General features: G+C 41.1%; 2 protein-coding genes across 5 annotated transcripts; one reads left to right on the top strand and one right to left on the bottom strand.

The window, feature by feature from the left end:
* Positions 1–29,602: 29,602 nt before the first annotated feature.
* On the top strand, positions 29,603–39,295 carry LYPD6 (LY6/PLAUR domain containing 6). Its single transcript, XM_030488617.1, has 5 exons — positions 29,603–29,714; positions 29,801–29,961; positions 31,462–31,560; positions 36,845–36,975; positions 38,065–39,295. Exons 2-5 carry the CDS (start codon positions 29,844–29,846, stop codon positions 38,257–38,259), a joined length of 543 nt encoding a protein of 180 aa, XP_030344477.1. The 5' UTR covers positions 29,603–29,714; positions 29,801–29,843; the 3' UTR covers positions 38,260–39,295.
* A 10,536-nt stretch (positions 39,296–49,831) lies between these two features.
* Positions 49,832–67,407, bottom strand: MMADHC (metabolism of cobalamin associated D). 4 transcript variants are annotated; one of them, XM_030488613.1, is made up of 8 exons: positions 66,719–67,099; positions 66,441–66,491; positions 63,587–63,731; positions 63,131–63,348; positions 60,483–60,588; positions 59,104–59,234; positions 55,821–55,907; positions 49,832–54,492 (listed from the first exon to the last, which is right to left on the bottom strand). In XM_030488613.1, exons 2-8 carry the CDS (start codon positions 66,447–66,449, stop codon positions 54,295–54,297), a joined length of 894 nt encoding a protein of 297 aa, XP_030344473.1. In that variant the 5' UTR covers positions 66,450–66,491; positions 66,719–67,099; the 3' UTR covers positions 49,832–54,294. The 4 variants fall into 4 exon arrangements, with proteins under 4 accessions (XP_030344473.1, XP_030344471.1, XP_030344472.1 ...); XM_030488611.1 differs by lacking the exon at positions 63,587–63,731 and having other exon boundaries at positions 66,441–66,490; positions 66,719–67,407; XM_030488612.1 differs by lacking the exons at positions 55,821–55,907; positions 63,587–63,731 and having other exon boundaries at positions 52,966–54,492; positions 66,441–66,490; positions 66,719–67,407.
* Between the last annotated feature and the right edge of the window lie 4,494 nt (positions 67,408–71,901).

Raw genomic sequence — 71,901 nt, 5'->3', positions numbered from 1 at the left:
GAGAAGAAATAAATGTCTTTCACAGTAAATTACCTAGCTTTTTATGGTTAACAAAGATTATATCTTTAATCCTCAAGTGTGTATGGGACTTTTTAAATGCTTTACAATTTATTTAATAACTTACATAATTTTACAAGTTATTTTAATGATAGTTTTATATACGAGGTTTCCAGGCTGTTTGAAATAACTCTATACATGCACATACAGTCAGATAGGTATACCTTCTACAGATACTAATGGAGCAAATTGGCATAAATCAATTCATATAAAACCCTTTTCAATTAGACTTTTTGACCTCATAATCTCCCTACAGAAACACAAGGCTTTTGTAACCTGCATGAGAATTACAGCCCTTATAATCCTGATACTGTTGCTGGATTTCTTGCCTGTCCATTTAAATTTTTCATTTTCATGATGCCGCCTCATAACCTTGCTGCTTGTTCTGTCTTCTCTTCAGTAAGCTCCTTGTCTGTATTGTTACGATGGATGGGATGATTCACAACCACTGAAAGCTCCAACCAGATGACTCTGTTCCTAATAATTGTGTTTGTAGGAATAAATATTGTAATAATGACTTATGTATTATTAAATGGTGTGTATCAGGCTAGTTTTTTTTTTTCTGAGGGATGATCTTTGAGCTGAGTTATGAACGCTGTCCCAGGGTGTCCACCCTCTGTTAGCAATGCTCACAGTTCTGCTCTTTTAACCTCGTTTTCTCATTAGCTCCCCTGAAAAGGAGATTTCTTTTTTTACCCACTTATTTTTGGAGGTAAAGCTGGCTATCATCTCGATCCATAGAGGACCATTGAATGCTTGATCTGCTGCACCCAGTTTTACAGCTGCCACCTGGTGCAATCTGTGAACCGAGGAAGTAAATGCCATCAGATGCCTTTCCTTGGTCCGCGCAATGCCCTGTATCTAAGGCTGCCTCTTTGCATGAGCTTTCTGGCTCCTGTCATCTCCATCCAAGCACTGCCAGCTCAGCACCAGTCTCTGCTTCCACGCCCAGCCCTGACTAAGGTCTTATGCCCAAAGCTGGCATATGCCTTTCAAATCACCTGGCCAAGCAGATCATTGGCCAGAAATACACAGCAGCTCTGGTTCTGCAGCATGGCAAGGAAGGAGATCTTGTCCTGCTCACTCAAAGGTTTGTTCCTCAGTCCCTTAAAGGCTTTCCTGTACCTCTTTATTGCCCATTCTGGTAGACCATTTCCCTCTTTCCCAGTCACTTCTTCAAGTCCTCCTTCAGCTTTTATCTGACTAGTGGGATACAGTGGTCTGCCCTTCACCCTGAGTCAGTGCTCCATTACACAGTATTTTTCATGCAAAACCCTAAAGAATCTTAAAAATGAATATTTAATCTATAGAAAGAGGAAAACATAGACCTTGCTAAGATGCTGTGTAGGTAAATTATATGCAGATAATTCATAGAATCACAGAATGGTTTGGGTTGGAAGGGACCTTAAAGACAATCTAGTTCCAATCCCCCTACCACAGGCAGGGACACCTTCCACTAGACCAAGTTGCTCAAAGCCCTGTCCAACCTGGCCTTGAACACTGCCAGGAATGGGGTGGTAGCCACAGCTTCTCTGGGCAGCCTGCGCCAGGGCCTCATCACCCTCACAGTGAAGAACTTCTTCCTAAAATCTAATTTCAGTCTACCCTCCCTCAGTTTAAAGCCATTCCCCCTTGTCCTGTCCCTACATGTCCTTGTAAAAAGCCCCTTTCCAGCTTTCTTGTTGGCCCCTTCAGGTACTGGAAGCTGCTCTAAGGTCGCCCTGGAGCCTTTTCTTCTCCAGGCTGAACAAGCCCAGCTCTCTCAGCCTGCCTCTATAGGAGAGATACTCCAGCCTTTGGAGTATCTCCATGGCCTCCTATGAACTTGCTCCAACAGGTCCATGTCTTTCTTATGTTGGGGGCCCACACAACTGGATGCAGTACTGCAGGTGGGGCCTCACCAGAGCAGAGTGGGAGAATCAGTTCAGTTCAAGAACTGGGTTTGACTTTGCAGCCTTTCCAGTGAGTGTGCAATGGTTATATCAACAGAGCAACTCTTAAAAAACAAATTAGACATAGGAGCACACATGTGGCAGTGCTCAAAATCTAGAGGACAAAAACATCTTTGGCTGTGCCGGAGATCTGTTTGAGTGAGCTTATATTTTGTAGATGATATTCCCATAAACTTTGCAAGAGGAAAAGAGGAAACAGGAGCAGCATGGAGCAGGAAAGACTGGTGGTGCCATGCCGGGCTCCTGCTGGAGCCCCTGCCCTGATTTGTGTGTGGGGAAGTGCAGGATGGGAGCGGGAGACAGGTTGTGTAGCTTCTCCCATCAGCAAGAGCATTCCTGGCTTTATTAGCAGCTTTCAACTGGCAGCCAATGCTGATTTAATACCAATGCTTTTTTGATGAATTGTTGTTTAGTCTGTTTTGAATGTTTTCTGCATGACTAATTAATGTATCAAAATGAATTAAATTGTGTTGCTAAACTTTACAGTAGTATGCAAACTAAACGGCTGGAAGTCTCAGCTCCTCTTCAATATTTTATCTAATCTTTGTGTTCTCAGGGACAGGGTATTGCTTGTTATCTAAAATCCCCTTAACTGAGCTAAAATGTGATGTCATGCTTCTCTAAGTATGTGTAGGTATTTATGTTCAGTCTGTTGAGAAACAGACTTGAGTATAGTGAGATATACGTAACTGCGTTCTTTTAATGATAACAGAACCCACTTGAAATTGGCAGGAGATCAAAACCTGCAGCCTCATATGTGGGGTTTTGCTTGAGTAAAGCGTTCTGTAACATTATGCTGGGGAAAACCGGCATGATTCATCACTAGAAAGACACTCCCAGCTGGAGCAGATAGTTAGAAATTACTCGCTATTGACCCTTGTGAAGAGCAGTGTCAGCCCCTCCGAGCGGAAAAGCTGCTGGGAAGAAGGTAACCCCACAGCCAGCGGTGTTTGTATTTCATATTTGAACAGTGCTGGTGAGGCACTTGGTTTGCTCTTCACTGTGGAGGGCAGAGCTGTGCCACGCTGCGATTCCTCTCCCCTTTTGGCTGCTAATTCCCTGTGCTTCTGAATTTATGCTTTATCGTCCATAGATGATTGTTTTTTTAATCTCTGAAACAAAGACAATTTGTGTAAGAGTAGAATAACAGCATAAGTGTTTGATATGTGTCTGTATATGCTTGAAGTAATCCAGCATCTAATTTTTAATGAAGCATGAAAGAAAACTAGAGCTCAGCACAATCCATGCCCAGCGAAGATCCTAATCTTCCCTTTCCAACAGCAGAGAGCTGCAGCGGGCACATCTGTTCCATGAACGAGCAGCGTGGCTGCCGCTGGCCCCAGGAGGGAGGTGCACCGAGCCGGCAGCCTGAGGTCCCTCCGCTGGGCGATGGGAACTGGGCAGTGATAGAAGGCAGCGGCTGGCTGGGGAGTGCACCCGGGGGGACGGGCCCGGGGTCCCCCAGCTGCCGGCTCTGCTGAGGGTGTGATGGAAACCCCCTGAACAGCAAGCCAGGAAAGACTTGCTACCAAGGTACGCCTTTCTCTCTCTATATATATATTCTACAAAATCTCTTCTTTCTAACTTTTCTATCACCAAAAAAAAAAAAAAAAAAAAGTGAGTTTCTTGTCTAAAAGTCACATGCCCTTAGGAAAACACACTGTGTGTTTGGAAAGGGAAACCTGAACATTTTCTGTTCATTCAGCTATCTGTTGCATTATTTCAGTACTGAGTATGGCTTAGTCACTCCATTAAAGGAGCAGAACTGGACTCTGTCTTTGCTGGGGGAGCCCTGGGGGGGTCTAGACAGCCCCTCCTGCCCACCTGTTTTGGGGTGAGAGCACCACCACATCCTCCTCCCTTCTCCTCCCCCCCACTCCCCCCAACACCGCCCTACAGCAGACTCATTTATCAGGGAGGGCTCCCTTAGGTGTAGAGCCGCAGGAGCGGTTTGTCCGGGTGCTTTTTGCAAGGTGGGGTGACAGAGCGGGCAAGACACGGGTATCTATCTGTCTGTCTGCTCCTGCCCTGCTCCCCAGTGGGGATGTTTGGATTTGGCAGGAGAGCGTGGGCGTGATTATTTTATTCTGGTTTTTTTTGAGAGCCTGCTTATGAATACATAGTTCTTTACACCTTGTTTTCCAAGTAGAAACAAATGGAATCATTATCTGCATTGTGAGTCTGCGAAAGAGAACCTCATCACTGGTGCAAAAGAGTTTCTCACTCTTCCTTGTTAGTAAAAAAAATCAGTATGTAAAAAATTAATTTCTTAGGCAAAGAGTTGTGTTTCCAATTGTAGCTAGTACATGAGCTCTTTTCTGCTAAAATACCCTTTCTTTGGAGGGAATATTAACAGTTTCTTAGTTAAAATTACATTCCATAGCTCATCTGATGGAAAACACTACATCACTTGCCACTACAATAGCAAGCTGTATAATTCTTTCATATCTCCACCTGATTTCTTTTATATTTTACTTGGTAATGGATATTGACAGGTATGAGAACCCGCCCAAATTGTGGGACTACCTGCAGCAGTATCTGTTGTGTGTAATACTATATGTTGTTAGGCGTGTATTTGTTGACTTTTCTAGCATTGGAAGCCCAGGCTGCGCAGAAGGGCTGTGGATTGTCTTTTTTGCCTATATGAGATTCACTGTAAGTGCACGCCAGAGCACAGGGCTGATCATTATCGTGGATTGTGAACTTCCTATGGGTAGAACTGACACAGGATATATATTCCCTCTCTCAAAAAAAACCCAAACCCCAATATGTTGCTTCAGAGAGCTTGTTCTGTGGAAATTAATAGTAAATTACAAAGATCTCAGTGTGAACTGGGTGGAGATCCCCAGCGTGACCATTAACATACCTTTCAAATGATATTTGTTAATTTTAGTTATTTTTTTTTTTATTGCCGTGGAAACCCTATTTTGTACAGAGATAGGACTATCTCGATGCACCAGAGCTCAGGGCTGCTGCTGGACGGTGGTGTCAGGAGCTCAAACTGGCTCCTGCATCCTGCTCCAGCTTCGTGCCTGCAGACCCCCAAACCATTTCAGACCTGCATGTTTGCTTTTCTGGCATGGAAGTGTAATGGTGCCATCTGCTGTGTAACAAGTGCTTAAGGAAAGGTAACTGAAACAAAACCATAAATATTTCTGCTTTAGTAAGCTATGAGCTCCATGCATTGGTAGAGAGGAGGTGTCAGGATGAGGTTTCTTCACTAGATCCACATTTGCTTTACTGTGGAACAAGGTAAAAATAAATCATTGGTGAGGTGCTTAGGGGCAAGTGATCACTGCAATAGTAATAGTGATTTAGCTCATTAGAACTACTCAGATAAAATGTAGCTTTCGACATTTTATCACTGAACTGGTTAGTTATGCAAACACTGAGGACAGGCTTTTAATCAGGCTGGTCCTTGAGTCTAACCCTGGGAGGTGCCTGCATGGAGGGAATCCGACCCTTTGAGTTTCCACCGGATTTTTTAGGCCAGTGCTCACATAAAAACGTTTGAAAATTCATCTTGGTTGTTTTACAGTAGAAGACTTGTTCCCTGTAAATCCAAAACTTTATTTATGCATCATTGATCTGCTTGTTTAATTATCTGGCATTCATGTGTCTAATCTTGAGTCTGATTTCCTCTTCTGCTCTGATGTAAAAGGTAACGTATAAGTTACAATGTAGTTTGGAAACAGAATAAATTAATTTTTTGTTTATTTATTTTTGCTCATGAGTACGGTTGGGGTTTTCCAAAGGAAACCCAAATCTGAATCCTTTGATTTGTCTAGGCTTCCCACTACTGTTAGAAATTGGATTGATCAGCTAGTATAGGGGAGTGCTAAAATAATTGCCGTGCATCCTTCAAAATGTTATTTAGCCATGTATGAACTGACTGCAGTAAGCTATAACCACACCCCACCCTTCCTTTTTCTGGCCCCACATTGCATATAGCGTCTGTCAAGCTAATGCGATTGATAGGCAGAACAACTCATAGGGGTGAAGCGATACAACAGCCAAGCGTGGGTGATAGTGAACTCTCCAGTAGAGACTGAAGTATGTATTGGTGCAGCTGATGGTTTGGTTCAATAAAGCTCAGTAAGATGTATTTAGTTAAAATGAACTCATTTGCTTTGAAAACAAACTATCATTTCAATCCTAGGATGGCTGACATGGTCCCTGGGTAAAACATGACATATTTTGACTGCTGATAGGTATCTTCCTTTTGTAAAAGGACATTTGCTAAGTAAGAATAGCACAGGGTAGGCATTAAGGTAGAATTGCCAGTACTTCTTTGACGCAGTGAATATGTTTTTCACATTAGACAATACCTTCTTGTGATAATTGGTGAAGAAGGACATGAGTACAAATGTATCCCATGTTTATTTAATCCTTTTTTTTTTTTAATTATTTTGGATTCCATAAATTTTTTGGGAGGACAGGTTAGTTCGGAGGAGAAAACTGCTTGTTGGAAAGCCTTCTTTCTCTTATAAAGTGAATAATTGTGGCAACAAGGAAAACCATGAACATATTACAATAGCTGTACTAGACCTTGGAGGCCCGTTTTCCTCCTGTGAATTTACTGTCGCCTTTGTGTGGTGTGACCTACTCAGAGAGGAGCATAGTTCTTATCCCTCAGTCACCGTATGTTCGCAGCAATAATCATCGTTTGCCGTGAGTGTCCGTATATGTTCTGTTGTGCGTACATGGGACTTTGTTGTCTCTGATGTAGTTTTTATAAAGCTGTGGTGGAAATTGTGAGGGTTGCACAGTAGGGATGTATGTACATAGGCTGGACTGCATCACAGACCATATATCATTGTTAACTGCTTGAATAATTTTGGCATGTGTTAAAAAGGGGAAAAGTTCTCTATAAATGGCACTGCCATTTGTGTGTTACACAGCTCTGCGCCTACGTGATCCCCAGTTCAGACCCTTCTTCAGTGCTGCAGGGTGTGATTCAGTCTGAAGCCACAATATTGCTATTTATTTGGCTCACAGCAGTGCCAAGACAGGCGTTAAGACTGGGTCTCTCTCAGAAGGGATGCTGCAGATGCACACAGCAGGAACAGCCCTCCATGCCAGGATTTTACTTTGCTTTAATACTCAGAAAATTCTTCGTGGAAACCTTGAAGTTGACTATTGGAGTGTATTTCAGATGAGGACATAAAATATCCTGTGTGCTCCTCCATCGGCGTGTATTTCTAAGTAAGCTGTTGTGGGGGCTTGAGTGGCTTTATAGAAACAGCTAAATATGCTATATAAACTGCTAAATCTGGTAGGCACGGGTGGGAGGAATGGAGTCAATTATAATTAAAAGTTTTGTTGTGTCCTTTTTCCTTTTATGTGTTCATATAGTATATAAAATTCCTCGTGCATTCTATTTAAATTCTGGGGCTTTCATCTGACCTTTCATTCTCTTCCTATACAATTGCCTTTCCTGTAATAGAATAACATAAATTACTGTCATCGAATTCTGCCTGCAATTACTTCGTATCAGTCAACCTACTGCTTTTGTGTGTATCTGCTTTCATCTCATTAGCTGTTGTACAGACGAATTATGACTTGTAGGTAGTTGACTGACTAGCTGTTGGATGATTCCTTTGAGTTCTGAAGGTATTTGGCCAGCAAAATGTTGGTGTAGATATTTCAGCATTAGGCAGGTTACAAAATGTTTGGGTTTGCACTGACAAGGGAGTTTCCATGCTAAGGCATACGCTGTGCAAATATGTAAACGGATTAACAGACCAGATTATTTGGATTCAGAAATTGGTTTATAGTGCAGTGAATAAAATGATTCTGGAAACTGGAAGTCAGGCAAACAGGGTATTTTCATGGTGATTTGTATTCAGAAATGCTGAAGGCTCATAACCTTGCCTAATTTTGAGCTTATTAGGTATGGCTATTAAGTGCCCCAAGGCAATTAAAAAAATCCCTAAAAAAAAAAAAAAAAAAAGGTGTTTTTCATGAGAAGTTTTATGAACTGCTGGTGTGTTAGTGGGGTTTTAAAATCATTGGTTATTTATATATTTATTTTACCCCCCCACCTCAAATAGTTGGAAATTGCTAACCCCAGTCCCCATTCCCTTGCATTCATTCCTTTATTCATGCAGAGATTTTCAGATGCAATCACTTTGCAGTGAGAGTCCATGCTATTTTCTAGCACTCGTGCTGAAGCGCAGTTGAGGTGATTGCAACTTGTTGTGGTTTTATGCCATGATATTCACATTACTGTTACGGAAATCCTTTTTTTTTTTTTTTTTTTTTTTTTTTTTTAATTATAATAAAGTTTAAATAAATAATGTGTGTTGACAGTTGTGCTTTGGAAGATAAGGTAAAGCTATATCATAATGGTTTCAGTCACCTGAAAGTAAAAATAAGGTTGGCAGGAAGGAGAAGGGCAATCGAGACAAAATATTCTTCACTTAAACCACTGCATTTCTGTTTTCCAGCTCCAAGATTTCATGTGCACGTTTTCATTTGTTCGTTATTTCATATTGATGTGAGTGTTTTTTTAAGTGAATGAACTAGATTGAGTTAGGTTACTATTTTGGATGTTATTTTTGAATAATTGAATAAAACCCAGTTTGGGCAACTGTGTGAATAACCAGTTTCCCAAAATAGTGCTGATGTGAATGGAAACAATAGCTCTTGTCTCCAGAATAATGGAAGTCCTTGATAAAATTTTAGTATCTTAAGATATCGCTCTGAGCATCTGTTGCTAAAGTCTTATGGTTTCATGGGCTTCCACTGACCAAAATCCTAAGGAGCAGCAGTTTGATTCCAGCATCCTGAACAAATGTGAACCTTTTTACCTGGCACTTTCTGGTGAGTGCATGTACTTTATTTGAATGCAATAAGCAGAAACAATATCTGATCAGGTGGCCGCTGATCTGTTGTGATATGTTTAACTGTTTCTCACGCATATTGGCAGGGATGAAACATGGTGCTTGTGTTTGTCTTGGAAAGGTTTCCCTAAATTACAGCAATGCTCACTTACTTTGAGTTGATTGGCAGGATAATCAGTTTGATAGTTCTGATGTGCATGGGCAGTTGATTTAGACTTGATTCATATATGTTGTATAAATAGCCATCTAATATTTGCTTGAGTGTTGCCATGTAAGTTTTATGGCACTTTTGTAGGTCTAAATACATGAAATAAAATAGACTGAATTTTCATAAACTAGGAAAACCTTCAGATAAAGATGGCTTTGACATGAGCATTGGCTGGTTTTCATGACCAATTTTGCTAATATTATTATTGTTGTATTGTGTATGCTTAAATATTTAATGGGGTTTAAGTTGGTTTTACATATTTTGTTTTTACTACATCTATTGAGCTCTTTGTTTCTTTGATGCTAATGATCAAAAGCATTCCCACACTTTTCTGGACTTAAATATTTAGCAAAGGGAGCTTGTTTTCCTGGGATTCTTGTGTTAATATAACAAGAGCCTAAAGCTAAACCAGTACAGGGCTGGATTTTGCAGAAATCCCGATTAGTTTTAGAGCACAGTTTCCAGACAAACATTTGAGGCTAAACTGCTGAGGAAGCAGACGCCAGTCTGTAGATACTGAGAGTTAATATCTATTGAGATCTGTTCATTCTCTTAACGAGCTTCTAGCCCCAGCAAGGCTTCTCATCAGCGAGAACAGAGGAGCTGGCGAGGTTGGTGGCCAGCGTCTTTGGTCACAGTGTCGAGTGGAGCTGGAGGAGTGGGTGAGTGTAGGGTAGGGATACATCTTTTGAAGCCAACTGTAAATACTGAACTTGAATCCTGAATCATTGGGATAACAGCTGTGACCTTGGGTAGGTTTACATGGCTTCCAAACAAGTTAATTTGGCGGGTAATAATCGTGGTGCTTCAGAGCATCCAAGGGAGTCAACAACAAAGAGTGGCTTGGGGGAAGTGAAAACTTTATTGATTCCCCCCAACACAAGAAAAGACTGAGTGTACTTGTCCTCCTTGCTTTACCTCACGTCTCTGCTGAATGATGAGTGTGTGTGCATGCATATATACATATGTGTGTATATGTATTTTATATATGTATATATAAATACATAATTTGTTGGTATCCATATATAAGTATGTATTTGTTGGTAGTCAAGATTTTAAAGTTGTTTTATCAGCATCAGGAAAGCAGTTAAGTATGAAAGTTTCATTGCTATTGTTTTCAACAAGTTTAGCTTGCGTATATTAAACTGTACACTACTATGACATATTATAAGGTACAGAGGGGTTTTTGTGGTTTGAAAATGTTTTAATAATTCATAACGTAGTTTTCTTACTTTTTCCCAGATAAAAGAAGTTTTAAACAGCATCTACCTCAGTATGCCTTGGTTCTAGATCTGATATTCAAGTGGTAAAAAGGAAAAAAACTTTCTAATTGTTTTTTCTTCTCATGAGTGTTTTTCTGTGGTACTGCTTTATTGAGCAAATTTGAGTTGAGGCAGCCAAGACCACTGCTAAACATAAAAGTATCTGTTTAACAAAGGTAGAATTTTATATACACTAAAATATTTTATCTAGAAATAACATCTGGTGTTATTTCATTCGGTGTTCAGACAACAAGCCTCTGGCTTTCTGGAACTGATGAAATAGAAATCTTTGAGTATGACCAAGTTTGACAGCAAACTAGCCAGTGTCGTGCCTTGCTCTGAGTAGACCATGAGCCTCATGTCTGATGAAGCCCTCTTTCTTACAGCTTTCTGTCTTATGCCAGTTTGTGGTTTGCAATTCACTTTTTTCCCATGATTGGGGCACCTAAATTTTTTCTCTTTCTTTCTTTGTTGGGTTTGGGTATTGTTTGTTTTTGGGGGAGTGGTAGTTGTTTCTTTGGTTTGGGTTTGTTTTTCTTTTGTCTAATGAGGTACTAATACAAGCTGCAGTATTTCCTTAACTGAGACACTTGAAAGGATGTTTCCAGTATGTGTGTTCACTAATTTCCCAGCCTCTATCTCCATGTGAGCCTGGCTAAATGCCACTAGTGGCACAGAGTATTGCTTTGGATGGGGAAGGGAGCAGAAAGGTGCACAATCACTCATGCTCCTGTATGATAGCAAAGTTCTCCTTTCCCTAGGAAATCATGCTAAAGATAGGATCAGAAGAAGGAGGATGAAAAAGGGAGAAAGCAGCAATAACAAAGGCTGAATCAGGTTGCTTTTTTGCTCATCTCCAGTGAAAGGGTACAGAAATGCCGGGGTCACTATCGGGTGACCCACTTCATTGACTGGTGGTGGGATTCATAGTGGGAAATCCTCACATGTGGATCTGGATGTTGTTTACCTCACCATGAGAGTCTGATGTCATTACAACTTTTTAGCACTTCTAATAATAGAAATAAATTTATTTCCGAGCTGGCTCTTAAATACCTTTTAGTTGATGTGATTCAAACTAATCCACTAAGAGCTTGATCATCTGCCAGCCGCTAGAGTTGGGCCAAAGCTCTGTAAATTAATGAGCTCAGGGTGATTAATACAGGTTTTGGTGCTTTGTGCACACACCAAATTGGTGCCACGCAAGGTGTATGTCTGTCACTTTTTTTCCCTTTAAATTCTTATGCTGTGAGGATGTTTGCCTGACTTGACAGTCAAAATAAACATGAAGGGCTCTGTCTGATGCCAGTGAATGAAAATTATATTGTGGTTCCAAAAAAGTAGGATCAATGTTATAACCACTGCTATGTTATAGAGACACTTACTGCTGAGAATTCTAACCCAATTTCAGTTGAAGACCATTGTGTACTTCGCAGGTTTGTATCTGGTATCCATTCACAGGACATGTTATGGGAAGAGGTTGAGTCTTGCAGCAACAGCTTTGTGTTGCTTTTGTAATTGGAAAAAAGACTGTACAAATGTGTTTGTACATCTGTTTGTATAAAGCTGTGGAGGCTACACAGAGCTTCTGTGGACATCAAGTGCATCTTATAGATTAACTGTTGACAGTGAGTCAAGGAGAGGAAATGAGCCATTGCCAGTTTTGGTGATGTCTTCAGCACACAGGTTATCTGTAGAATTTTTTAAAAACAACTTCTGGTAAAATGTAGCTTGCTTTGTAGGCAGAAAAGACTCTTGCATTTCATGAGCTCTCAGACAGCTTCAGATGATGGAAAAATGATGTGTGCTGGATATCCAAATTCACTCTGGCATTTGACAGAGGGTCCAATGACAGTTTGATGAATTTGGCAGTGGAAGCTAACATTTCTGAGGCCAATCCCATACCTGCCTCCTGGCTTATGTCCAGCATCTTCAGCAATAGAGAGCACTTCCAAGCCATTTGGTTGAATTTTGTCCAGTTTGGTCTAGAACACTTGGTAACCGTGCTGATGCCAGTCTTTGTCTTCACTCTGTTTTTATTCTCTGATCAGCATCCATACTATATAATTGCTTTTCCAAACCTTTACAATCTTCTTCTTTCCACAGATGTCTGAAAATGGTTTACATTTGTTGGATATCATAAGCTTTCTTGAGAGAGGATTATTTTCAAAGTGATTTGCCTTGAAATGATTGCATGTGCTTTCAGCAGCTGTCAAGAGCATGTGGCAGGGCTGGACCACCAGTTAGCAGTCTTAGCTAGATCTGTCTAAGCACCATTTACTTGTTGGATTTTTCACATTATTCTCAAGCATTTCAAGTAAGACTTTAGTATCTGCTTATTATTTTCAATTCCAAACTACCTGCAAATCTGTGTCAGTTAATTTGGTATTTCTCAGAGCACTGTGTCTCACAACAGTTCTGTTAAAGTTGGTTCATTACTTAGGAGTGTGGCTGTAGCTGTGGTCTCCAGTGGGGCACCAAGTCTCCTTGTACCTCTGGGAAGTTTAAGTATCTTTATTTTTTCAGTCTTTATGCCCCGTCTCCTGGGGTTTAGGTCCATCTTGGTGGACTCATTGAACATGGGACACATTTGTGGTCCATGCATGACTGTGCATGCAGCGGGTGCCTTGTGCTGCTGGGCGGCTGGAAGAGCAGTTAGGTTCTGTTGAAGTACTAGAAAAGTCACATCCCATGGGCAGGCCTTGCAAGACATGAGAATTGACTGTATAATACAGCACTTTGTGTCATCTGAAATTTTTGGTCCTCTGACACTTATAATTAAGCACTGAGATTGCTTAAAGATCTTTGACCATCGTTCACTATTGTTGCTGAGCCCAGCTCAGGCTGTGTGAGCTAAACCTACGGATCCCCATCCTTCATGGGTGGCATCCTCCACGGCTGGGACATGGGTGCATTTTGAGGACAGTTGGGTGCATTTGTGCAGGTAAAATGCTGTTAAAGCTAAGCAGCCATTGGCCTTAGTGTGAGTTGTAACATCTACTTTGCAAATTCTCTCCGATTCTGACCCATAATCATACTCCTGATTTACTTGTGGTTAAAACTGCCAGGTGTCTACAGCTATCAGGACTGGTTAGCAGTAGTGTTAAATTAAGATCCAAATGATTTCTCATAATTCAAAACAAATAGTAACTCCTCTGTCTCCAGTTGGGGTTTGAGGTTACATCTTCTACCCTGTGCCCTATATTCTATGTTTGGGAAATGAGCAGCAGGGCAGGAATGTCCTATGGTGGGCAGATCCAAGCTGGTGGTTTGCTGCCTGCCACTGTTTTGAAGTCTCTCTCTGACTTATGTATAGCCACATTATGTAAAATCCCACACTGTATTTTTTTTCTGTGTGTGTAGAAGCTGATAGTGTGATAAGATGATAACTGTGCCTTGAGTTGGACATGTGTATTTCTATTAGCCCTGAGGGTAGTGTTGGAAAAGTGCTCTTTTGTTTCCAGTTTAGCACAGGAAGCTCATTTTGGCTTCATTTAATATCACTGCTCAAACTGGCAGGGAATCAGAAATGTAGTTACATGACATCATATCTCTGGCACAGCAGCATGGCTTGGAGCTTTGCAGAAACCAACCCCCCTGATAATAAATCAAAAATTGAAATATCTCTGCAGTCTGTCATAACAAGAGAAGGTTGCATGGCACATTTTTTACTACTTCTCTTCCACTTCGAGAAGAAAGACACATTTTTCTGAACTGTTACAGTGATCTGGATAGCAGCGTATATTAGCAAGCACAGGGGGTGAAGTTATAGGGTTTGTGCTCTGGGGATGGGTGCCTGCCCTGTCCCCCTCTGCTGCTGTCGGGACTCAAAATCCACCTGTTCTCCCACTGCGGTGCCTCTGCTTTGGCCTGGGTCTGCTGATATATGGCAGAATTGTGTTTATGAGGATTGAGCATTATTCCAGTTACACTGAAAAATACTAAAACTATGCTGGTAGAGTTTTTCTTGTGTAAAGTTGATTTTATTTTTGTTATTTATTTTTTATTTGTATAGCTGAAAGAATATAATGTAAAGACTTAAACCACTGATTGGTGAATAATTTTCATGTCTATGGTGTGCAAAATTGTAGGATTTATAGTGAGTGAGTCTGGAAGAAACAAATCACTTGTGGAGGGATGAGACCTTTTCTGCTTTCCTGTTAGTTTTATCACGTAGGGCAGAAGGCATGGGTGTGCACAGAGAGTAAATATAAGACAAACTCTATAAACTTCTATCCTCTATTTCTTTTCTTTATTTCTCTAACATTTTTATCTTGACCAATGCTTTTTTATTTTCCCCTCCTTTTTTTTTGTCTCTTCAGGAGTGTACATAGTGCGATAGGTGTCAGGAGGACTCAGGTCTGGTGCCCATTTTCCTTGTAAACAAAGCTGTAGCAGAAAGAGCAGACACCTGATCAGACATGGAAACCTGTTTTCTAATTAATTCCTGATGCTTCTCACTCTGCTGTATAACTTTGTAAGGAGTTCAGAGAGATACTGTTCCCTTGGTTTGGGAGGCTTGGTTACTGCATGCCTTATCCTGCCACATCTTGGCAGGCCTAGATTTCTTTGGTTACCTATCCCTTCTCTGCAGAAAGGTATATTTAAAAAAAGTGCTTGTTGTATTGTGAGGGGGGTTTTATGCTGCAGATGAGGGACCTGGCTGATTGTGGGTGAGAGCGGGATGGTTTCGTGGTGCCAGACCCCATGGCATGAGGTGCTGGCACTGTGCTGCTTTGGCTCCAGTGCTTGGGTGAGTTCTGGTATGAGCAAACTATTTTTATTATGCATTTGTAATTGTGATGCTCAGATTATCAGTGGCTGCAATTATGGGCTTACGTGTAAAGGTGCCGTTGGTGTAGGAGGGGTAGGTCTGGGTGAGTGCTGCAGCTCTCTGCAGGAGCATGGCTGTGCTGGCACTGGTCTTTGCTCAGCCTTTGCAGGTGGATGCTCATCTTGCCCTGCAGTGCCACAACAGCCCTATGGAGCTGGTATCTGAAGTCAATGGAAGGTTCTCAGCTGACCCAAATACCATTGCATTGAGCCTCAGAATCCAAGAGGAAAACAGAGCAGGTGAAGTGTCTTCTCCTGGGAATTTCTGATTTCCATGCATTTTTGGAGTTAGTAAGGCTTTACACTTAAATATAGAAGCAAACCCCCCCCCAGCATTGAGGGTGTAATCGCAGAAATAACAGCAAATTTTTCAGCTTGTCCACTTCTATTAATGACCCCTGTGTGCAAACGCAGGGCTGGAGCAGGAGCTGAGTGCACACACGCACAAGTGCCTGTGCCATGATCATCCTTACACAATGTGGTCTTGGCTGCTGTCTGCTCACGTGGCTCTCCCAGACAATGGCCAGGCATGATGCTGAGCTAAGGACGGCCATGCACTGCTAAGTCTGGATGCTGCATGTGTGGCCATCCCTTCTTGGCCTTCTCTTGGCCCACTTCATCTTCAGGGGATAGGTGTAGGGAGTGCAGAATCCATGGCCAAAGCTGTCTGACATTGCAGTACATATGTATGTCTATACCTTGAACAATACCTTGAACAATCTGCTTCATATAATCTTAAAGGGAGTTTACTTAATGCACAGGTGCTGACCTATACTTATTGGAAGTATAGAAACACATAAGACTGCTCTATTTACATCTTGAGATAAGCAGTATTTTTTTTTTATATATATATATATGATAATTTAGGGAGAATAATTACTAGAAATGGGATCTACCAGTCAAGGATTCATGGACAATAAACTGCCTCACGTAGGAAAAAAAGAAGGAAACAAATAGGAAAGGGGAACGGGGGTGGGTTGGCTCTTCAAAAATTATATGAAAATACTGAAGATACTAAAGGGGAACGTTCTCTGGTCATGGTTCTCTTGTCTGTTTGCAGGTAGCAGATGTGGGATGAATGGGCAGACAATGGTGAACCTCGCTGGCTTGGCACTGTTTCTTCTAGCTTCTGTGGCCCATGCCCAGGATTATAATAGATAATTATTGCAAACAGCAATGCTGCGTCTTTGTTTCTGAGTATCACCAGAGTTGATTTCACTTATGAGTTGGGTGGAAATGGTCAGTGTCTGGAGCTTTCAGAAAGGTCCCCAGTGCTGTAATTTCCCTGCAGTGCTGCAGAAACTAGGGGACATAGCAGATTTCTCTGAACATAATAGATTTCCACTGCACTTCCCAGTGTGGAATTCTACTAGATAATATTGCTGTATAGTTCTGGTTTGCTCCATAATATAGTCTCACTTTCTATAGTTCTTTTTTAAGTCTTACTTGCATTGGTAGTTTGAAATATTTACAGTTAGTGCATGTCTTAGAAAGAGGACAGAAATGTCGTCATTTTTTTTTTTTTTAACTTAGAACCCAAGGTGCATTTAAGCACATAGATGGTTTTACAACCAGTGACTTGTGACATAATTAGACATTATGGAAATTGGATCAGTCTTTCAGTTGCAAAATGTGTATCTGTTGGTGACTGTTGTGTGTATGATCATAGATGTTGTCAGAAAGGTCATCATTCCCAATAAGAACCTTGGCCTGATCAATTTTTCATGACATCTCAATTACATATAAAAGAGAAATTAACTAAAATAATGCCATAAAAAGCAATTTGGAATTCCTCTCATCAGACATGTTCTCAGATATCCTTCAGACCAGTAAGATTTTTTTAATTTTCAGCCCATTAACTGGTTAGCCTTTCTGTCAGCTTTAGAGAGTAAACTTCTATCATACCTTAGTCCAGGCTGATTTAATTGTTTTTTCAGGTTTTTAATAATCTGTAAAATCTTTCAAATAAGCAGTTCATCCTAGTGCTTGACTTACTGTCTGGACTTTTTTATGTTTGTTTGTTTGTTTGTTTTCTTTTTTCTTTCTTTTCAAATAACGATGTGTTGTGCTGCCAGCTATGTATCTTGCGCAACAGTACTGTCTGTGCTGACCCATGGCTAATGCTTTGTTATTGCAAAGGAGCCTGCAGCCTTTTGAAGGTGGTTTCTAAATGCTTAGGGAGGTCTTTGCTAGGAAAGAAATATAATGAAATATAATTATATTGGCCTAGTACTTAAGTTGGAAAGCAAAACTGTACAAACTTTCAGTTCAAATTTTTTAAACAAAATGGTGTTATTTTTGTCTTGAATATTCCTCTGTTGTGGGAAAAAACATAGCAGTGTCATAGCTAGGATTGTGAAGTGTCTTTGCTAGAAGCCTGTTTTCTTCCAGGCCTGGAGGAAGAGGTGTCCCCTCAGGGTCATTGTTTACAGTGGTATGTGCTTACTGTCAGCATTGGAAGTAATTGTCAGAAAAGGTCAATTTTAGAGAAATTAGTAGATGAAGAGCAGTGTATTTTGAAGTCAGATCAATATTTCACTGATCAGACATAGATTCCTCAACAAGTTTTGGGGGTAGGACTGAAAGTGAAGATCGGGTATAATGAAAACCTGAAATCATGGTCTTACAGCAGTGAAAATGTCAGTGGTGACATAATGAAAGCTATATATCGTGGCTTGTGGAATGCCAGATGATTCATGTGTGAAAATTAAGCAACTGGTTAAATAGGGGGGCACACATTTTGAAAACTATGTCTCCTTTTAGTATGTTCTGTAGGTGAGCATTAAAGTCTGATGAGTTGGAGCATGATTTTGAGGTATTCTTCAGCTATGCTGGAGATAACATCTCTTACCTGGCAGACACTTGAATTACTGATGATACTCCATAAACACTCTGTACCTTGGGAAAGTGGACTTTCTAATGCCAAGATGATGAGGCATTTGGATCTAGCAACAGGCACAGCAGATGAAGAGATAAGCAAAGGAGCAGAGGAGTTTGCAGTGAATCTTGATCTCCAGGAGGCGAGGGTTTTGGTGGAGCAGATTGAAGATGGTGCAGGAGGAGGTCTGCCTTAGCTCCCAGTTACTGATATCAAATATGCTATTTAATATCATGTATAATATTTGCCATCTGGTGAACTAATGATATTAAAGCATCTCATCTGAATGAAACGGACAGAGATGACAGTGCATGGAAAGGTGGTGGATGGAAGGTGTTAGGGCAAATGCATGAGATATCAGGGTGTGGAGCTGGTTACAGCTGAAGGCAAAGGGGGGATGAGGATGTCAAAACCCTGCAGAGGCTGCCTGATCACTCTTGATGGGTGCCTGCCCCAGCTAGGCTTATCTGAGGGACAAGACTGAAAGGGTGGTAGCTCCTACATTGCAGAGATGTTCCAGGGTGGAGGGAGAAATTATTTTTTGAAGTTTAAAGCTTGACTAATACAGAGTAGGGGTTATGTTCTAATTTGTGTGCTGGAGATTGGTAGAATTGCCTAGCAATACATGACCCAATGTGACCAGCTGCAAAATGATCTATGGAGGGGCATGCTCCAGTTTACTCCTGTGAGGGAAGTCAAGTGAACCCATACCTGTTTGTCCAGGTGTGTCTGTGTGTGGGCAGGAGAGCAGACCCATTAGCTTCTGCTGTTTCCTCATTTTCTTGTAGGTCGAAGTGTGAAGAGATGTGGTAATATTGTTCAGTGACTGTGGTTTTCTCTCCATCCTGGACAACCCAATCTCTTCACACTTCAGCTCCTGTTCCTTTTCTCTGCTGATCTCAGGCAATGTCCGGCCCTTTGTCCTGGCTCCTAGGCTCTTGCTTTAGTGCTTTACCCTCCTGATTTTTGTTTGCTCTGTTTTTATTACCAGAACCAGGGTTTACCTGTTATGATGGGCACTGGGTAGTGTTCTCCTGACTCTCGGGATCCAGCCCACTGAGTCTTCCTATAAGGTTCCCAGTGACTTCCTGCCCCCCTTTCCTCTTAGCCCTTTTTTAGGTGGCTTTGTTCATATACGCATTATATCTGCCATGAAACCAAACAGGTGTGTGAATATAATTTTGTCATTTTGGGAAAATGCCAGCTAGCCAGGCACTGTAATTTCAGGGAGATTCACTTTTCCTATCTTCGTGCACTGTTGTTGTTTGAAACTAACCATGAATCAACACAGTAAATAACTGATGAGCTCCAGGTAATTATTTCTGGTGGGTTAAAGTAACAATTGGAAGAAAAAAAAAACAACCATGAAACAAAAAAAAACCAAACCCCAAACCAACAAAACCCAAAAAAAATCCTTTTCTGACATTGCTTACAAATTAATAGATCTGAGTTTGTGAGAAATCCAGGAGAATGAGAGCCTGGTTTTGTGCTTGCAGCGATTCTAGTGCGTTTAAGTCTGTGCAGTATCTTGATTTACTGTTATTAAAAAAGAACAAATACAAATACATGTATAAGCTTTATAACATTTTAGCAAGCAACTGATGATCTGGAGTGTTCTCCTGGTTAACTATGTCCTGTGACAACAGTATTTTTGATGAGAATATTGTGTTACACTCATACTCTTGTTTGTGTAATTTGTACACAGTAAAATGGAAGAATAGATTGACAGTGATTAGCTACAAGTGAAATGCAGGGAGGGTGCAAAGTTTGCATGAAACCAAATGAAAAATTAAATGCACTAGGAAACTGGTACAAGGGGGAATGACTATATCTCTGCTTTAGTCCTGGCGTTTTCTGTCTACAGTTAATTCACTTTATAAGCAGCTGCCTCCAAACTGAACTCCGAACAACAAGTTCAGATCACTCTAGCTTCAGAAAGATGAATTAAAGCTAGCATTAATTCAGCTATTCAGTGAATAGTGTATGCCAAGCTGCAGCAGACTGTGCTGCTTTGGCAGGCTCAGTTTGAGCCAGGTTTCAGGGCGAGGGTTTTGTCCATCTATAAATTGTAATGGCATTAACAAGAGGGGTGACTATTGCAGAGAGGCTTTCTGTAGAAGCAAAGGGTAAAGATCTTTATATAGGAAGGCACATGCAGCTTCGAAGGCCACGTATGTGTGGATAAGTACCAGCAAACATGCTGAGGTCTCCATATCAAACTTCCGCTGGGACCCAGTGGTGCAGTGTTGGAAGCTTGAAACAGTCACAGGAGTGGTGGCTAAAATGAGGATGGCATTTTATAGCTTCCTATCATGGTGGAGAAGATAATTGTCTTTTAATTGGCTGCCCCCCCCCCCCAACAAGTTAGAAAAATAAAGCAATTAAATGTTTTTTCCGGAAGGACAAACACCAAATAATTAACTGGCCATTGAATACAAATAACACTTGCAAGTCTTACGAAGCATAGAGGGGTTGGTTTGTTTGGGGTTATGCTGGCTTGGTTTTTGGTTGTTTGGGTTTGGGGGGGGGGAGAGGGGGATGTTTTTTTGTTTGAGTTGTTTTTTTTTGTTGTTGGTTTGTTTTTTTGGTTTTTTTTTTTTTTTGGTTTTTTTTGGGGGGGAAAGCTGTTGAAAATCTAAATGAATTAATGATGGTAGTGTTTGTTTACTCCATGAATTAACTAGACAGCTGGAAGAACACTAATTGGTCAGTTCTAATTTGAGTTTCTTTTACATGACTCTAATGATGTATAGCTTTTCTAATGTTTATACCAAATAAAATATGCATTAAAATCAGAGGTAGGTCAGTGAAATCACTTTGACTACAACTTTAGGAGAAAAGTATTTGAATTTCAGTATCATATGGTAGAAAACATGAAATCAGATTAATTTTGCTCTTTTAATGTAACTAATTATGGAAATTTCTGCAAGGAGAGATTTCCTACAAAATTTATTATAGTCTTTGTGGAGCGAAGGCTGGCAGTACAAATAATAGAGCGAGAGAAGAGTCTTATTTTGATTCACAAAACTGGTTTTGGATATCACCTCTGACTCTGCTAGATGTGGATGTACACAAACATGAGCTACTTTTTTTCTATCAAGAGAAAAATGAAAATGAGATACATACTTTAAAGGATCATTAAGCAAGGCTTGGGTCATTGTTCATTAAACTTTGTGTAGGTGCCAAAAGCGTATAGCTGGGAATGGTGAGCCCATTCCCAATTATTTCCCCGAGGGTTAGCTGCAGACATCCGTGTGGCATCTTCTGTAGCCCCATTTGAGATGTGCTTTTCGGAAACGAGCAAAGGCAGACCTGTTATCCTCATATGTGTCCTCTCCCTTTGTGGCTTGCCTGTATTTTTGATGCCTTGTGTCAATGGGAATTCACATGTGGGTTGGGAAATAAAAAATAGCATGAACTCTGGGTGAACTGCCAGGGGAACAGAGCCATTCTGCAGCCTAGTCTATGTGTGTCTGGGGCTGAAACAATACCACCTGGTGTTCATTAACTACTATATAAATATGTTAAATTGTTTTGGGGAGAAAACATGGACATGGCATGACAGTGTGAATAGGCAGAGCAAAGGAGTTCATTAATATCTCATCTGTTGTGAGGAATAGTAATGGCCCAATATAGTTTGCATTGATTTTGGTGACGAAACTCTCTTCAGTGGGGAGAAAGCTCAAGTTTTGAATTAATTCATAATAATAAAATCTCATTCCATACACAATACCGTGTATTCGGGGCTGATCTCTGAACTTCTACAGAGCTCCCTTTGGGTTGATGCTGAGCAGTCTGTGACTTTGTGTCTAATCTAGCATGTCAAATGTGTGGGTTGATGTCCGAGAAGAACTGTCACAAATCACTCTGGAGAGCTGAGGGGGAAGGCATCAGGAGAGTATGGACACAATGGTGCAGATTGATGTATGGTTTTATTAAAGCACAGTTTGTTGCATGACGGACAAGCAATTTGGCTCACTCTTTAATGTCTTCATTGGTGTTTAATACAAAAAGTTTATTGTTGTCAATACTTCTGGTATAAAAATGCTGAATCTAGCCTTGCAAAAGTGGAGGGGGAAAAAGAAGTATTTTCACTTGAAGATGCCCTTTTCACCAATTAGACTTTGAGATGTCACTAAACTGGTTTGGTTTTTCTTGTTTTTTTTTTTTTTTTTTTTTTTTTTTTTTAATTTGGCTCAAGCATGCCTGGTTAATTGGGTAGAACTCATTTTTGTAATCAGAAGGGTTTGGTGCTTTGGCGCTCTGCTTTGGTCTCTCCCCAATTATTCTGTGTAACAGTCTTCTTTCACAGGCAGAGATGTAATCCTGCCCATTTGAAGACGATGGTTTTGTTTGGAGATCTATTTTCCACAAAATCCTATCAACCCCCTCCAGCAATTTTTCATAACTTGAAATATTTGTTGCTGTAGCACAAATAAACTGTTCTGTGAGTTTACCCAGGACTGACTTTCGGCTAAGCAGTTGTTTCTTTGGTCCTTTAAAAATACTGAGTTTGTGCTGATAATCCTCCTGGCCTCTAGATTTTTCTAAAGTGGTCCCAGTTTTCTAGACTTAATAAAAATATAACCTTAAAAGCTCAGCGGGATCATCTCATTCTTTTAAAACTGCTATGTATATGTATGAGCAGGGGGGTTGGAACTAGGTGGTCTTTAAGGTCCCTTCCAACCCAAACCATTCTATGATTCTATGATCTGCTAGCCTGGTGCATAGACTAGAAAACTATTTTCTTAAAAAGTTTCACGTATTGGTTGCAGATTAGATCATTTGCCAGCTATCTCTTTGTAAGTGTGGGATATGTTCTCCTATTTTGTTTGATTTCACTTCTCTTTGGCAACTCTTATTCTTTGGATACATGGTAATATGCTGCAATTTTTTCCCCTTTTTCCTAGCAGATTCATTGCATAGTCATATTGTCAGTGCTTCCCTGTGTTTTAACCAGGATACTCTTGCTTTTGGGATTAAATGTAAGTAGGAAAGATGGTTCAGGATGATCCAATTTGCTGTTGCCATATTTGATGTGTAAGCTTGGAACCTTGTTTTACTTTTCCCAGGGGGAGCACGATGACCCTGCCCATGGACAGTGCTGTTTCACTGTGTGGCCACCAACCCTGGCCTGGCAGGTACAGCCTCCCTGCCCTGAAACACCCTTCCCCAGGTGCCCTGGGGCTGCCTGCATGGAGCCTTGCCCTCCTTTTTCTACAAGACATTAACGAGGAGCAGAAAGGAGATGTATGTAGTGCACAGTCCACAGAAATAGCAAGCCTGCCTTGGAGATAAGAGCCCTTTCATTTGCCCCAGTGAACTTCAGTGTTTATTTAGGAAATTATTTAACCTCCCATCCTCCCCTTTGCAGAGGTGCCTGGCCACTGGAACTCAATGACTGGGGTTTTTTCCTCTTATTAGCAGGAAAATCCCAGGATTTCTGTGCTCACGCATGGTTTCCTTATCCTCCATCTGCATGGAGCCGGGCTGTCTGGGGGCTCTTTGTGCATTGAGGTCAGCCCTCGTGCTGTGGGACACGGGAGTGGTTGAGCGCTGGCTTCCAAAATTCCCAAACTGAGCCAAATCCTGATCTTAAACATCCCATTCAGTTCAAGGCTTGCTGCCTGCTGCTTCTATTGCATGCCATGCAAATACCTGGGAGACAGATCTTGAAATTATTTATTAGATCATCCATGTCCATTTTGCAGCTAATTCAGAAGTGTTCATAATCACAGTCTTACATTTTATGTATAATTAAGAAAATCCCAACAAACTAGTGGTGTTGCTGCACCACTGTGTGTTAAGTATGGTGGAGTGAAATTGGAATGAATTATGTCCAACTTTTAACACCTCACCTTCTTAGTTTGACAATTAATTTGCATAAATTGTATTTTCTCATATGAACATTATGGCCTGCCTGACTTTTAAGCTTTTTTTTTCTGTCCTTCATGCCAAATACTAAGTATCTGAAATACTCAAGTGAAATCTCTCTGTTTCACCTCTTCTCTGTGTTCATCTGCAGCCAAACTATCCTCTGGGGATGAATGAATAGAAGTGACATTTTACTACAACTCATTAGAAGATGAGGGGTTTGTACATGACCTAAGAAAAGTTAAGCTTTTGCTAGTTGGACTGAAAATATAAGTTATACAAGTTGAAAATAGAAGCAATGTGCTACTTCTAAAATAATCTTGAAATCACATCTTGTTAAAGATTAAATTACATCTGAAGGAAGACTGCATGAGAGGGAACATATTGTACCCCCCTTCACTTCCCCAGGATGTGGGCTTTTAGCTCAATGGACTATAGGCTTTGTAATTAGCAGCAAGGCGATTAGATCGTCCGTGTTTCTGGGAGTAATTTGTGCACCAATTGTTTGATTATTTAATTACTATTGCTTACTGCAACTGAGGAGAGGTAGTGAACCCTTTTGCAAGAGCTCCTAGAGCTTCCTTAGAAGTTGCATGTGCTTCACTACATCCCATATTATCAATAGGGTAATATACATTTAACCATTTCAAGGGCCAAACTCCAAAGAAAAATCTCTAAATAGCAAGCAGAAACAAGAATTCTCTAAACGGCAAGTGACAATTAATATGCATTCCAATTTTTGTTTGAAATCTTTCTGATGTGTGTGGTAGGAACCAAAAGGCAAGAAATAAATAAACAGAAGACACGCACACTCCCCCTCCCCCCCCCCAAAAAAAAAAAGTTAGATGTAATTGAGTAGGATAGAGGTAGATGGAAATACTGCAATTAGAGCTGATAAAAATTGCTGTCTGAGATTCTGCACAGCTGGCAAATGGGAAACCTTCCATTGCGATTCAGATACTCAGATTTCTCTTTGGACAGTGATGACATGACACAAGCAGAGAGTTGGGGTTTTGCTGTTGAAGGTGTAGAGATATGCAAATGAATACATACTCTATAGTTGCAGTAGTGGAAATTCCAACCTATAGCTTTATGGATGAAGGGCAGAAGGGAAATCTAAAGAACAGTAAATTCTTACATTATTTGGGAAGGTGATGTGCATAAGGAGGAATTACTGTTGGGTAGACTTTGCATCCAGGAACAGATCTTCCAGCACTGTCACAATGGTTGTAGTTCCTTTGACTTCATTTATCACTGATGAATAATCATCATAACATAGTTGCAGGATGGAACAGTGGAATTCACAAAAGCAAATTACTCATGCTGTGGTTTCTGCAGTTTCTCACAGATATTGGTGCTTTGACATGCTGTGCTTAATACTTTAGGGCTGATATGTCTACTGCCTGCTGAGAGGGAGTTCTTATTTGCTTTTGCTGTTTTATTTATCTGAAGAAAGTGTTGCTTTAGGGCTTTCTGAGATGGAGGCTTTCCAAAGAGAAAAGGTAAGAGAAAATGTCTTCAAGATGAGAAGAGGTAGTGACCTATAAAACTTAGAGATGTGGCCCAGACAGGGAGGAGATGTAGGAGGAAGGTGGAGGTGAGATATCAGCAGAAGCATCAATCTCCTGTGAGACTGGGCAACCTCTGTCTGCATCAGATGTCCAGGGAGAGCAGGGCAATGCTTCATCTCTTGTGGGAGTGGGCACTGACCACCACAGAATGTGCTGTCCTTGCACAAGGAGGAGAACCACAGAAATGCCCACAAACTAGGAAATCCTTCATTAATTTTTTTCCTCCTGAAATGCTGCAACATTTGCTGCAACATTGCAGCTAGTAGCAGCCCAGCTCGTGGCCTTCAGTACAGATCAGATAGTAAATATCCATTGAGCTTGTAAGAGGGACAAGAGGGACAAATACATCCTCACAAATAACTCTCCTTTCCCAGAAAGATCTTCCCCGGAACTGGAAATCTGATGTGTGGCAGTGCCTCTGCTCAAGGGCTCGCTGGTCCTTCCTTGGAGGATGGGGACCTTTCATTGTCCCCAGCACTGGTGACAGTGAAGATGCGAAGTTGCTGCCCTAACAAGACCTGACAAATGGGCAATTGGGCTGCATCTTAGGGGATTTAACGGTTAATTTCCATAGCGCTGTGTCAGGGCAAAGGGCAGGAAGAAGTAATTCTACTGCAGAGCAGGGATGGGGATGCCTTTCTGTCTGAAAGGTGCTGGTGAAGCTGGAAAGATTGAGTTAACTAGGATTTCTGTGTCGGTGCCCAAGACCTTTCGTAAACAGGCTGTATGATCTAAATACCATATGACTATTTTGCCTAACTGCAATCTGGTATCAAATTCAGAGTGGGCCATGCCATTTTCTATTAGGTTGGTGCATGCACTCTGCTATGCAAGAGAGGCTACTATGTCTGCAAAGGAGCTGAGTTAATTCAGAAATAAAATCTGTGTGCCTGTACACTGGAGAACATGTCTGTTCCATGAGAAGAAGTTTAGTGCTGTAATGGCTGATATGTCAGCGATAACTGTTTGAAAAAATATTTTTGCACAGTGTTTGGCAGTTCTGGCTGAAAGCCCGGAACTAAAAGGGGCTTGTGAGCAAAGGAAAAATTCTTCATACCCTTGATGAAGCTTCCTCTAGGGTTTATAGGCTTCATGAAGAGAAGACATCTTTGCAGAAAAATAACATGTTGGATGATTTGTGGAAAAAAAATGAACTGAAAACAATTTCTTGTCAAATGTCTGCAGGTTTTAAGACTGTGCATCCATATATATATCTCCTATATATATTACATTTGATTTTTTATGTATGAGTCTAAAACCAGAATGAGGGTGCTGAACAGTAATTATTGAATATGTTTGATTTTATTCAGAATACTTTTTGATGTTTCACTCTCTGTGAAATATCAGTATTACTTTTAACATCAACAAATAATAAAATACTTTCTCAATTGGATATAATATATTGGTACATGTATTTTGTCCATTGTGAAAGACAGAATTATGTGTACCCATGTGTACATACTCAATATATTTGTGAAACATTGAGTATTCAGGTTCCTGGCAGTAGATGCTTCTATGTACACGGAAGAATCTATTTTTGTATTACCTATGTATGTATGAAATGATCAGGTAGGACATGCTTGCTGTGAAAAGCAGTGACTATAAGGGTGGTAGGTGTTTTGTTCAATAAGTACTTTCTACTTCAGTAACCAAGGGGCTTTTTAATTTTGCCTATAATTAAATCTATTTCAAACATACAGAATAGAGGTGGGGAAGTCAATTTCTATGTATTCATTTGAGGTTCTTGCAACTTGTTAGAAATGGTGTTGGTAATTAAGCTACTTGTAATTAGAAGAAGCATGATGTGAGTATTTTTAGCGTGCAGCTGGAGGATTTCTGCCACCCCGTTCAGGCAGGACTAACAGCCACTTGTCTTCTGAATCTGACAACTAGGCAAGTACTAACAGCTACACGGGCATTTGGAGACGGGCTGAATAAGCAAGTGGTCCCATAAAAGGAAGCGTGTACGATAGAGGGAAAACTGGTGTCCTCAACTGGAAGACTATAAAGACTATACTGTAAATACAAAAGCTTTTTGTGATGAGAACCCAACAAGTTCTTTTTTTCTTATACCTGGGAGGAATTCTTGCCATTATCTTAATCTTGCTGTGCTTTAACTTAAAATAGTGCTGTTTATCCTTTCTGTTGATAACGTGTTAATCGTAGGTTTCTGCTGAGAGTTAGCATTGAGCTATGAAGAGGTTCTCTCTTCGGGATGGAGGTCATAATTTCTTTGTACTGTAACGCAGGATTGCTGTTGAGACCAGGTGAACTGCAGGTTTCACTGCAAACTGCTGCTTTCTTGAAATGAATAATGGGGCTTGTAAAATTTGCCTTGTTTTGTTTGGGATAAAAAAAAAATCCCTCTCACCTCCAATCTTTCATTATCTTAACAGTATGAATATTAAGCAGTTTCCACATTGAGCAGCTTTGGTCAAGCAGTGAGCAGAGAGGCTGATGTGCGTGTGGTGATGGATGGCTCTCCTCTTGCATAGGAAAGGAGAGACTCAACTCAGGAGTCCAAACACATCTCATTTCCTCGTGCTGAGCATCGCGTATTACATATGGATATGTGCCCTGAAAGCAAATTCTGCCAGAGTGAAGCATGTCTACCCAGTGATGTTTGTGCAGCTGAAGGCTCCTGTTTTCAAATCGGGACCATCAGGACAATGTTGGTATTTGGCCAGCTCACCTCTAGGTGTGTTTAGCCACGAGGAACTAAAAAATGTGAATAGTCCCATGCGCGTACCTGGCTCCCTTGCAGAGGTGGGCTCCAGCTGGCTTTGCTGAGGGCTCTTTCCCAGATCACACAGGGACACGCTGGTCCCATTTCTTTAATCTTTTATGTGACTGGGAGAGGTTTGTTTTATTTCCTTTTTGCTTCTAATCGGGATTTCATTTGACCCTGGCTGATGCACATCCACGGAGTAAACCCAATGGAAATTGGCATTTCCCTCTTCATAAGGTTAAAACAACAAAGTTTAATGCACCACATTGTGTGTTATCTGTTTCCCTCATTATTTTTATGATTTCACTGTGTTTTAATAAAAGAGCTGTTTTCAGATAAGAGCCAAGGATGATGACAGCCCCACCCGATGGCCATTTGAGCTGCTAGTCCTATATGGGTCTCCATCAGTAGACAAACATTTGGAGACACAGGTGGAAGGTTACATCCCTGCCCCTCGGGCATCTTTCTTGTGGGGGGAAAAAAAGAAAAAAAAGGCAAACAAAAAAAAATTATTTATTAAATAATAGCTATCACACTTTCAAAGTTGCTGAGGAAATACCTGGGTGTTGCAGATCACTTGGTCAGTCTGGGTGGAAAAAAAAATCCAGTGCTGTATGTTCTGGATGGACGCCAGCGGTCAGGGGAAACCAGTGGCTCCTGCCTGGCTCGACAGCTGCGTCCTCTCAGGGCTTTCTTTTCTCACTCAGTTTTTGAGGCCCATTTTCATAATTTTTAAGTAATCTTAATAATATAAGCTGTGTATCTAATGAGGCACTAGTGTTATCTGCTCCTGGATGGCTTCCCCACTGCCTTGGTGCAGGGATTGGGATGCTCCTGAAAGCTGCTGGTTTTGGGATGACTTCACAAGTGGTACTGCACAGGTATTTCTTTCTGCTTAAATTAGTTCCCTTTGTTCGGCAGCATAGGAAAATAAGCATCGTTTGTCAACAGCATCACAGAGGGAATAAGAGCCTTTGGAGCACAAATGAGGAAAATGCAATAGTCCCTTCATGTTATTAATAGCAGTCAGCTGAAGGTCGAGAAAACCTGCAGCAGCTGAAGCTCCTTGCCTTTCCTGAGATACACGGAAAGTAATGTGGAGCTTCTGGCTTGCGGAAAAGGCGCATTTTTGAAGGGTGTGAGCCTGTGTTAGAGTGTGGGTGTGGGAGACCCATCACTACTCCCTTGGACATCCCAATGGGTTTTCAGCTACGCTGTTTCCTTTCTTCCAGGTCTAAATGCAATTTTCCAGTATTCTCTAAAAGAAGCTGTTAAATCCTGTCACTGGTTTTGCAAACCAGTCACTGATCAATTAAATTGTAAACGGTGACAAGCCTGACTGCCATTCCTCTCTGCTCCTATTTGCAGTTCTCTGGCCAGGAGAGGGTTTGCCCGAGTCCCTTTCCCAGGCAGTGACAGGAATGCCACTGAAGCTTGGCCATAGTAACCTAGCTGCTGCCTGTCCCTGCAGGAGGGCAGCTGGAGCTTCATGGGAACATCACGGCTTTGGTGAGGTTGGGTTGCTGGGGGTCAAGGTGGTGGCCAGGCTGCTCGCGGGTTTGCTCTGCTCACCCTTCTTCTCTGCTATTGCCCAGGTGTGTTTCTCCGGCCACCGCATGAGTACGTCCTCCCCCAGCAATGGCCTCGCAGCCCACACCGGCATGGGTGCTGCTGCTCAGCCTGCTGGCCAGCTGCCTGCCAGCCGTGCAGCCCAGGGACTTCACCGTGAAGGACATTGTCTACCTCCACCCTTCCAGTAAGCCACCTTTGCGCGCGCTGCAAAGCCACAGGCAGCCACGGCATGGGGGTAAGGATGAGGGCAAATGTGTTTTAAGGCAGCAGAAACATCAGGGTTGAGCTGAGAGCTGAGCAAAGATTAAACATCCCTAGTACTCATAAAACCAAGTATATGTACAACCAGACCATTGCTTCCCAAGGGCTCACAGGACAGTGAGGGTTACAGGCAGTTGCTGAGCATGTCAGGAGCTTCTTGTTTACTATTTTCTGTTCCTCAATAATCTCTCTGGCCATGAGACCAAGCTCCACGACACATGGTTTGCCCAAGCACATCAATAGCTGTAAGCAAGATGCCAAATGTGACTATTAGCAGCTGTGTCGCCAATTGCTCCTGATTTTATTTCAATAAGTCCCTGAAGAAATGCTATAGCAAAGTTATGCATCTTTAGATCTTGTACTTTTACTACTCTGTTCACTTAATTGGATACAATGTTATTCAACTCGACAAGAAAGCACTTGCTGAGCTGTACCTGCCATCTGTTCCCAGAAAAAACTCATCACCTTTCTGAATTTGGCTGAAAATTTATATTCTGTACAAGATGAAATTCCTGTTTTATGCTATAATTGTGACCTGCTAGAGGTCCAGGGTGAGGTGGGTGAATTTAGTTAGTGGTGTTGTGTTGTCCCACCCCAAGCTGTTCCATGAGGGCAGCACCAGCCCCACAAGGGATGCTCCCAGGTGATTTAGGCCCCTACCCAGAGGAGCCTGGGGAAATGAGCAGTGAATGCCTCTTGCTTCACGTCTCAGACCCAAATAGGGTCTGGCCCAGAGCTGCTGGGCAAGGGCAGGAGGTAAAGAAGAGGGAGAAGTGTGACGTGGTCCGCAGGGCTGTGGTTCAGCTTACTTCATCCTGTGCAGACAAACATGACCTGTTCACAATTTGGTTTCTGAGAATGTGGCAGCATCTTGAAGATGTATTGAATGTGCTATAGAAGCCCTGCCAGGAGATCACTTAAGAAGTTACGGTCTTTGTTTGGCGAGATAAATCAGGGACAGAGTCTGCTGTTAAAAACTGGAGGTTCGGCAAACTGGTTTTTCTTTCCTTTGGGGACATCAGCCTGCCTTCAAAAGGGATAGCTCATTTTCTCAGTGGGACAGTTTCCAGAAGTATTTTAATCCATCTGATATTTTGTTATCAGGACTGATAAAGTAGTTCTGTTGGATGTGTGCTCTGATACCAAGAAAGTAAGTTCTCCTTGCTCACATTAACTCCCTTTGAAGTCTGCAGTAAGCACTTTTGCTAGGTAAACACGGCTAAACTGAGTCCTTATTGTGTATGTGCCTTTCCTGAATTGCTATTAGTGACAGGATTTTTATAAATCAGGACCAACGTGATGAAGTTGACAGGTATACTTGTAGAAAGATATGTCAGAACAAATGTTGCTATGTGCCTCTGAAAAGCATAGTAGAATCAGATTAATTGGCTCATTTTAACTGCATATTGTCTATTCCTTTCAGCCACACCATATCCTCATGGATTTAAGTGTTTCACCTGTGAAAAGGCAGCAGATAATTATGAATGCAACCGATGGGCTCCGGATGTCTATTGTCCAAGAGGTAACCAGCTGCATGCTAGTGTTTAATTTAAACCCACCTTATAACAACTGCTCACTGTCCTCGCCATGGTACAGCACTGAGCCCCCATTATTCCTTGAGCATACTCGGATGCTGGTGATTGCTGTTCCCACTTGTAAACCTCCTCAACAAGAAAGATGTGTAAGTGATATGAGTAATCCTTTAAGCTTTTCTGTCTCTTTGCAGTGGATGAAGTTTAGGACTTTCATCTATTCCCCATACTCCTCTAGCTCAGCTGGAAATTAAATCAGGCTTACTTTTATTTAAGGGTTGTATTTCTCTTACTGTTGTGAGTATGGGACCTGTTCTTGCTTTGTTTGCTTCCCTCCCCTATGGCATAAGCCCATGCTTCAGGGCAGCTGAAGCTGCCTCTTTTCACCCAGTATCGAGGTATCTTATCTTCAGTATCTTGGGCTCATAACTCTGATTGGAGTCAGAAGTTGTGAGCAGCTCAGGATGGGCTTTGGAATACAGGCACACAAATAGCAGATCCAGGTATCAGTGAGATCCCTGGATCTTCGCCTCCCTTACCACTTCTTTTTTTGAGATTAGGCATTAAGATTGCCCACAGCCGCTGATGAAGGCCATTTATTTGGGTTGGACATGGTCTGTGTCCTCACCAGGGTGGGTGCATGCAGGATGCAGCTGAGTCCGCATGGGCAGAGGGATGCTGCCAGGGCTTACTGCTCCTCTAGTGCTCTCTCTAGGCTTGGCAGCCCTGTTCAACACCTATCCAGGATGTCTGTGGTCTGTTGTGGGACGTTACAAGTGCTCTCAGAAAACATTTGTTTTGGAAGGGGAAAGAGAGTGACCTGCGCTGCAGGGACAAACCAGCTGTGTTTGCAGCCTGTGTCAGAGCACCTTATCTGTCTGAGAATTTATTTGCTTTGAGCCGAAATCGGTGCAACGTCAATAACAATAAAAGAGATCAGGCTGGCTGGCATCAGATGAGACCAATAGTCATGGACACTCCCTGTTTTGACAGAAGTGGGTGGTATTTAAACTGCTGCCTGTAGATCATTGTGCAAGAGAGGCCCAGCTCCGAGGTCTGCCTTGATAACAGTCAGCAGAAATGATCCGACCAGAACAAGTTCTAATCTGGGAAGTGAAGTTAGCATGTAATGACTGTTTAGGGGAGGAGAAAGCCATGCTTCAGCATGTCTGTCTGAAACTCATCAGCTGCGTTCATCCAGACCAGAGCTGCTAGTTATGGTCACCAGCCTTTCTGCATGCTGGTACTGACACCCACTCTATGTTCATGAAGCAGGATGGGGTTTTATCCATGAAGAGGAGCTAGCTGGAAATCTGAGTTTATCTTTAATCTTCAGCACAGAGGACTTCTTAATTCCTTAAACTGGAGGGATCTGGTAATGTTTTACGCCAGGCACAACACGTTAGTGCCCAGGCTGCCCGACACTGTGTGCCTTGGAGCATGGCTCTGCCTGCAGCACGGACCCCCAGCCCCTCGCTGCTGGCTTTTGGGCGAGACCAAGGACCCCCTGGTGAAGCTGGTGTGACGGCAGCCATGAAGTTGTAACTGCTGACTCAGCAGTTACTGTGTGTCAGAGGAGCAGGGGCTTGGGGATGGGCACTATGGTTGAAAGGCTGTGTCCCTATTCTGTTGCAGTGGAAGCAAAGACAGGAGCAAAACTGACACTGTCATTGCTCCCCACTCTGCAGCTATCAACTGTTACTTTGGGATGCCTCATCACCAACAGCTTTTGTTGATGTCGCTTAACTTTACATCCGATACACTTCCACATCAGAAAGCTTTTATTTAAGGCAGCTTTTCTATTTTGTTGCTTTAATTTTCAAATGTAATTTTGAGTTTGTGTAAGGTAACCACAGAAATGTAAGCTTAGGTTTGAGGTGTGACTGGGGTTATCTGCTCAGGTAATTACCTTATCTCTGGGAGTCAGAGGTGTATGCTATGCTTATGGCGTGGTCTCCTTTGCTGCAGTGACCAAACCCTTGCTGTTTTGCTTGGGTTAAGTGGTGAGAGAAAATGAGAACTCCATCCAGCTGCTATTATTTTTTTAAAAGACAGAATGCTGTGACAACCAAGCAAACCAAAATATTTTCATTAACTATAATGCAGGACTTAGAGAACTGCATTTTGTTTCTAATAGAACTTGTTATAATGGAGAGTAAATACGTGAATCGCTGTATTGAATAGAGATTAGAAAAAGCATTTCTAGAAGGGAGGCCTCCTGCTATGCGTGAACCTTGTTTTCTGTTATTTATTAGCTTCAGCTCAAGCAGAAACTGTGTTAGTGATCTAATTTGCATGGAAATATCACACTCAAAATACTCCCAGTGCTCTGTTTTTGGATGGCCTATGAGTGGGCTGACAACTTGTGAAGGGGATGGTGGCCACAACCGCTGAGGTGATGTTCCAGTGCTGTTAGAGGCTTTGGATTGGGAAGCGGGCTCTCAAAAGTCAACGTGATTCTGGGCCCTTTGAAATACCAGATTTGGTGTTTCCCTACATAGTTTAAAGCAGAGAGGTCCAATTTTTCTTACTGGAGACAAGTGCCAACCTCGCTGAGTCTCAGTATGTGGGGCTGGTTTCCTTAAATTTAGCCTGGACGTTGGTCTGCACCATGACTTCTGGTTTCAGTAACTGGTTTCTTCATTTGTGCTCCCTTTAAGGGCACAGGAGGGTGCTCATGAGGTGGACCCCCTGGAGAGCATGCGTTTTAGCTGTTGGGTGATGCTGCTGTGGGTCAGCATTGCTCAGGTCGAGACTGAGGTGGTCTGTTGTACACAGGTGTCTGGCGAAACCTGGCTGTCTTTGCAAGACAGTTCTACCAGAACTGCAAAAGTAGAGGTGACATTATCACACTGGTGGTCAGTATAAATCAACAGCTTTGAAAAACCCCCAAATAATCCCATAGAGCAACAATCTCATTTTCAAATGCTTTTGAAAATACGTAATGGAATGTATTGCTGGACGGCCTAAATATTATACCAGAATCAGCCTGGCTCTCAAATGCCTTTAAAGATGCTCTAACACTGCAAAATTTAGGAAACAAAAATCCATGCTTGTTTGGTACAATGCCACTGAGACCCATCCTTACCCTGGGGTTGTACCACTTCCTAGCTTGGGCACCACATTACTTAGAAGCATTAACTTTCATGCTGCAATGTTTTATTTTAACTGCTTTAAACTTCTCTTGTTTCTGGCAAAATTATTATAGTGTTGGGCCTTCACAGTGTGTGTTCTTCACAGGCTCAGCTTGGAGTTCCTCCTCCATCACTCTGGCAGGCAGCCTCCCTACCCACAGGGCAGTTGTTATGGGTTAGATGTGATGATGTTCCCCACCTCTCCTTTGCTCTGGGCTCTCCCAGTGCTCTCTGGCCCCATGCTTTTCATAGTGCCTGTCCTGAGAAGAGAGGAAGGCCAGAACACAGTGCCAAAGTTACTATTAATTTGAGTGAGTGGATTTTTTTGCTTATTGTGGACTTACCCTGTAGCTGCAGCCCTGCAGCCATCAGTGATGGCTGTGCAAGGAGGGGCATGCAGGGAAGATATATTTCTCCAAGATGATTGCACAATATTTTCTAAAAACATGCTTGAAAGAAAGAATGAAAGCCTTAAAAGAATTATGAGGTGCTAGAAGCTTTATTTGTTCCATCTGGGACCTGTCAAGAGTGAGCTCCACTGCACAGAGCCACTGCAGGAGAAATAAAGCTCCCGTGATGCACGTACAGCTTTGCTAGGGAATGGCACTTCCAGGCAAGTCCTGGGAGAAGCTCAAAGCTTCTGCTCAGGCAGAGAGTGCTGCTTCCCTTGAGGTAAGATTGTGAGCTTCACCCCTTGGGGCGTGAGGGCCTAGAAAATGCATTACAAGCCATGTGTTGCAGCCCTGGCTGGTTTGACGGAAGACAGCACACCAAGCATCTCCAGCCTCTGGTGATAAGCTAAGTGTGTTTGCTGTGAGTATTGCATTTAAGAGCAGGTCAAAGATATGACAGATGTCTGAGGGGTTTTATTGCCTAATGAATAACATGTTCAGTTGGCAATCTCGCTCAGCTATTGCCGAATGCCTAAAACATGAGAAGCATGCGGGGCTTTGCCCATTGGAGACAAGGGCTGAACAGGAATGTTCACTTTAAATTAAATATGTACCTTTCCCTCTCTTCCCCTCTCCTCTCATCTCCCCCACCCCCCCACCCCCCCCCCCCCGCCGTGAAAGCAACAACTTTATTAATAATAAGGTTGATTAATAAGAAGTAAGGTATAATTTAGAGAAGAAATACATAATGGCATGTTTCCTGTGTTGAAAATCCAGTGTTTTCGTCTTGGAGTGCTAGGAAGTGAAACAGCACTTTCAACTTCCCTCTAATGACTAAAGCAGGAAATAAACCCAAATTCCTTTATGCCTGAGGATAACCACAGCATTTGTCAAACATTCTGCTTTGAATTTTCTGTGTGTTTTACAAGTGTTGCTAGAGAGGTAGCTTAAAAAAGAAGAATGGTATCCCTAAGGGATGAGGGAGCCCACAGGAGAAACATGTGGAAGATGTGACGGGAATACTGGGGGGACAGTCCATTTCATGGTGCTTTTTCCAAAGACTGGGAAACTGAGAAATACATAAATCCTTCCAATTCTTCTGACGGTGTTTTATAGATGGTAAAACTGAAGGACAGAGAGGGTGAAGGATCTCCTCCAGGCTGTGGAGAAGCTGTGGGAGAGCCGGGATCAGAGCGTGAGCAGCAGGAACAGCTTGCATGGGTTGTTAGGATATAGGGAAAGGCGTCTCCAATGTGTAAACGCTTTAGGTATTCTACGGAATTAATGGTTGTGCATGAAGCTAGGAAAAAATTAAGCCTATACAAATGAAAGTTAGCTTCAGATATAAAGAGGTGTGAACGTTTTATTTTATTTTTTTTTTTTTAAGACTATTCCTATAAAATTGACAATGCACAAGATTTGGGGTATTTACCTGAACCTCCTCCTGTGACTTGGTTATCCAATGTGCATGCATTTCTTTATCTGTAACACAGAGGCGCACATTAGAACTGGGAACAAATCTCTTGTGTTCCAGAGTGCTTTGAAGCCTCACATTTGTACTAGAGCTTGGGGTGTGGGTGTGTATTTAGTGACATTTATGCATTTTAATAAATATATAAAAATTATCTTTTTTTTAAAAAAATCCCAAGATTTGAAAAAAATCTAAGACTTCTTTCCTACATCTTTCTATTTGTAGACTATCACAAAACTTAAATTTGACAGATAAATACATTTTTCTGTCTTTCTAGGTACAAGATACTGTTTTAGCCAACATATGATGAAAGTTACTGGGGAGAGTGTATCTGTCACCAAACGCTGTGTACCATTAGAGGACTGTCTATATACAGGATGCACATATGTAAAGCATGAAGGATACAAGGTATAGGATAAAGCTTTCCCTTTTTTAAATATGAAAATCGGGTAGAATCCTGGCCTCCGCCAGAAGTCTGACTGGTTCAGTGGGTAAATCAGCATTGTCAAATAAAATTTCTATTCTTAACGAGCTCCAGCTCATTTCCATTTGTTACAGAAACAAAGGAATAACCTCTCCCAGAACGATAGAATAATCTGTTTAAATAACTCTCCTGCCAGCAGTTCAGGGGAGCAAACCACTCCCTCCTGCTAAAGAGGGCTTTGCCTGTAGAACTGCACCATATTTTGGCCCCTCTGCTCTGCTCCTGATGCCCACCAATGATCTTGTGGGCCTCTTGCTGAAACGGATTGGGGAAAACCCAAAAACCTTCAGAACAGATGCTTTATATCTGAATCAAACATTTATTAAAGAGTCTTCAGGAGATCAATAGTTAACCTTTCTGAATTTCTCCAACAGGTTAAAATAAGAGAGCTTTCTGAGCTCTGAGGCACACTGCAGCCTCATTGCCATTTGCACCCCTACATGAATAAATACTGCTTATTTTTTTTATTTTTTTATTTAGTTCTGGCTTGTGAGCTCTACTTGTTTACCATGAGGGTGTTGAGGCACTGGCACAGGTTGCCCGGAGAAGCTGTGGCTGCCCCATCCCTGGCAGTGTTCAAGGTCAAGTTGGACGGGGCTTTGAGCAACCTGGTCTAGTGCGAGGTGCCCCTGACCACAGCAGGGCTGTGGGAACTAAATTATCTTTAAGGTCCCTTCCAAACCAAACCATTCTGTGATTCTATGATTCTACCAAACGACACTGGTTTTCATCAGTTTAACTTATTTGGTGTAGAAAAGAAAATTATCTCTTTGGAATGGTTGTGTCCTCCTTGTAGCAGCCAACATACTATTCTTATACAGATGAAATTGTGCTCCAAGTAGATGGATTAAGTAGATGGAGGGGAGAAGGGGAAGTGTGTGTGTGTGTGTGTGTGTGTGTGTGAATCAGATTGGCCACTGTGCTCCTTTGCAAATATTGTATTATTTCTCTATGTCTTTATTCAGGGTATTGGTATTTTTCAAATAACCGACTTATAACCTGGTATCTTTCAGATCTGCACCTCGTGCTGTGAAGGAAGCATCTGCAACTTGGCCCTACCAAGGAACACAACAGATGCTGTATTTACAACTCTCTCCCCCCTCAATAAAACACAGAGACTTTCACATCCTGCCCTGCTGACAGCAGTGTGTCTCTGGCTGGGGTTGATCTCACAGCACTGGGCCATGCTGCCGGATCCAGGCAGCTGAGCTGGGTGAGAACATCTGTGTGAACATTCAACCTCTCCCTACAGAGCCTGTGGTTTGGAGTTGTCTTTGGAACTGGTTTTCCTCCTGATTTCTTGCTAACGATGAACTAGTGAGCCTGGGATCTAGATGTATTTGAAGGGTGTAAACCCCACCCCTACTTCTCTACTGTTCTCTGCAGAAACTCATGCAAGATGTTCCCAGAATCCATGGCCGAGATGGATGCATGCACTTTTCTTAATGTCTATCTTTAAACGTACTATATTGCTGACAGTATCATCACTTACTCATTTGAAACTTTCTCATTATAATTTGTCAGAGCACTGACTCTGGTGTCTCATTAACCTCTTCTGAAAACACACGGTAAATAATACACAGTCAGTATGTTTTTGCAGTATCCCCACATCTCTTGCTCCTCTCTGAGCCGGCAGGAGTTTGTAGCAAGGCAGCAGTAGCTGGGTGGGATAAAGTCAAGGGAGCAGCAGCAGCCTGGATCAGGCTAGTGTCATGCACAGAAGCTTCCTCAAAGGTTGTCCACCAGCAGCATGAAGAGCCACTCCCACAACAGCACACACAGAAAATCACTGTGGTTTACAAACTGTACTGGAGAACCTCTAAAACCTCTGTTTCTGAGGCATGGTTAGAGGGGAAGAGGGTGTGTGGCCTCTGAGCCTCAACTGCAAGGAGGAAAGGTTATGGGGAGCTGGTGGGTGTCCCAGTGGAGATGCTGGTGCTTACCGAGCCAAAGGGTTCTCGGTGTTCTGGGGCTTTAAGTTTTCTGACACTACTAGATACAGCTGTATTTTGGTGACCTGTGTTGCTTGTTTTGCTCGGAAATCATCTATGCAATATTTATTTTTGTATGTTGAGTAGGTTCTAAAGTGTTTAAAAGATTCTTAATACCTATATTGCCAGGCAAAATGGTTGTTTTGCAAGTCAATAAGCCTGTAATATATAAATGATCATAAATATATATATATATATATAAAGTTCTTAATTTTTAAAAGTCAACTTTGTTTGCAAGGTCAGTAATAAAAGCAGGGTGTCATGGACTTGCTTTAAAATTAAACCAAACTCTTATAATTAATTTTTTTCCTTTTTTAACTATAGTAATAAATTGTTCTTTTAGGAGCTAATTCTATGCTACTTGTGCTCCAAGGTAACTTGCGCTTTATCAAGTTACAGTATGGTTATGCTCTGAAGTGCTGCTTTTTTGGCAAGTTCTACAGTGAAAGGCAGATGAAGGAAGGCAATCCTGGAATGCAAATGCCTTGTAAAGGGCTCCTAGAGAGTACAGGCAAGCCCTCATCTACCACCATCTGCAGCGGATACCAGTAATAGTGAGAAATCTGCGGAGCTGAGCATGCAAGGTGCTGTCTTGAGCTTTGTGGCCTTTAGACTGAACTTTGCTTCTACTTCCAGGGAGTTTTACTGGACGCAAAGGAGGAGGAGGACCAATAGCAGCACTCACTGCCAATTTAGTTTCAGGTGATTTCTCTGGGGAAGGAAAGCAGGCTGGAAGCCTGGGTGTGTTTTGCTGGGCAATGTTTTTTAAAGATGTATGTATGTATCATTGTGAAAACTGACTTTGAACACTGTTTCTTTCCTTTTTTTCACTTTTTATATAAAGCTAACCTTTTCGAGGAAAGGCTGGCTGACCTCGCTCACAGACAGCATTTTGCTGTCCTTCCAGTTCTTCTGTGACTTGCTCACAGATCGCTAGTACTGAGGGTAGTTGCAATCTGTTATTTTAAGCAAGTTAGACCTATCCGTGGACGCCCGCAAAAAATCAGCCCTACAGACCTGTCCCCCTCCTCTGCAAGCTCACTTGAGCAGAGCTGTGTGATGTACTTATGGGTTGGGAGAGAATGAGGTGGAGGGGGTTATGACTTCTCTGACAGCAATTTAAGTATGTCATCTTATTATCCTGAAAAATGGTAGAGTTTAAGCCTGAAAGAACCTCATTTAAGGGTTCAGCTGCTCTTCTGGGGTGGGGGTTAAACAAACAGGTTTTCTGCATTGGCTAAGCATTTTGGCAGCAGTCTCCTGTTGGAGCTGGGCTGGATCCAGGACGTGCTTTGAGAAGGCGTGTTGGAAAGCCAGCATGATGCGGAAGCGTGGGAAATCTGGGGTTACCTATGAACATCTGCCTGTTCAACCAAGGTAGGCTCAAGGCTTGGGCCATACTGCACATGGGCAGCAGTAGCACCTTGTGGGGAGCTCCCCACCGTCCTTGGGACTCACATAGCAGCTCAGCTGGGCATTTTAAGGTTTTACATTTTTGCTTTGGGTTTTGCATATGCTTTTAGGAGTCCCTCAATGAGATACCCAACCAGCAGCAAGAGGCAGATGTTACCCCCTGACCTGAGTTGGCTGCCTTGGTCAATAGCTTAGTCAGGTTTCTGGCTGCATTTTCTGGCTTTGCTGTATGTTGTCTCTATTTCCCATATATTTTGCAGTTTCATTGTTATTCAAACACCCTTACCTGTGGCATGGTAATTCTGAGGTAGGTATGTACAACCCTGTGAGCTGAGCTGCAGGAATGGCCAGATTTCTTCATAGGATGTTGGTCTTCTAGGACCATTACCACCCCATTAAAGGTGTGGTGCCTGCAGTGAGATGAGAGGGGCTGCAGTGCTAGCTGGCTTGTCATGAGCACTAACGGATAGGATCTTCATGCTATGTTTAGGTGTACTTCAGGCAGACCAGAGATGTTTTTTGGGTACTTTTCAGCTCTCTCTACCCACAAAGACTGGGATACCACTGATCAAATTTAGTTATCAGTGTTGTAGGGGTATTAAACCAAGCCAGTTACTTCTATTCCCTTCATAATCAGTGGAGGATTAGGCTGATTCACTGTATGCTAAGGTGGTGGTTGAATTGTCTCAGGCACATGATGGTTGTGCCTAGGAAAACTAGTTTGGTTATAAATACCACATCCCAGCTAGGTTATCCAGCTGCCAGCCGCGCAGTTACACCAAGACCAGTGCTTTGCAAATACCTGCACAGGAGCCACTCCTAAGCACATCGCCGGCTTTGCTCTGACCATGATATTGTTGCAGCCAGAGAAAATCCTTGTTCTTGTGATGTGCTGGTCCCTCTCCACCATGGGCGTGCCACAGTTGTGCTCTTCAAAAGGGGCCTGAGCCCTGTCCAACCAAGCTGCTACCTCCTGATAGGGTACAAGGATTATGGACATTGAGTTTAAAAGAGCAAATTAAGGTGACTGAGAGCAATTGAGGAACCCACAGAAGACCCTCCCTGTACCAGCAGGTTGGTGTGCCTGCAGAGCTCTTGGGGTTTTTTTAAAGCACATAAATGCTGAGCTGCACTGTATTTATTTTTAGGCTCTATATATGTGATATTGCTTTTAAATGTCTAATTTTTTAACACTTGTAAATGCTGTATATTTGTATAAATAAATGTTTTAAATATTCAGATGACAAGTGAGGTGTCTGATAACAATGTACAATCACCATCACCAGCCCTGCTCTTTGGTGTGGTGCTACCTCCTGCGCTGGGATGCTGTGGTCTGCTCCCCTGCCCCCTTTTCCTTTCTCCCATGTCCTGTTAGCAAAAAAAAAAAAAAAAAGCTGAGCCGTATTTAGAGCATTTTGTTTCGACTCCCCCTGTAGCTAATGAATCTTCCCCACGGTTTCCTCCTGTTGAGCTCCCATGGTTATATGTTACAAATTATTTTATTAAATGCCCAGTATAAAACAAGTCTGAGGCGATTCCTGTGTAGTTTTCTACACAGAATTTCCTGTGTAGATTTCCTGTGTAGTAGGCGATTCCAGTGACCCCTGGAATCTTCCTTTCTCTTGCCTGCTCTGGGAAAGCTTTACATTTTCCATAATGAGACCCAGTGAGTTCTGGGGGTTTTCATGCAGTTATTTCTAATTTCCACTCCTGAAACCAGTGACTTGGATGCAAACAACTTCGTGTAACTAAAGAAAGGTTTCAAAGTTATCTGAGGATCATGTGAAGCTGGAGGCAGCTCGCAGTATTTCTGCATGGCTCCAATTCCTAAATCTTCAATTTGAATAAATGCAGTTTACAGTAGTACAGTACATTGGCTTACAGCTCCTGAACTTCTCCTTAGTTCTAAAGTAAGTTTCTGGCTCTTCGGCATTTGGTGCACCTTTGGCTTACAAACATACTTTGAGGTAAGAGGCTCTGTTATCCCCTTTCAAGAGGTGACTCCGGAAACACCAGTCCCTGCTCAGGCTTGGGACGGAATGACCCTGGGGTACACGGCCTTGCAGCACTTCAGTAATTGTTGCTGAATTACTGATTTTTAGCATTGCAGCACAGTGAGCTGAAGGCAGATGTTTGTTAGTTAACAAAACACTTTGCTTTAATTTCTACAAAACAGTTGAATTCATTGTTAGTAAAAACAATTAATCTTCACTGGATAGCTCTTTCTTCCCCTTAAACACAAGACACAGCTTCATGCAAAACCCACCTAGCACCAAGACAACCAAAGTGATACTGAACCTCCTGATTGCAGTAGCAAGAACCTCTTCTCCATTGCCAGAGTCCCAGAAAAACCAGTTTGAACTACCTGGCCAGGCAAAGGTTTTGAAAGCATTTTTGACCACTTAAAGAGACTCAACCAACCAGCAAAGGTTATGCCCCTAGTGTCTCACCAATGCCTGGAGGTTCCTGTATATTACTGTTAAAGGCTAAGGACAGGACTTTGCATCACATCTTGCTTTCTCCACCATGAACCTGACAACAAGTTGAACTCTGATTGTGGTAAATGGTATCATCATACCTATGTGCAGGTAGTGGAAAAGTAAATGGAAAACGTGCTTAAAATCTGTATTTTACAGAATCAATGTCAACCATAAGTCTTGTAACATGCAGGTGCAAACCTTGGAAATGGTGATGCCTAAAGCTGCATCAATTCAGACTTTAAAAACAAAGATGAGACCCACCCCTCTGAATCAAAGGTCCTTGTACACCCGACAGCATTACACTCCCTGCTGTGTGCCAAAACAGGCTTCCAATTTTTGCTGCATCTTGCCAATACATGCTTTACAATGCCAGCCTCATTGATTCATTTGATTGATTGGTTCTTGTATCAGTTTCTCTTTGCCCATTCCTGGTTGGGATTCTCCTTGACATTAATCCCAATGTCCTCTTGGCCTTCTCCTTAGCCAACCATCAGCTACCCATTGCCCAGCTAATAACTTAAATATATCTATTTCAACTTTATGCATTTATGGGCTTTAAGGTTTCTGATTGATTGATACACTTTTTAAGATTTCATGAGGTTTTACACATGTAACATTTACAGATTTCATCACACAGAGCTCAACCTACAAGTCTTAGGCTAAAAAAATTAGCAGGAGGGACATGAGGGACTCTATCCACAACAAAAGCAAACAAACCCAACACAGGGCTGATGATACTGGAAAAACAAAGTGATACCAAGTTGTCAAAAAAAAAACAAACAAAAACCAACAAACCTTTAAGAGGTTTTTTTTTTTTTTTTATGCTGAGAAGCAACTTGAACAAGGTGGCTTCACTGATGTTTATAAACATTTAATTACTCACCAACGTAAAAGTTAACCTGCTTTTAGTTGTGCTACAGATGTTCCTATCAAGCTCTATTGAAGCCAGGCTAAACCTCAACTTGTCAGTCCATGTGCGTCAGAAATGGCTAACCCCGACCTCCTAAACAAAAGCTCAGGTAGGGACGGCAGTAAGCAGCTGCTGGAAGGAAAATATTTTAAGTAGGTAACTATTTTAAAGGGTTAACTTGCTCAGGTTTTCCCTGTAAAAATGTAAATAATCCTCTTGCTGTGAGGTCGTGTGCCATGCGGGCTGTAGCCGGACAGCTGAAAAAAAGAGCCGCACCTAAAGCCCATGGCAGGTGTCACAGGGCTGATTTTACTGACCCCATAGTTGACCACCTGGAATGGGTATTTCTTACTGCTCACACTCATCTAATGTTTTATCAACCTAAGCACAGATAGGGTGCAACATGTGTGCCCACACACAGCTTCTCCGCAACAAAAATGGTGGGTCTGGTCACCCAAAAACATCCCACTAACCCAAATTCTGAGTTTTCTCGAAGAGAAAATATATTCCAAGAAGTTCATTTCCCATTATTTTCTACCAGTACTCATTTAGTCTCTATGGGATATCACTGTGTCTCTTTCCTTAAGACATAAACCCCTCCCAAAGACCAGCTCTCAGACTACATTTGCTTTTCTTAAAGCTTTTCCAATCTGCCAGACACTGCAGTTTTAGCAGGAGAGATTACTTTCTCAGTGAAGCATAACACCCAGTTGCATGAAATTTCAGTCTCATAATCCTGTTAGGTTTTCCCTGTCAGACTCCACACCGATGAGACCTTTGTTTGTGCAGCAGCCTGAGCCTCAATGAAAAAAAAATTAAACCAAGAATTGCTATTGCTAAGGTGAAGGGCTACTATTTTAAAGGCACCATAGCAGCCCATGCAATATAAAAGCCACAGTCAGTTTGCAACTATTATTTAGTCTTGTGTTTAATGCAGACTGTGGGTTTCGGTGCCAGGCTCAACGCTCTACCACCTGCCTTTGGCTTTTTTCCAGGCAAGACCATGTTTTCTTTCCTTAATGGATGATGGTGGCATACTTAAGAGAAAACAAAACCAAACAGCCATTTCTTATCCTTGCTATGGGCCTTAGTGTATAGCTGAAAACCTCACTCATTACACTAGAATTTGGGGAATAATAAGACGCTTTTCCAGTTAAATTTTTATTGAGGTACTTTCAACAGGTTTTCAGAACCATTTTTTTCAGCAGGAACAGGGGTGGAATGGGGTTCATTTTACTGACATTTTGCTCATTGACATTTCAGTGCCTTTGCAAACTTCCAGATTTCCTAGCTTGCCCCACAGGGATCAGGGCTTGGGCACAATACCCTTCCGAGACCCCTTCCAGCACTAATTATTCAGTGAGTCTGCAGCAATTTTCCAGCAATCAGACCCAGCAGAAAACCTGACCAGTAAGTAAAAGCTGGCAGAGAAAGGATTATTCTAAAACTGTGGCACACCAGTGAACTTATAGTTTTGTTTCTGAAAACCTTTCTTTATAAAGGATTTCCATGTTCAAAGATGATACATTTTTCAGCCTGAGTGTGGATGCATGTAAAACCTCAACTTGTGTAAGAGCATGCTAGTATCCATCTGTCTGTAAGTACCATTTATATTTATATACAGCATATACCATACATCTATATGTACATGTCTCCAAAAACAACAAGGACAGGGCATGTGTATGGAGAAAATGATGGGCACAGACTGCTGCTGAACATGCACAGTCTGTAGTGAAAGGCTACAGTCTACACAGCCCAGGATCCCTGCACTTTAGTGTCTAATAGTTTTCTAACTAGAACAACTCACTATCTAGGTAGTGATTATTGAGGGTTCGGTTAAAAAAAAAAAAAAAAAAAAGTCAAAAAAACAAGCTGGCAAAGCCTCAGGAGGGGCCTGCCTCTCACACCTGTAACAGATTACCTGGAAGCGCAGTGGCCTTGGAGGGCTGCAAAGATCAAACCCCATGCGTTGACGGGCAAGCCTCAAAGCTTGCCCTGTTTCTGTGGAATATCTGCGTCATTAAATGGGACATTTCCCCTTGGTAAGGGTCAAGATGCTGGAAGAGTCATGCCTGGATAAGCAGTACTCCATTGAGAGGTTTTAAGAAGAACATGGTCATGTTTTGTGTTGATGGTGGGGATTGGAGGAGCAGCAGGAAGAGAAGGGGCAGGAACAGGGGTCTCGTCACCTGAACTCTGCAGGCACAACCAGGAGGATGTCGGCTCGCAGGGAAATCCCCCGAGCTGAAACTCATGTGTTGCTCTGGACAACCTTCATAAATAACAGGATGGAGTTAGAGTACCTGGGTTTCTTTTGATTCCTACTCCGATTCCTGCCTGTAAAGATTACTACTGTTATTGTCTATGCTTTTGTCTCTAAATTCAGAACTTATCTATCTGATCTTTCTCCTCTCAGACTCCAAAGCACTAAGTCAGCAATGATCCTGCCCTCTCCACTCACACACTAATTTCCCTTTCCACATCTCTACACAGATGTACCCCCACTCCTGCACCTCTGGGTCTTCTCATCTTACAATTCATCACCAACCTTTATTTTCCAATATTCTTGAAACACTGTGTACTTCTGGACTTAAAACACACAACACTCTCCCTTAGAGGGAGCAAAGGCCACTGGACAAAATAAAAAGAGAAATATATCTAACTAACTCCCTCAAGTAAACAAAGCAGTCCTGGAAAATAACCACATTTATCTTGAGCTCATCAGCTCGACTCCAACATTTAAGTTCTACTCAAATTAGTAAATTATGTGATTCAAGAGTTTTCAGCTTCAGGTTTTCTTGAGCGAAGACACCACTGTGGGGTATCAACTGGAGGCTCTAAGGCTGGGCAGCAGCCATGTGGCCTCTGCAGCAAAGTCAGCCCCCAGGAACCCCCAGCTGGTACAGAAACACCCCAGTATTTTTATTATTATTATTATTTTAGAAACACTAGAGTCCACTGAATATTTTGCAGCTTTTTCTCCTGTCACTGCATCAGTTTCTCAGCAAAGACTGCACCAGCTGTAATGCTTGTGTATCATTCCTCAAACTGCTGCTCAGAAAGCAGGAGGTTTGCAGCTGCCTGCAAAACAAGCAGGAATTCATGCAGCTACACTGGACTGCCTTCCTCCTGAGCCCTGTCCTCCCATCTCCTCAGTAAAAGCCCAGATAAAGCCCCCCTAAAACCTGTAGGAGACTGATAGGGTCTCCACTACCTTGAGACCCAAGTACTCATACAGCAATTTAAATTATTCTCACAGTATCCAGAGCTGAGAGGCCACAAGCATCTCACAAACACAACTTACCCACATTGAGGAGGTTAAGTATCAACCAGATCCCTTGGAAGAGGCAGGATTACTTCAGCAGCTCAGCAAAAGAAGCCTCACTGCAGAGCTGTGCTGAGGGAGAAAGATGGGCAGGGCTGGGAGGAACCAGCTGCAGCTTGTTGAGCCCAAATTATCCACCCGCTGAAAACCTGCCTTCCCTGGTAACTGGTGGGTAAGGGATGGGGTTGGTTTGGTGTCTTGCAGTGAATCCAGCTTTGCTGAGCTGTTCCTAGAATTTGCTAGGTAAAGAGTTTTTGTTTGAGTATAATGTTTAGGATGCAATCATGAGCAGACAGTCTCAGTCATATGGTTCAGACACATTAGCCTCAAAAAAGTTAGAGGGTCAGACCCTGCATTTTGGCAGGGCACAGAAAACCCTCACACAGCAAAAATCAACTTTGCCATCTCTAAGCCAGACCTAAGTGGTATGTATCATCAACACTGCATGCGTCCCCTGGCAAAGATCTGCTCCTGACAAAGGCTGTCAGATGCCGTTATTCCCCTGGAAACAAAGAGAATTATAATAGAGCAGGACCCTATGAAAAAGCCAACACATAACTTATTCTTGCAGCTGACACAAGCTGTTATTGTTGTCATCAAGCAGCTGCTGCAAGCCTCGGGTGTGTGTGTGCATATGGGCATGTAGCTCCTGGACAACTTTCACATTTAGGGAAAAATTCCCCCGTGCAAGTGCCAGCCTGCACGAAAACTTAAGAGCACAAAAGGCTCCAGCTGACCTGCTTGGAACAGCATGCAGAAAGCATGGCAATACTGACCTTCCTTGAAGCATTAAAATTCCATGAGCTGTATCTTTATTTGGCAGAAATGAGAGCAAGTCTGCTGGCTTCAATGAAATAATTTGAAACAGCTGGCCAACTGCCCCAAACAGTTAAAAACAAAAAAACCCCAGGTCATAGTAGCAGCAGCAATTAGTGCTCAGGTGTAGTTGAGGTCTTGATGGATGACGGAAGCTCTTTGGCCAAGGGTTTTAATAGCAGGGTCAAAACTTCAGTAACTCACCACTCTTAATTGCTATTAAAATTAGTTAGCCCTGCTGACATTATGCTTGAAGAGGAAAGGTAATCACTTAAAATAAACTGCAGGAATTTTACTCTCTATTAATATCTTATCTGTAATTAGTTTCCTCTGCTGGAAATTATGACTAATCTTAGCGTTCATTCCTGACATAGCAATTGCATAGAGGATACTTTTTTGGACCAACCATCACGTTCCCTTTCATAGCATGCCTAGTGCCTCCCCATCCAATGCTTTTTCAGGCTAACCCCCCCCCCCAAACATAGAATTGCATCCAGTTAGAACAATGACATACAACAAAGTACTGACACTAAAAGGCAGAACAATACAGCCAGCCTCTTAGTATATGCTTGTGAGGGTTCCCCCGTCCTCCCTGCAAGAGCACACACAAGCCAGTTCCAGAGCAGCAGGACTAATGCATTCTGCCTCATCTTCCTTAGGAAATAATTCATCACTTAGGAAATCATACATCAATTATTTTGCATTACAGTCCTAGCGTTAGCCTGAGTTATTAACTAACCAAACCTCTGCGAGAACAGGAAGATACCTTAGTTTCATCAGGAGTTAGAGAACTCAAGAATACTGACAGAATTCACACTCTGGATCTACTCAGCAAGACTTTGTCAGGAGCCTATGGATGCACAAGCTATGAAAATGCAACTTTTCAAGCTCTGGGTTATCTCTGTGGATTTCCTAGAGTGTCTTCACAAACCACCATTAAATTATGCTGTTTAAAAGGGAAGCTTAAACCCGAATGTTTTCATAACTGTTATGTTTATGTGCACAGGGACAGCTCAAGCAAAAAAATAAATACGGACGAGTATGTGGTAAAAACAGCTATACAGAGAGAACATCAGTAATTGTGCATGGATTTTAGCTTTGTGTAAGAAAAAATATATCCCAGAAATATTTGAAAATTTTGTGTGAAACCACCCTATTTTGTTAGAAGAATGAGTATGTACAAGTATCTGTACATGGGATGTTTCACTTTGGATTAAGTGAAGCATTTCAGCCCTCACCAGTTAATTCACATTAACACGGTTCATTCTCCTTCTTTCAGCCAACCTTCCACACCTCTGCTGCCATGCTAACAAGGCATCTATCATCCATTCGCTATCAAATGCAAGGGTGGTTATTGGTGTCCACCAAATATTATCTCAATAGGAAGGGAATTAAATTTAATAACCTGGTCACATAGGCAGCTTTTAAGTGGTAACACTGTGGCTTAGTAAGTAACCTCATTTCTAAAGTAATAATTTCAGAAATAAATACACTATACATCTGCAACACAATGCAACAACCACTTCCTTATGGGACTTTGAGCCACCAAATCTAGTGGAAGGTGTCCCTGCCAATGGCAGGAGAATTGGAATTAGATGATCTTTAAGGTCCCTTCCAAGACAAACCATTCCAGGATTCTATGATTTTAGATCATGCATCCATGAAAATCAATTCCACCCTTGTTTTGATTCAGCAGCTTTCACATCTCTTTCACTCTGGCAGGCATATTGCAGGAAGAGCTGCTCTGTTGATGTCTAAAGGTGCAGCAGAGGGAAAAAAAAAAAAGAGCAGAGCAACTGTGCTCTCTCTGTCTTGGATCATACAAATTACTCAGAGTATAAAAAGTTTATTGCCGCTCCATATTTATTTCAAAGTATTTGAGTAACAGCATTAACACACGCACCATACACCAAGTTCTTCCAAATTCATGTGGTTTTCCACCACAGGTTTAGATTTCTGCAATTAGTTTAGCCTGACCAGGCAGAAGCTTTTAGAGTAAGTCAACATCACAGACCAAGTTTTATGTATGTTACTGTGACAAAGCAGCTTATGTCCTGTGCCCTCACCTTTCTGGATCAGCTACCTGGAGCTGTCTAAAGTTACCACCGTGCTTTCCTGCAAGTTTATGAACCAGAGTACCTCTTGTTGAATGACACCTCAATTAGCAAGAAAGGGCAACGAGCCCGCAGCAAAGATGGCAGTCAAAGAAAAGGGGCCCTCTCCCCCAAGAAATACTTTTGACCCTCCGGATTATTTTGAGAGCTTTTTTCCAGCCAGGTGGCTTCCAATAGAAGGAGAATAGAGTTCTTCACTGTTTATGCTCTTTGAAACGCTCATTTTTCCTGTTCTCTATAAATGTATGCACAGTTAGTTTGAATGACAATTTTGAGGACGCTGAGTAAAAAAGAGGGGACTTGATAAAAACAGGCTTTAAAAGGACTGACACGAGGCAAGCCATACAATTATTTCACTATTATATTTCAGCTTTACATCACTATATTTTTACTCCCTCCATGTGACAGTTTAGTGTTAATTTCTAACTCAGTGAACCAGAGAAAGACTAGTTTACTTGTTATCCCACAAGTTAAGCATAGTTAAATATAAAGCAAAGTTCTAAAACCTGCACCATTACATAAGGATGTCATGAATAAATCAATGAATTCACTGAACTGAACCAAAGTGGTTGAGCAAAAGATTTGGAATAAGCTCCTCCATACACAAGCCTCAATCTAGTAAAATACTGTACTTCTGTCCTGTCTAATAACACTATGTAACTACCTAACAGTCACCTAGTGTTATTTAGGTAACAGAACAACTCTTACAATTAGCTCTCACAGTAGCACAGCTTAAACATGAACAGCTACAGCACTGAAAACAGAAACTTTTTTGGTAGTTGTTACTTCAATGTTTATACCAGAGTCTGAGTAAAAACTATCAGACTGTCTAAACTTGAGGAGTCTGCAGGTGCAAAGATCCCCACCGCTGCATTAAAGACTTCAAGATAATTAAGTATTTCCCTGTACCAATTCAACCAACAAAGCGATGTCTTCCCATTTCACTGAGCTCAGACATGCAGCAAGAGATTTTATCTTCCACAGGACAGGAAAACATTTCCTTCCAGCTGGGAACTGGCCCATTCTCTCAGTGTCTTGTTCTGTCTGCTTATCCCTATTAAAATTTTAAGCATGGTTTCAAATTTATTTTGTAACTTAAAATTAAATTCCTGTCACCACTGCTGTCCTTCGCAGTGATGCCACCAGCTATTTAGGAGACTATGGTGGTGTAGAACCTCACCATGGTAATAGCTCATGTAAGATCAGTACTAAGATATTCTAGGAAGGAAAAAAAAAAAAACAAACCAAAAACAAACACTCCAAACCAACCAACCAAAAAAAAAAAAAACCAAACCCCACACCAACTTATGGGGCTTTTATTTTTTTTTCCTCCTCAACTTTCCTGGGAATTCTGTGGACAGATATTTAGCTCAGCTCCTCAGATCTTAGGGCACTTAAGTGACAAACATTTCATCTGTAATATTTCTACACTTCACCTATAACATTTCTTTAGCCTTTTGACTACTACCAATAACTTCAAGACTTGCATCATTTTAAGTATATTCTCCATGTATACTAATATGCTTGCAAATGTAACTATACAATAGCACTGTTCTTGTGACACTCAGCATCACTAAATATGGTTTTAAGAAATTTATTGCAAAAAATAAATTCTGGTATATTTGGTAATGAATTGACATCCAGAAATGAACAGCCTCTCTGAATTAAGAAAAATAGCACCTCCCACAGAGCAATAATCTTTTGATAGGGAGGCAAATGTGACCTTACATACAATTGTTCTTCTCATGTTTGTTCCTTTACCTTACAAAGGAATTAATTTTTTTAATACTGAAAGTTTTGGCTTTTTATTATCAGAAGTACAGTTACACTGTATTCAAGAACTTTTACAGTAGCAAGTTAATTAATACACAGTATAGCTCTTCTGATGTGAGGCAAATAAAACTGGAACAGCTCTAGCCTCTTTTGAGAGTCAATATGTACCAGAACATTTAGAAAAATATCAGGAAATCGCACCTCCCCTCACATTCTGTCATGACACATTACATGAGTGTCATGAGTGAAGTCAAGGCAAAATTCCCACTACTTTGAGATTTTTGCCTCGCATTGAAGTCACTTGAAAGCTACTGTAAAAGCCCTTTACAAGACAAAACTTTAAAGAACATGAACTCAAAAGCTAGCATCCCAATCTTAAATTGAATAGCTGCCTGATACCTCCCACCGTTTCTAAAACATAGGAAGGTAAGCACAGCAAAGTCATCTGAAGGAAAGATAGCAGCAAGTCTTCTAGATAATTAAAATGTGGACCATTTCACCGACTTTATTTCTCTCATTTTATCCAAGGTCCTCCCCAAATGTGCTCTACTGTCCAAAGACACTAACCCTCTTCTTATCAAATGAGCTGATTTAAGTGGGTTCTGCAAACAGTCAAGACACATTGCAGCTTCTCAAGGTGGTGTGTTTTTTTTAATTCCCTTGAGAATGGAGGGGGGTGGGGGGGCGGAATATCAATAAAAGACTCTGAAGTAATACAGCTTTCTCGACAGTAGAGTGGCACTCAAGAACTTGGGCTCTGGAAATACAGCACAAATTCCAGAACAAGGTGATAAACATATCCTGCCTCAAGAGCCATACACTTCAACCTTGGCACGTGCGCAGGCTAGAGCCAGCAGTGACGACGATGGTAGGTGATCAGGATCACTTCTGAGTTGCTGGCTTAGTGAGTGACTTTAGGCAGCACTCACTTCTCCACTGGAGAATCTTCCCCGCTTCTACCTCCGGGATCCAGCAAAGTTACAGGCTTGCAGCAATCATTAACAAGGACAGATAGAGGCACTTGGTAAAGGATATGGTTCTAAACCCATTAAAAGCCAATAAAAAGACTTTGGTGATAACTGTCTTGGACCCTGAGCAGGGAACAGAAGTATTATACAAACCTGGAACAAGTTTTCAATCTGTGTTCGTCAACACTGGGAAAAAACACAATGAATCAAATTCCTAGCTATCTGACAGGAAGCTAAAACTCTCAGATCATCATCTTGTGCCTCCATTATCCAGACAAAAGTTGCCCTGTATTTTGATGGCGTCAAGACTGAAGGATTCTCACTGTTGCACGAACTGGCATAGCTACTGCTGAGGTGTATTAACAAACGGCCCCGCTAACTGACTGCGAGGAGATTAAAATCTAGTTTGTTACTTAGTCTCTGCAGTGAGGCAGATGACAGTTATGGTACTGCACATGCTTGGAATTTTCTTTACTATTCTTCCTCCAGGAACTTCAACTGACCTCACTATTTTTATGATGCCTGAAGAGACTGACTAGTTTACTGGAACCTTCCTGTTGAAATATTTTTATAATTGATCATAATTGCTCTTCGCATTTCAAAATTCCACAGAGACAAGTCTAAATTGCATTCAAGTACAGGAAAACAATGATTATATCCAAGCATTGTCCTGTTATCTTTTTTTTTTCCACAATGTATTTAATGACCTAAGAAAATTAAAAAAGCAACTTTAAATTACATTTACAAATATGAACTAATTAAATATATTTAGCTAACACTGAGAAAATAAAATCCCAAGCAACATGAGGACAAAAAAAACCCAAACAAAAACCAAAAAACCAACATTAAGAGATGACTGACTCTAAAGTAATTTAAGACTTTTTACTGAGTCGCTGGATGTAGCATTTGAGTGAACACTTCCCTGTTGAAGTACAACTTGTAGTTAGAGATCACTGAAAGCTTACTTCATTATTCTCATTTTGGAACAGCAAATGAGTGATTAGTCCAGCATAACTTCTGTAGTTTCTATTAAGTTTTATATTCCAGCAAAACAATTTTATTACTTATTCCACTTTTTTTTGCCACTTACTCACTTTGGTAAGTGACAAAATTCCTAGAAACATCAGGATTTTTAATATTAAGAGCACAGATGTGTCAGACACTGAAAGACAAAATAATTAATATTAAAAAAAGATATGCGGATAGCTATGTACATGTATGTTTAAACTCAATGTGAAAGAATCTCACAGCTTAAAATTCAGGTAGCATAATGGCATCTGTTTGAATGTTGTCAATTAATATTCTAAGTCACATGTGGTGAACACATACTCACAAAGACTAAAATAAATAACAGCTACTTTATTATTTAAGGGTGGCATTTCCTGACAATGCTTAGAGAGAATCATCAAGGAAGAGAATGCAAAGGTCATAAGAACTTGTGAAACCTTGATGACTAGTAGTTTCCACCTAGTTTTCTCATGATAGGACTGTCAGGTTCAGCATTAGTGAAAATACTTCCTACAACCACATGAGTACCCCAGATGTTATGACGAATAACTTTGCAGCAGCCAAGATCATCAACGGAAAATCCCAAGTGGCGGTAGCGTTCATCTGTTTCAAACAGAGTGTTGTTTGTGTAGGATCCAAAATACTAGATGGAAAAAAAAAGAATTTTTCACATGAACATTTCCAAGGGCATTTAAAATGTCAGAAGTATCCCTTTTTAAAACAACACCTAAGCCCAGAAGTACCAGTTACATTTGTTGGAGCAAATTTTATGTAGTTCTATTTATGAAATTGCACAGGAAAATAAGCTGAGCACTTCTGGTTATAATGGTACCTCATATTTACAGATATTCCTTTGCCACTGGCAGAGCTCCAAAGGCATACCAGTGTGTTTCAATGTCTAATCAATCACACATGCAAAAAACCTGAAGTGCTTCGGAAAGGTTCTGCTACTTCTACAGGCATTAAGAACAGAACCTTTCTGTGAAAAAGCAAAAATGAGGCCTGTACCTCTTTAATGAGACCCCAGTAAAGAAAGATGCTTTCAAGGGCAAAACCACGTGTAAATTGGGAACAGGTATTTCAGTTATCTCAGAAGGAAGTTTCTGACGAAAAGCCTACTTCTGATGAACAGATTATCAGTAAGGGTGTTACTACTGGTTTGGACAGAACCCCATTTTCATCGATCTGTAACTATTCCTTAAATGCATGGAATTTGTGGGAAGCTTTTAATCACTATACACACCTTCAACTGCCTGTCCACCTTATAAACATCCCCTGTTACACATACTTGCCTCTGTTGACACAATAAATCAACTGCCTTTCATACTGGTTTTAAATAAAACCCCTCTAAACTGAGCTTTGCCACGACTATGTTCAACTGGTATGGTTTTACCAGTTCTCAGGCAAAACTACATATATACTCGTGTTTTGACAGAAGCTTTTTCAATTCTTTCTTGTAAGTTTTAAGACTATGTTTCACAGATGTTTTTGTAAGAAACTGTCATCTCCTCCAGAGAACTGGTGTAATCCAATAACAAATGCCAATGCTTTTTTATAGGAACAAGCTATGCATTTTTCCTATGTAACAAAGGTATCATTAACTAGTGCAAAGAGACTTGAAAACCCCCCATCTACACAGACAGGCGTCAGATCTACCAAGTTACCTTGGGAGGGCATAACCAGCTTATTGTACAGTCACCAACAGCTTTTGAGCATAAATCTACAGTTATCTAAATTTCAACTTCATTGCTGAACAATGTTCTCGAAAGCGCCAACTGCAATGACAGTGGACACAGCATGGGAACTAGCTCAGGGTTACTATCCTATTTTAATTCATGAAAGGATTTATCCTATGGTAACACCTTTTGGGCCATGTGAAAAAGTTGGATTTAACTCATACAGAATGCAAATAACACTGCTGATTAGGACATAGCAGTGTCCGTTGCATATTCCACACAGCACACAACTTACTGCCAGTCCTGAGGATGGATCAATGAAGTCAGCCCAATAGCCTTCTGAACAAATTGCACAGCAAATTTCCTTGGCACCATTAATGAACTTAAAGAAAATAAAAGGGAAAGAAAGATATCAAATGAGATTTTTGTTACATATATATATATACACACACATATGCATCAGTACACATATAACATTCTGAAAATGATCAGGCACAGATTTCTTTTGGCCTCTACTAATAAGTAAGAAATTCAGCATACTTTTAATAAAAATATTAGTAATATTAAGAGGATTAGAATTAGGTTAGGCTACTCCAATCATATGGGATTTACGAGTGTTCCTCATGCCAGTCAGTAATGTATTAACAGCTTGTATAAGGAATAATGTAATTGCTTTCATTATTCATGCAGATTGCAATCATACCTGTTATCCTCTTTAAGAAGTCAACCATTACATCAGGTATTTGTGTTATTGCCACAAGTTTATAGATCTCACCTAAACTCCACAAATTTGACACCGAATGTAACATTAAATATATTTTCATAAATATTTGAAGAACAGTTTTGCCCTAAGGTCTTATTTCAGCCAGCAGGACAACATTATGTAGTTCTTCCTGCACTACAAATGGTTTTAAAGAACGCTTTAGTTTTGCCTCATGATACCAAGCAGTTCCATAGGCACTTGGCTTTTTACACTAATCTACACCAGTTCTCTCGTAATTAGTTGGTGGTCAGGATGATGATTGCAAACTCTCCTACTATTTGATTGTCAGAGTTGTAGACCATATTTCAATTACACTGGAGGACACGAGCTGATGCATTAATTAAAAAAAAAAAAGTATTTTTAATAAATCCAATATTTGGAAATGAAAATAGTATTGTCAATTAAACGAGATGCTAAGAAGTTCCCTATTCTGCAACACATCATCAAAACCCTCCCTTCTTTGAAGGGACAACTTAAAGAATCTATGATTTTAGGTAGTAAACTTTTCACATCAGCTAAATTGAGTGGGTTTCTTTTTTTAATTTCCTTTAAATCTTTGGTGTTGTGTTGCAGTTAGTTATCTGCTTGCCGGATATAGAAGAAAATTCAACCAGGTAGACTTAAAGCTGTGCTCCTGTACTGACACCGAAACACAGGGCACAAAATAATTACACAACCTACAGATTACACAGCACATTTTTTCCACAGATAAATCAGCAACAACAGGAGACCTCAGTTATGTGCTTTTAATCACCTAGACCAGCACTTTACAACCAATGTTTCAAGGGCCAGCAGGGGCCCATAAAAAACTTCTGAAGAAACCTGCATAGTTGACAAAAAACAAGCAAACAAACAAACAAACAAACAAAAAAACCCCACCAAAATAACACACTCAAAAAAAAAACCAACCAAACCACCAAAACCAAAAACCCAAACCAAAAATCACAAAAGTTGAGATTTGCGATGGTTCTAAAACCATCCATGCACTCAGAAAAAGAAGACCAAGTGCAAAAATCTAAGCAGCTGAAAAGACTGAGCCAGAGCAAAGCGCACACGGAATTCACACAGCTGCCTCAAAATGTGACATTTCCTAATCTCACAAAAAAGTATTTCTAACTTCAGAACAAATTTAGTACTTCATTCACTTTCAGTTATAAAAATGGGATTGTTCTCATAGTTAGTGCCCTCAGCAGCTCAAAGTTTCAAATTTATAGAAATATTATTATAGTTACTCATCTTCAGTTCCTTAATGGACCAAAAAAGGAAAGTTTATCCTTTACAGTAATCTGTTCCGTAGTTTGAGGTTTGATGGCTCTGATGATTAACTATGTTTCAAGTGTAATTAAGTCACAAATATAAGCAAGCCATCTGAAGACAGCATTTTAGGCATTACATCCTGGTACAGTACATCCTTTGATCTACTGCTGTAACAATCCCTCAGCGATCACTTAGTGCAAGATGAACAAACACTTGAGATTCACTACTGTAAACATTTACATTTGGCTGTACATAACCCTCATTACTTTAGCACAAGCCTCTCACATTAAATTAGTATTTTTAAAGTTAATCCTAACCAACTATGAAGCAAACAAATAGACCATTTTCTTGTGAATTTGCTGTTAGTAACCTTTAGGCCGGGAGGTTACATCCAACATCCTAACACCCCTAAAATGACTGTATTAGATTTGACAGGGAGGTGCACAAGGAAGAAAGATGCCAATTAACATATAATTAGACCAGATTACAATGCCAAAAACCAACAGACCATAAATAATTCAAAGAGAAGAACACACTAAAATGAAGGGAATTTTAATTTGTGTGTAATCTTTATGTCGATCCTTCAGACTGCTTCTTCCTTTTTTGTGGTAGCCCTTAACACTGCTCCATACAAGCTACATTTGCAACTTACAGGATTGAAAAGGACATTACCAGACTATTTTCAAATATAAATATGATCATCATTACAGGTGTAAATTCCATAGGATGTTTTTTACTAGTTTTAGAAAAATTATAGCAAATAACGTATAGAAACATTGCATTTTGAGGTGCCAAGACAAGAATGCCAGCAGTGGTGAACAGTGACACCTGCTGTACACACACACACACACACACACACACACACAAAAAAAAAAAAAAAAAAAAAAATCAAGAACATGAAAGTAAGTGATTTCCAGCGAGACATCTAGTGGCAACAGAGCAAAAAGACAAAGTTCATGAGGGTGGTTAGGACGAAATAAATATAACTGATACCTAGGCTAAAAGTATTAGCTGTATTCATTATCAGAATGACGGGGGGGTGGGGGATGGGAACTAAAACAAACCCCAAAACCACAAAATGGAGCAACCACTTTTTACAAGTAAGCACACACTTATCCACAGATCCTGTACTGGAATCTCAATTACATCACAGAAAAATAAAGATAACAGTAAAATCCTGCAAAATGCATAGTATTAAAGCAGAATGAAGGTGAGAAAATAGTTGCTGCCCTTTAACTGCAAAAGGACAGTGATCATGTATCTTTACTAGTCTACCGTAGCATTTTACAACATTTTAGCATACTTTTGACTCATCCCACTATAAAGAATTTAACAGTCCTAAGAGACATTTCATGTAGAGTAGTCAAAAAGCTACAAAAAAGTAGGAAAAAAGTAATCTCCATTCTATCAGTAAGAGAACATAGGATTAGTGCAAAAATCTTCTAAGTAGTAATACAGATACTATTACCAGAGCTAGGAACAGACCGAAATACACACATAGTTCACAGAAGATTAATCTGCAAACACAATGAACTTGATGCTAATGTCAGCTACTTACATTTTCTAACAGCATTTCTCTCTCATCCTCCACCTCTTGGCTCCATACAGTCATATCATTTTTAGTCTTCTGGGTGACAGTTAATACCGTTAATTGGTTGGCATTCACTTCTGGAAACATTGACTCAAAGTCTAAAAAAAACGTAAAACCGGTATGTTATGGCTTGCTCTTACATTTTACTTATGGTTTTTCAGTCTGACACAAATTATCAATGCTACTTTAGAACCTCCCTTTCATTGAAATACATGTGTTTTTCAAATCAGATCCAGCAAACAGCATGCTTATTTGAAATGCTGATGTTGCTTTTGTGGCAACTAATGCACCTTGGTAAGGTCCTGTTAAAAGCAACTTGGGGAGCAGAGTTTGCTAGTTCAAGCCCTCCTGTTGACCTGCAAGATGACAAAAGCCCCAGGACTGTAGAAGTGTCTGTCTTTGCAAAGATATAAAACCAAGTATAATAATATTGCAGTATTTGGAATTGACCACCAGCACAGTTCTCCACACGCGTTGAGAACTGGCTAAGCAACATTACATGATGCACTGATTTTTACATTAAATCTTTCAGTAGAGGTGTTTCAGGTCTAATTCATAGGACATAACAGCAGACTCAGTATCAGTAGTATACTATGGGCATAAGTTGTGACAGTTATTCACCTGGAGCAGAAAAGGTCCAAACCCACCATGATTCTCTCTGCACATCACCTTTTGTACTACAAACAAGAACACACACGAAGTGCCAAAGTCATGATTAGGGTTCGTGGAGCCTTGTTTTCAGTGTGGGAATTAAAAATAAGCACTTTCCAGAATTAAAAGTCCAAAGGTTCATTCTTCCTTAGTCTCTGAAAAGTCTGCTCTCTTCAGCACGTAGACCAAGATTTTAACCAGATTTCAGTCTCTTCTTTCAGTTTATCACTTTTTAAATTAGAATGTTTTACTCCATTTTAATTTCAGTAATTGCCTTCTTGAACACATTAAAGAAAGATACAAATCCAATGCTTTCAGAAGTTTCATAATTTCAATTTGCTATTTTACTAAGCAGCAGTGCCAAAAAGATTTGATTTTGTCACAGACTGGTTTTTTTGATAGTGAATTAGCTCCAGAATCTACCTGACACAAAAGAAGCCCCTGAAAGTTACTCCCTGCCCCAACTGATCTTGAATTTAAGTATTTCATATAAAATTCAGGGCCACTAAGTACTGTCAACAGCAAAGTTTCAGTTTTCCTTTTATAGTGTGTATTTTTCTTTTGTAAAGTATTAATTCTGGATTACTCTTCTGTACTACACATTTTGTGGCATCAATTACATCAGTGTTTACTTACACATTTTTACATTTTTAAAAGTTATACTTTCTGAGCTGCCAATGAAAGTGAAAATATACCTTTTCGTAACAGTTCAGGACAAGCTTGTACTGCACATTCTACCTTTGCATTTTCAAAGTAAGTTTCAGCATTATTTATTTGCTGTTTCTGTGGAACATCAGCACCCTGAAAAAAATGAAAATTTTAACCTTCTCATTAATATGTAACAGGAATAACTATACACCAGACTATGCTTTTGTGATACACTGATACGCTCAAGCAGTTTCACAGAAAGGTGATTTACAATGGGTCTTAAATTTTCAAATATTGGAAGTGGAACATACATATAGGTATTACCTGTTAAACTTGTACAGAAATTATAAGTTTTATATCTTACCGTAACTGTATTATCTCAAAGCCTTAAACAATACAGAAATTTTTGAAAAATATCATTCTGAAACAATGGCCTTAAATATTCAATACAACACCAATTGATAGCTTTTAGATACAGACACATTACCTAAGCAAGAACAAAACTTTAAAGTTACACAACAGTTCTAGAGCTCTGAACTATCAGTATCTTCAGCTTTAGCTGTTTTAACTTGAAAAGCAGTTTTCCAATAATACTGATTTCCAATAATATTTTTATTTTTTACAGGTTTCCGTTCTACAGTTTCAAAAAAACCCCAAAACAAACAAACAAACAAAAAAACCAAACAAAAAATCCCCAAGCCCAAACAACATCAAAACCCCCAGATTCTTGTGATACATTACAAATGGAGCACTAGTAGTGAGATACATAACATGTAAGCTTAAAATACCCTGAAGAGGGTAGTAACAATAGCTGCCTTCTTAGGGATAGGTGTAAAATGCCCTAATACAGTTTATCTAGCTCCAACTATGCCATAATTTACAATCAATTTCAGTAAATTTCTCTAAGACTGGTATTACAGTGTTGGGTAGTACATGAAGTCCTACATAACACGTGTTTATAACTGAAAGTTCTCCCTAGAGAAAACTATTACACTGAAAACACACTGCGGATAGCATTTTTGTATCAGAAGTTAATGATTGATAACAGGAGAAAAGAACAAAAAACCCAACACATAAACCAAACAAAACCAAAACCATCGGAAAATAAACACAGTAATAAACAAACAACAAACATTAACTGCAGTTTCAACACGTTTCCACCCATACCTTGCACTATGATTACAAAGTCACTGGGACAGATCAGCTGGTACATTAAACCCCACAAACCATGCTGTTATGCTTGTAAACATCTTCTTTTCTTCCTAGCTATAGGATGCTTCTCATACTAAGAACATTACTCTTCCTAAGTTCATCATGATTTCTTCTCTACTACTCCTATCTTGCTAGACACCACGTACATAGTCCATTTGCCTAGTCCATTTGCCTCCCAGGCATACTACATCAAGAGACTGGCTATTTTCCAAAGATCAATACCACTTTCTGATATTGATAGGCTGATAAGCCCATCTACTCTGCTCAGATAAAACTAATACATGAATCTCAGGTACAGAGAGGTCAGAGAAGTTTGACATTTCTATGGCTGATTCAAGGACTGGTGCATGAGCATCAGTAGCACTGAGCTTTTTTCCAGTTTGCTGCAGCAACCTATGGTTCCAGTATTTGGCTGATCCCATCATTCAAATTGGGGTCCTCTCCTGAGAGGAGCAGCTTGGCATTTTCATTAGCTAAATGCTGTTCACGGTTTCCTAAACACCACTGGTATGGATCAGAGCTGACTCTTGATGACTGTTTTCTGAATACCAGTTGCAAAACCTGCCTCTGCTCTTTCTAGTTTCTCCTATTTTGGACAGCAACAGCTGCACTGGCCATTTTATCATACAAGTAATCTTGCTAGGAAGAGGACCATGCATTCAGTGCACCTGGTTTGCACAAAGGAACTAGACTAGAAGTTTTCTGTATGGAAAGTATGATCCACACAAGCTGAAAACAGAGTCTGGTGAGCTCACTGCATGCTTCTATTTTCTGAACGCTTTTGCTACAATGCTATATTTACAAAAATCTCTATACAGCATTTCTACAGTGGAGATTTGCAAGTTGACTTCCAAAGTCAGAGCATGACACAAACTCAGAGAGCCTGGAAAGCTGAGTCAGCAGCTAATAGTCACTAATTGTTTCTTGAAACATTGCTATCACACTAGCAATTATCAAGCTGCTTGCTGTTAATAATGCATTTGACTCACTGCAAGCTCTGCCATCACTAACATGCAGTCTCATTGCGAGACCCAAGGTTGAGGTACATTGATCTGTTTCTCCTGTGTGAATTCCAATGGTTGTCAGAACTAAATAGGCAGATCTAAACACTGTCCAAACTGTGTAAGTTCAGATACATTAAATGAGATACTGAAAAAAAAAACAATTCTATTTGATAAAAGGTGGTGAGACTTGGTAAATGGCAAGTTCTGAAATGAAAGTTTTCTTTTCCCATATCCATGTGATTAAGTCACTACCAAAATGCTATTTCACATACAGCCAAAAACCCCACACCTTGAAATATTTTTCTCCTAAAAGGAGGTTCAGATAGGTTCTATGTAATCTTTCGCTCACCACAGTTAAGTTCACCTTTCAAGAACATCTAGAAAACCAACAGTATCTTTTTTTCAGGATGAAGAGACATTAGTTACATTTTCTCTCAGACAAGAAATATCAGCTTCACATAGAAGCAGCCTGTTCTTACCTGAAATTCATTTATGTATTGTGCCATTACAAATTCGTGCCTTTCACTTGCCGAAGGCTCTGCTAGTATATCAGGCAGACTTTTCGAAACCTGACTCTTCTTCTGAGAAGCAGTGCCATTTAGGTGACAGTCAAAACCAATATTACCAGGCAACTGGAATCTCTGGTCCTGAGGACCAAATGGACCCATTACTTCATCTGGCCACACAGTTCTTGGACCTGCAAAAGTCAAGGCCTTGCTTTAGTCACCACATCTGGGGGGGAGAGAGAAAAAAAACCTTTCCCACACAAATATATGTATTTGATCACAATCATATATAACCAAAGTAATCATAACACACACGTAGAAGTCAAGGCCCTGACATAAAAACCACACTTCAGAATTCCCAAATTTATATGGGGTGCAAAGTTTCTGATAGCACACGAATTCAAAGAAAATGAATTTGCTTTTTCTTACATAAATCAGGAGGTGTAGCAGCAACATGAGGCTCATCTGAGCCAGAGGAACCTGCTGTAGAAAAAGCCTTGGGATTTACAACTCTTTTGACTAAGGAATAAAACCCTGGTAGGTAGGTGACCAATCTTGCTCTGTTACAGAGCACCTGAGAAGACAAAAAACAAAATAAGTATTACAAACTGCTAGCAAAAAATACTAGTTTAAGTACAGCTTTGTGGGTCACAAGAGAAATCCTTACTCAGTAATTAAATTACAATTTTCATTATGATTAACCGTGTTTCTGTAAAATCAAGTTTTAAATTATTTTATGATGACTTTTATATTTTACTAGTAATAGTATTTCAAGTAAAGAAAAAGCCTTGAAAATAGGTATTAAAAAGCCTCCTCATGTGAGGAAAAACCTGAAAAGTTTAAATAGCACCACTGAAACCCCCCAAACTAAACTGAGTTATGGATGGGGAATGTTTCCATGATTATTTCCATGCATGTAATTGTTTCTATGATTATCACAATTCAATCACAGGATTGATTATCAGAAACACTTAGAAATATTGTTAATTTAGCAAGTGCTGATATCGGAGACATTTTCCTTGAAGGCCAGCACAAACATTAGCCAGCCTATATTCCTACTTCTTAGAAGACTGGAAGGAGACACAAATAGTATCGCTCCAGATATTCCTTGTGGCTTTCCTCACCAGTAAAGGACACATCCCAACAGCTCTGAACAATAAAGGGAGATATGCATATCAAAACAAGTAAGTATGGTAATTTCAGCTTCTTTCTTTCGCTCCTAAGTCCATAAATATTTAACATGCACAAAACTTGTTAGTGCAGGCAATATTATTTCGATTTGCAAACTCCTTGCATTCAGGTATTTATAAACAAGCATTACTGCAAACAGATCAGTATTGTGGGGAAAAAGCTGATAAGCCAGGAAGCCTTTATGAATTCTGTGATCTTGGAATACACCAGAAAACCTGCTTCCCACCACAGAGCCGTACTGTCAGTACAACTTTCAGCTGCTGAAGATGATTCTCTCAGAAGCTGATTCAGCCCCACAGCAAACTGAAAATGATGCAATGCTATCTCCCTGAGCATGCAACCATCTTGACAAGAGGGCTCCAAAGAACTAGTAGCTCCTCACCATGAGGTCCAATCACAGCATCTTCAGTAGTAACATGAGCAATTGTTACTGGGTTTTTTGTTTGGCTGGTTTGGTTCTGTGGGATTTTTTTGTTGTTGTTTTTGGTTTTTGTTTCTGGCTGTTTGGTTTTTTTTTTTTTTTGGTTGCTGTTTGGTGGTTTTTTTGTTTTTAAAGAAGAAATATCCAGGTGATGCAATTAAACTGAAAAGTCGGATCTATTTGCTATACTTCAAAAATAGACTGACAACTTTCATGATGGATTTACACAAGTGTAACCAAAAAATAACCAATCATACACTCAAAATGGAGTTAGAAGTGTAATATTAAAAAAATTAAAGACTACCACGCCCTAGCACAAACCTACTAATACTCTCGACTACATTGGCACAAAAGCATGCAGTATTAGAAAATGTAAAACCCGCCCACCATAGCAGGTGTGCTTTCACAAAACTGTTTTTCAGGTGAATGAAAGAAATCAGTTCAAGAAATTATCACAAAGAATATTTCCGTAAGTGCTGTATTCCTGATTCTATAAAAGTTTATGCATGGGTTTACCACTAAATATGTATGCAACAAGGTCACTCCAAAAGAAATGAGTAAATGGTACTATTTGTACATTTAAGATAAACTCTATTCAAAGTGTTAGTACATGAGCTAGTAAGCATCAGTTTCTTACATGCCACCTCTGTATAAACATACAATATCTAATAAGGTCTACCAGTATCATAGAGACTCCAACACATAACGGCACATTTGATTTTCTAACTTAAATAACTACAGTTAAGGCCTTAAGCTGTTTAGTTCTAAAACACCACTGGTTTAAACGGTTCCTTTAACAACAAAAGCTGATTCCACTTAATTTTTTTTTCTCTATTATGTAAAAGCACTACTGAAATTAATTTTTGCATAATGATTACATTACAGATAAACCAGATGTAAACAATTACAGCTGACATGTAATTAAAAGAAAACAGCATTTTTTCGTATAATCACGATCACTTAACATGGAGATGTGTTAATTACAGATCTGTTGACTGACTCACCTATGTAAATATTTACATATCTAACATTACATAAATGAAAAAATACAGCTGAAATCAATAAATTATTCATGTCTCCGTGGCAAGACTAAATCAATAACGTGTGTTTTATTCTTCAGTCTAAAAGCAGCCTGGCGAACCTGAGTATTTAATCTTCACTTGTGACATTAAAAAAAGAACAAAACCACATCGTATTTAAAGCCCCAATTCGGTTACTTCCATGATTTCCTCAGAAACTGGCTTCCAAAATTTAGATGAAGGATGACAATACCGCTGGTATCTAATAAAATCTACCTTAACTCAGACTTTTACTAATGACACCTTCCCCTTCCCCCCCCCCCCCAAAACAAAGATGACTGAAAGACAGCTTTATAGAATCATAGAATAGTAAGGGTTGGAAAGGACCTTAAGATAATCTAGTTCCAACCCCCCTGCCATGGGCAGGGACACCTCGCATCATGTCACCCAAGACTCCATCCAACCTAAAGTGAGAACAAAACGCAAGCGTGCCGCATAACCTGGAGAGGCACTCTGCCCCACCGGCGCCGTTTCCCCTCTCAGCGGGACGAGGCGCAGGGACCGGCTGGCAGCCGCTCCCGTACCAGCAGCCGGCCGAGGAAGGGGCCGCAACGGCGCCAACACCCGGGAGACGGAAAAGCGCGCTACTCACATTGGCCATTGCAGACGGTGGGATCCCTCTCGCCGACAGGCCCAGCTACCCCTGGAAGAGAAGCGAACGCACTGGCTTCCTGCCCGCCTCCCACGGTCCGGCGGGGCCGGTCGCCCCTCGCGGCCGCCCTCCCGGTTCCCCGGCAAGGCACCGCGGCGATGCCCACCCTGCAGACCCAACCACCCGCGGTGGGAGGGGAAAAGAGCGAAGGGGAAGCACAGCGAAGCCGCCCCGGGGTGGGGGAGCACCGGAGGCAACGAAGCTACCGCACTTCTCACCTCTTCCTGTAAAATGGCGTCCGCTGCCCTCCCCCGACGCACCCGTGCGACGGCGTCCGCCCTGCCGGTCGCCAGGCCGAGCGAGCCGATGAACCGACACCCCGATTAGCGTGCTGAGAGAGCACACAGAGACAGCCGGGGCATGTCGTTCGGCGGCCGATTGCTTGGGGCCGGAGGGAGGGGAGCGGCGGTGGCTCGTCCCTGCGGGGAGCGCGGGGGGCCGTTGGCCGGTGCGTGGCGGCGGCGGCTCTTCGGAGCGGGCGGGCAGGCGCGCCCGAGGCCGGTGCTTCCCCTTCGTCTTGGCGAGGCGGAGGGCGCCCGTGGCCGCCCCTGCGGGGTCGCCTCAGAGTCGTGGTGTCAGCACCGGCTCGCCGGTGCAGTACCCGCTGGGTGCACCAGGAGTCAGTCGTGTGACGTGAACCGGGCTCCGTTGAGCACGCAGACGCACACCCAGCCCGCCGCGGCTTGGGCCTTCTGGGGCCGGGGGAGACAATGAAGTCGAAAATGAATAAAAGGGGGGTGTTACTGAAGAAAGCGTAGGGGGAGCTTTTCAGGTGCCGAGGGGCCGCCAGGCCCGGGGATTTCCTGGGAAGTCGGTGGGAGCAGGGTGCATAGATGCCGCTTCTGGGAACAAAACTGGTCCTTCTAGAGTGGTACATAGCTTCTTCAAAAAGTGTTTTACAAAATAACAATAAATCACTTCTTCAATGAACCAAGTGCTGTTCCCCCTTCCCCCCTATTTTGTTGTGGAAGTGCTTCGTTTCCCCGTCTTTTCTCCTTGTGTCTATTTATTGGGGTCTGCGGTGAGGTTTGCTTGCAAAGCCAGCTTTTATTTAAAATAAACTTTTCCATTGTGAGCTAGATTGAGGTAATTCCACGGGCAGAGCTCTTAATTATCTGTCAATTTATGTACTTGCTGCTACATGAAGTTAATTAACTGCAGAAGTTATTAATGCAAATGTATGTCATGGTATCATAGAATGGTTTGGGTTGGAAGGGACCTCAGAGATCGTCTAGTTCTACGCATTGAAAGCATTCTCCTTTGTGCGGCGACGGCAGCTTGGTCACTGTTTTACTCTGCGCTACTCACCGTCTTCCGTGATGTGCTCCAAGCTGTGATTGCGGACAAGTCTTTGTTGCTTCAAGAAAAATAAGCAATACAAAGCTAGCTCATGTCTGGTATTGAGCCCTACTGACTATATGGGATTCCACTGAATAGATGGATTGATACCCACAGAATGTGTGTTGAATATATACACTAAGCCAGTGTGGCTCAGTTTAAGTACCAATTCCAAAGTCACATCCCTGCGTATGTGCACATGCTCGCTCTTAATTTGCAGGATTGTACTGGTTTTCCAGCACATAACCTGGGTTCAAATGGCTGGGTTTTTTGGTTTTGGGGTTTTGGGGGGGGGAGGCTTAATGTCACTTGCAACATGACACATTTATCCCCCTCTGGCCTGAAGTGTATTCATAGGAAGGATCATCTTAATTCCTTCTTTTTCGTCTTTGTATTTGCCTTTTTCCTCATCCACTTCACACACTTTAGCCATCATGCCGTATCTACCAAATCCATGACTTCTCATATGCTATGTCTTTCTAGCATTTCTAACAAAGCTACCTTTATCAAGTTTTTGAGTGTGGAATAGTCTTCCATAGGCACTGTGCTGAGCAACCTTATCATCTTTGTCTTCAAGATCAGTCTTTTTTGTTTGCTTAGCACTGGGGATCACCCTCTATATCTTGCTTTCTCATAAATCTTGGCAGCAATAGAAAGGGGAAGGGAGAAAGCTTTGTGGCTATCTTAAGACTCAGCGTTGTTCTCAGGTAGCTTTTTTATTGGTTTTTCCAAATTGTGATTTAATTTAGATCAGGAGTTTTTTGAGTGAAAACCCTCCCCACTTGTGTATGTGGAAAGTGCTGTGCATACTATGCAGCTATTTAAATGCTGAATTAAAAATGTCAGGGGAGAGGTGCCTAAATCCAAATATTCTTTAAAGCTAATATAAAAGAGCTGTTTTGCAGTTCGCTTCTGCAGTAGAGAGTAAATGTACACAAGCTACATTAGAATACTAGGATTAAGACTCTCTTTCCTTTTTTTTTTTTTCCCCTTCCATTTCTTTGCTGTCTGTTCAAAGCAGCAATGCTGGCTAAGGAAAGGGAACTTTCCATTCTTGCCATCAAAATAAAATATGGGGGTTCAGATCCCTTAGTAAATGTGCACATGGCCTTTAATTTACTTTAGCTATAAACCAGGTATTTCTGGACACTTTTTTTTTTTTTTTGCCTTTCTGCTGGGTTATTAGCATAAACCAGTTATAATGGTTTCGATACATAATGGCTGAAAATCAGAGCAAGAAATCGGTTTTGTTGTTCATAATAATATTCAGCCCTACAATGTTCTTACTGCATTTAATAGAATTTTTGCTTTATTTTATTAGGATCAGGAGGAAATTCTTCTATCCAGTTCTAAACAATATGATATATTAGATAACTGTAATGTTGCAAATTTTATTTTTGGATTTTTTCGAGAAAAGATTTGCCCACTATTGCATGCTGCTTGACTATTTTATTAATTCAATGTTAGCACACTTAATTCTCATTTGCTTTTAAATGAAATATTCATGTTGAATCTCAGAACTTCAGCAAAAAAAAAGGCTGGAGAATTTAAACTTTAACTCTTTACAGAATGTAATTTATTTCCTCTAATAGGAAAGTACTCTGGATTACATTCAGTCTGTATTGACTTGTCCTTAGGCAATCCCAATTTATCTTCTCTCCAGGGTTAGCACTTCAAGATACTCAAATCAATCAATGAGTTATCATCCCCTGAAGTTTGTGGTCTGAATTCATAAAGATTAATTTCAATAAAGTTTCTACCTCTATTCAAAGGAGACCACAAAATCAAACGATCCAATTACAGATTTATAAAATATTAATAATGAAAATCTTCCAGATCTTTCTGATGCCAACGTACTTCTCCCCTGGTGTCAGGAAAGTAATTAGCAGCTGGCTTTGATTAAATTCTTTCCTCAGAGATTACTTTTCTCAGTTTGGGGAAGAATGATATCTAATTCCTCATTTTAAAGTCTTTTCTGAAAAACACACGTAGGTTCAGTTAACTGGACACTTCTTCTTTCCATGAAGATGGAACAAACTCAGTCTTTGTCCAGAAGCCTGCAGCATTTTTAACGGTGAAACCTGAAGTGCATGACCAGCTTTTCCTGTTGTGTTACTGAAATGCTCTTTTCCCTTATCAGTTGATTTGTTTTGGTGGCAGTGGCTTCCTCTTGACAGTTTGAACAAGGTGCAGCACAGGGAAAAGTCTCAGCAGCTGCAGCAACATCAGAACAAGAGGGATGCAAGAGGGAACTTTCCAAGTCACCACCACCACTGCCTGAAAAAAACCCTCCCAGCTCTGGTTGCGTTCTCCTTCACCATCCCCAGACTTGCTGGATTCCTTAGTCTGCAGGTAGAGGAGCCAGAGGTGCCTCTGAGAAGCTGGTTTGGTATGTAAGACAAGCAAAAGGTGAATTTTCATCCCTTCCCCACTCTGCTCTTCCAGGGTCCCAGTGCAGCTGTGGAAACTTCATTCTTGGAGGTCTTCAGAACTCAATGGGATGAGGTCCTGGAGCTGGACTGGAGAGCTCCAGAGATCCAGTGTGGAATGTAGCTTTTTCTGTGATCAGGTGCTTCTGTGTTCGTGAAAATCAGAGGGCTCTTCTCACAAAAACATCAAACTCTCCTGGACAGTTCCATGTTTGCAAGCCTGTCACTGGTACAGATAGACGAGGTGTTTTCAGTATCTGCTGAGACGTGTGGCACCGGTGCTGTAAACTGTTTACTTGGATTATGAGTGGTGGACCCAGATTGCTGTTGTGTTCAGTACAGGAAGTTAGACTTTCTTTCTGCAGAGAAGCATGTACTGTTCCTGAAGCACGTACGCCGCTATATAAAGCCCAGCCTCGAGGGGGTTCTCCTGTCCTCTTCACTTGTTACAGAAACAAGACCTTAATCAAAACCTCGTCATCTTCATATTTTACTAATTAGCTGAAACATAATTTTTTTTTAAGCTTGCCTAAATAGAGGCTTTTGGAATTTTTCCATAAACACTAGAGTTGCAGCTTTTGCCTATTTTCCCAAAGTCAGGATTTCATCTTTAATGTGGTTCTTTGCTGCTTATATGGCCCCATTCACCCTGCAGTTAATCAGGTATGATTCAGCTGAAGGCAGTGGAAGTTTATCTGTTTATGAAAGCGGTGTTTTTTCATCTCTGAATACTGCAGAAGCTTGTTAAGTAGTCATAAAAATAATGAGATATTCTTAATTCTTACTGTACTTATACAAGAAACATTAAAATGTGTTTTAAAGTATCTCCATTTCTGTGCAATGATGGATAGTGCTGGTGCTTGCAATCTACCTAATGGCATCCATTAAACTTCATTAGGACTTTGTTAAACCGAGGTTAAAATCGTTGACATTGATTTTTGATCTCTAAAACCTGCTTGCAGCAAATCAGTAACTGAGCATACCAAAAGCCAGCTGACTCTCCTAGCATGCCGGTCACATTCCTTGTGGTTCAGAAGTGCGTTGTGAGCAGTGGTAGAGGGAGGGAGAAGGGCCTCAGCCTATGGTCCTGTGACATTTAGGAACACCATGGGTCTGACCTGCAGAGCTTAGCCCTGGGCTCATGCGCTTTGAGTTGACAGTCTTCACCCACCACATTGCTTGCCTGGGTCACTGCCCCAGTCAGGGAACTTCTAGTCTCTAAGCAATGTCAGCCTCTTTGTTTATTCATTTCATTCCCTGTATTTATTTTCTCTTGCATATACAACTGTGGCTCCCCCTTCACTTGACCTGCTAAACCTCATGTTTGAAATGAGGAATGTCTGTTCCTAAGTGCCAGTGAAATGGTGATGAAGTAGAAGAGAGGAAAGGTTTTAACATACTCCTATTCTAGAAAAGTAAACATCCTCTGGCTATAGGAAGAGTAAACTTCCCCTGGAAATGTATGTGTTTATACGAACAATCTCTTTCTTCTGGCATTTCCAGATACTAGGCTGGGAGATTTGTTCGCTACCACTGGGAAAAGAGGCTTTTTAGTAAGTAGTGCAAATGCACGAGATAAGTCTCAGCATGGTTTGTTTTCTTTTTAGAACGACATCCCCCTGGATCTGTTTCTG

Source organism: Strigops habroptila, chromosome 5 (genome assembly GCF_004027225.2).
Source record: "Strigops habroptila isolate Jane chromosome 5, bStrHab1.2.pri, whole genome shotgun sequence".
NCBI lineage: Eukaryota > Metazoa > Chordata > Aves > Psittaciformes > Psittacidae > Strigops > Strigops habroptila.
This window is presented reverse-complemented; position numbering and strand designations above follow the sequence as displayed.

Coding starts and splice junctions, on each gene's coding strand:
- LYPD6 (XM_030488617.1), top strand. CDS start 29,844: ATGGCCTCGCAGCCCACACCGGCATGGGTGCTGCTGCTCAGCCTGCTG. Junction 29,962..31,461: donor TGTCTACCTCCACCCTTCCA/GTAAGCCACCTT, acceptor TATTCCTTTCAG/CCACACCATATCCTCATGGA. Junction 36,976..38,064: donor TAAAGCATGAAGGATACAAG/GTATAGGATAAA, acceptor GGTATCTTTCAG/ATCTGCACCTCGTGCTGTGA.
- MMADHC (XM_030488611.1), bottom strand. CDS start 67,377: ATGTACCACTCTAGAAGGACCAGTTTTGTTCCCAGAAGCGGCATCTAT. Junction 63,349..66,440: donor CACCGTCTGCAATGGCCAAT/GTGAGTAGCGCG, acceptor TGACTTTTGCAG/GTCCAAGAACTGTGTGGCCA. Junction 60,589..63,130: donor AATACATAAATGAATTTCAG/GTAAGAACAGGC, acceptor CATTTTTTTCAG/GGTGCTGATGTTCCACAGAA.